General features: G+C 44.6%; 1 protein-coding gene across 1 annotated transcript; it reads left to right on the forward strand.

Moving 5' to 3' along the window:
- The first annotated feature begins 17,032 nt into the window (after positions 1-17,032).
- RBM17 (RNA binding motif protein 17) lies at positions 17,033-39,878 on the forward strand. The gene is made up of 12 exons (XM_065871818.1): positions 17,033-17,166; positions 22,433-22,570; positions 25,080-25,196; positions 27,988-28,154; positions 28,980-29,077; positions 31,863-31,919; positions 33,078-33,219; positions 35,268-35,419; positions 36,481-36,554; positions 37,045-37,143; positions 38,246-38,318; positions 38,451-39,878. The coding sequence occupies exons 2-12, from the start codon at positions 22,448-22,450 to the stop codon at positions 38,552-38,554; spliced, it is 1,206 nt and encodes a 401-aa protein (XP_065727890.1). The 5' UTR covers positions 17,033-17,166; positions 22,433-22,447; the 3' UTR covers positions 38,555-39,878.
- Positions 39,879-72,089: the final 32,211 nt, after the last annotated feature.

Below are 72,089 nucleotides of genomic sequence, written 5' to 3' on the forward strand. Positions count from 1 at the left end.
CAAAAATTAAATACAAAGAAAAAATCCTAAAAGCAGCAAGGGAAAAAAAACAAATAACGTACAAGGGAATCCCCATAAGGTTAACAGCTGATCTTCCAGCAAAAACTCTGTAAGCCAGAAGGAAGTGGCAGGACATATTTCAAGTGATGAAAGGGAAGAAGCTACAACCAAGATTACTCTACCCAGCAAGAATCTCATTCAGATTCGATGAAGAAATTAAAACCTTTGCAGACAAGCAAAAGCTAAGAGAATTCAGCACCACCAAACCAGCTTTACAACAAATGCTAAAGGAGCTTCTCTAGACAGGAAACACAAGAGAAGGAAAAGACCTACGATAACAAACCCAAACAATTAAGAAAATGGTAATAGGAACATACATAACAATAACTACCTTAAATGTAAATGGATTAAATGCTCCAACCAAAGACATAAACTGGCTGAATGGATACAAAAACAAGACCTGTATATATGCTGTCTACAAGAGACCCACTTCAGACCTAGAGACACATACAGACTGAAAGTGAGGGGATGGAAAAAGATATTCCATGTAAATGGAAATCAAAAGAAAGCTGGAGTAGCAATTCTCATATCAGACAAAATAGGCGTTAAAATAAAGACTTACAAGAGACAAAGAAGGACACTACATAATCAAGGGATCAATCCAAGAAGAAGATATAACAATTGTAAGTATTTATGCAACCAACAAAGGAGCACCTCAGTACATAAGGCAAGTGTTAACAGCTATAAAAGGGGAAATCAACAGTAACACAATCATAGTAGGGGACTTTAACACCCCACATTCACCAATGGACAGATCATCCAAAATGAAAATAAATAAGGAAACACAAGATCTAAATGATAAACTAAGCAAGATGGACTTAATCGATATTTATAGGACATTCCATTCAAGAACAACAGAATACACTTTCTTCTCAAGTACTCATGGAACGTTCTCCAGAATAGATCATATCTTGGGTCACAAATCAAGCCTTGGTAAATTTAAGAAAATTGAAATCATATGAAGTATCTTTTCTGACCACAACACTATGAGACTAGATATCAGTTACAGGAAAAAAAACTGTTAAAAAATACAAACACATGGAGGCTAAATAAGACGATACAAAATAACCAAGAGATCACTGAAGAAATCAAAGAGGAAATTAAAAAATACCTAGAAACAAATGACAATATAAACACGCGACCCAAAACCTATGGGATGCAGCAAAAGCAGTTGTAAGAGGGAAGTTTATAGCAATACAATTCTACATCAAGAAATAGGAAACCTCTCAAATAAACAACTTAACCTTACACCTAAAGCAATTAGAGAAAGAAGAACAAAAAACCCCAAAGTGAGAAGGAAAGAATCATAAAGATCAGATCAGAAATAAATGAAAAAGAAAGGAAGGAAACAATAGCAAAGATCAATAAAACTAAAAGCTGGTTCTTTGAGAAGATAAACAAAATTGATAAACCATTAGCCAGACTCATCAAGAAAAGAAGGGAGAGGACTCAAATCAACAGAATTAGAAATGAAAAAGGAGAAGTAACAACTGACACTGCAGAAATACAAAGGATCATGAGAGATTACTACAAGCAACTGTATGCCAATAAAATGGACAACCTGGAAGAAATGGGCAAATTCTTAGAAAAGTACAACCTTCTGAGACTGAATCAGGAAGAAAGAGAAAATATGAACAGACTAATCACAAGCACTGAAATTGAGACCATGATTTAAAAACTTCCAAGAAACAAAAGCCCAGGATCAAGTGGATTCACAGGTGAATTCTGTCAAACATTTAGAGAAGAGCTAACACCCATCCTTCTCAAACTCTTCCAAAAGATTGCAGAGGAAGGAACACGCCCAAATTCATTCTATGAGGCCACCACCACTCTGATACCAAAACCAGACAAAGCTGTCACAAAGAAAGAAAACTGCAGGTCAATATCACTGATGAACATAGATGCTAAAATCCTCAACAGAATACTAGCAAACAGAATCCAAAGAACATTAAAAGGATCATACACCATGATCAAGTTGAATTTATCCCAGGAATGCAAAGATTCTTCAATATAAGCAAATCAATCAATGTGATAAACCATATTAACAAATTGAAGGAGAAAAACCATATGATCATCTCAATAGAGGCAGAAAAAGCTTTCAACAAAATTCAACACGCATTTATGATAAAAACCCTCCAGAAAGTAGACATAGAGGGAACTTACCTCAACATAATAAAGGCCATATATGACAAATCCACAGCCAACATCATTCTCAATGGTGAAAAACTGAAACCATTTCCTCTAAGATCAGGAACAAGACATGGTTGTCCACTCTCACCACTATTATTCAACATAGTTTTGGAAGTTTTAGTCACGGCAATCAGAGAAGAAGAAGAGATAAAAGGAATCCAAATAGGAAAAGAAGACATAAAGCTGTCATTGTTTGCAGATGACATGATGCTATACATACAGAATCCTAAAGATGCTACCAGAAAACTACTAGGGCTAATCAATGAATCTGGTAAAGTAGTAGGATAATTTATGCACAGAAATCTCTTGCATTCCTATACACTAATGATGAAAAATCTGAAAGAGATATTAAGGAAACACTCCCATTTACCACTGCAACAAAAAGAATAAAATACCTAGGAATAAACCTACCTAAGGAGACAAAAGACCTGTATGCAGAAAACTATAAGACACTGATGAAAAAAATTAAAGATGATACAAACAGATAGAGAGATATACCATGTTCTTGGATTGGAAGAATCAGTATTGTGAAAATGACTATACTACCCAAAGCAATCTACAGATTCAGTGCAATCCCTATCAAACTACCAATGGCATTTTTCACAGAACTAGAACAAAAAATTGCACAATTTGTATGGAAACACAGAGGACTCCAAATAGCCAAAGCAATCTTCAGAAAGAAAAATGGAGCTGGAGGAATCAGGCTCCCGGACTTCAGACTGTACTACAAAGGTGCAGTAATCAAGACAGTATGGTACTGGCACAAAAACAGAAATATAGATCAATGGAACAGGATAGAAGCCCAGAGGTAAACCCACGCACATATGGTCACCTTATCTTTGACAAAGGAGGCATGAATATACAATGGAGAAAAGACAGCCTCTTCAATAAGTGGTGCTGGGAAAACTGGACAGCTACATATAAAATAATGAAATTAGAACACTCTCTAACACCATACACAAAAAAAAACTCAAAATGGATTAAAGACCTAAATGTAAGACCAGACACTATAAAACTCTTAGAGGAAAACATAGGCGGAACACGTTATGACATAAATCACAGCAAGATCCTTTTTGACCCACCTCCTAGAGAAATGGAAATAAAAACAAAAATAAACAAATGGAACCTAATGAAATTTAAAAGCTTTTGCACAGCAAAGGAAACCATAAACAAGACAAAAAGACAACCCTCAGAATGGGAGAAAATATTTGCAAATGAAGCAACTGACAAAGGATTAATCTCCAAAATTTACAAGCAGCTCATGCAGCTCAATATCAAAAAAACAACCCAATTCAAAAATGGGCAGAAGACCTAAAGAGACATTCCTCCAAAGAAGATATAGATTGCCAACAAACATATGAAAGGGTGGTCAACATCACTAATCATTAGAGAAATGCAAATCAAAACTACAATGAGGTATCACCTCAAACCAGTCAGAATGGCATCATCAAAAAATCTAGAAACAATAAGTGCTGGAGAGGGTGTGGAGAAAAGGGAACACTCTTGCACTGTTGGTGGGAATGTAAATTGATACAGCCACTGTGGAGAACAGTATGGATGTTCCTTAAACAACTAAAAATAGAACTGCCATATGACCCAGCAATCCCACTACTGGGCATATACCCTGAGAAAGCCATAATTCATAAAGAGTCATGTACCACAATGTTCACTGCAGCTCTATTTACAATAGCCAGGACATGGAAGCAACCTAAGTGTCCATCAACAGATGAATGGATAAGGAAGATGTGGCACATATATACAATGGAATATTACTCAGCCATAAAAAGAAATGAAATTATTTGTAGTGAGATGGATGGACCTAGAGTCTGTCATACAGAGTGAAGTAAGTCAGAAAAAGAAAAACAAATACCGTATGCTAACACATATATATGGAATCTAAAAAAAAAAAAGGGTTCTGAAGAACCTAGGGGCCGGACAGGAATAAAGACGCAGATGTAGAGAATGGACTTGAGGACACGGGGAGGGGGAATGGTAAGCTGGGATGAAGTGAGAGAGTGGCATGGACGTATATACACTATCAAATGTAAAATAGATAGCTAGTGGGAAGCAGCTGCATGGCACAGGGAGATCAGCTCGGTGCTTTGTGACCACCTAGAGGTGTGGGATAGGGAAGGTGGGAGGGAGATGCAAGAGGGAGGACATATGGGGATATATGTATATGTATAGCTGATTAATTTTGTTATGAAGCAGAAAGTAACGCACTGTTGTAAAGCAATTATACTCCAGTAAAGATGTTAAAAAAAAAAAGAAATGGTAAGAGATATTTTCTTAAAATTTTTATTACAGAGGACATTTTTATATGAATACTAAATAGTATGCATGTGGTCAGTACACAAAAGCCTAGAGCTCGGAAATAAATTCCCTTCTGAAATAAAAGTTAGCAAGGGAGTGTAAGCCCCCGTGAAGTAAAATCAGCGATTATTGCCATGAGTGTCTGGGAAAATCTGGGAACACATGTCCATTGAAGATAATGTGTGTAAGAAGTGGGCAGAGCTGGAATAGGAATGTAATTTTTATTTTCATTTAACTTTTATTGAAATATAGTTGATTTACAATGTTGTGTTAGTTTCAGGTATACAGTAAAGTGATTCAGTTATACATATACATAAATATATATATTCTTTTCTGTATTCTCTTCCATTATAGGTTATTAGAAGATATTGAGTATAGCTCCCTGTGCTATGCAGTAGGTCCTTATTGATTGTCTATGTTATATATATTAGTGTATATATTTTAATCCCAGACCTCTAATTTATCCCTCCCTCCCTCTCCTTTGGTAACCATAAGTTTGTTTTCTATGTCTGTGAGTTCTATTTCTGTTCTGTAAATAAGTCCATTTGTATCAATTTTTTTAATTCCACATATAAGTGATTTCATATATTTGTCTTTCTCTGACTTAGTTCACTAAGTATGATAATCTCTAGGTCTCTCCATGTTGCTGCAAATGACATTATTTCATTCTTTTTTATGGCTGAGTAATATTCCTTTCTATATATGTACCACATCTTCTTTATCTACTCATCTGTCGATGGACATTTAGGTTGTTTCCATGTCCTGGCTATTGTAAATAGTGCTGCAATGAACATTGTGGTGCATGTATCTTTTCAAATCAGAGTTTTGTCTGGGTGTATGCCCAGGAGTGGGATTGCAGGATCATGTGGTAGTTCTATGCTTTAAGGAACCTCCATACTGTTCTCCATAGGTGGCTGCACTAATTTACATTCCCACTAACAGTGTAGGAGGGTTCCCTTTTCTCCACACACTCTCCCTCGTTTATTATTTGTAGACTTTTTAAAACTTTTTTTTTTAAGTTGTTTGAAAGATGGCAATTTATTTATTGGCTGTGCTGGGTCTTCATTGCTGTGCAGTGAGCAGTGAGTGGGGGCTACTCTTCGTTGCGGTGCATGGGCTTCTCGTTGCGGTGGCTTCTTTTGTTGCGGAGCACAGGCTCTAGGCACGTGGGCTTCAGTAGTTGTGGCACATAGGCTCAGTAGTTGTGGCTCTCGGGCTCTAGAGCGCAGGCTCAGTAGTTGTGGCGCACGGGCTTAGTTGCTCTGCGGCCTGTGGGATCTTCTCGGACCAGGGCTCGAACCCGTGTCCCCTGCATTGGCAGGCGGATTCTTAACCACTCAGCCACCAGGGAAGCCCTGTAGCTTTCTTTTTAATATAACAGAAAATGAAGATCATAGTATCTCAATGTTTTGTTTTGTTTTTGCAGTACGCGGGCCTCTCACTGTTGTGGCTTCTCCCGTTGCGGAGCACAGGCTCCGGATGCGCAGGCTCAGCGGCCGTGGCTCACGGGCGCAGCCGCTCCGCGGCATGTGGGATCTTCCCGGACCGGGGCACGAACACGTGTCCCCTGCATCGGCAGGCGGACTCTCAACCACTGCACCACCAGGGAAGCCCGCCCTGTAGACTTTTTGATGATGGCCATTCTGACCGGTGTGAGGTGATACCTAGATATGAATTTAATTTTTAAAAACTTAAATCTGATACATTTTTAGTTGCCTGTTGAAAGCATGTGCTAACAGGAGGGAGGTTGTTTAAAGAGAGTTTCTGAAAAGAGCCCAAAGAGCAAGACTTTGTTGTCCAAGAGGGGAGTGCGCCATCCGTGCAACATGCATGCTTCCTTTGTGGATGAGGGAGGACACAGGTGATATTGTAGGAGTCAGCTCGCGATAACTTGGCCAATGACTGGCCTTACCTTATCCTCCTAGGTTTCAGATGTCTCTGTTCTAGACCCTCCTCTCATTTCCTGTCCCTTAAAAGGACATTAGATGTAAAACCTCAGAAATTGAAGAGGTCTTAAGGTCATCTAGTCGATGATTTGAAATAGTGGTGTTCTGACACACTGGTGGGTCTTTACCTGTGGTGAGGAATGTGACAAGTATCAGTACTTAGTTAAAAAATCCCAGCCTTCACCAGGCTCATAAATTAGCCTACAGATATCCTTAGAACTTCCTTCTGACTGACCTGTGTATGGCTAGTCTCTTGAGAGAAAGTGAGTGAAATGGCAACTGGTACCCATTCCTGAAAATGTGTCTGGGTATATTTTGGTGTATTACATGTGTGTCGTGACATGTCCATTTCAGTGACCCGAATTATGCACTTGGGGTTCCTCCACCCCATAGGCCCCTTTGTGCAGCCCATACCCCTTTGTAATTCCTTCTCTGTACTCAGCCCAGAACTGAGTCGTGCACAGTGCAAATCAGTTACTACTGATGATGATGAAAGCCTGGAAAGCTGGAATATGCACAGCCTTGTCATAAAATGGCTGTAGCAGTATAGACCATTTTAATAGCACCAGGAACAATTCAAAGAGCCACCACCTGCCCACCAGGAGCGTGCAAAGGTGAGAGTCCTCAGCTCTCTTCTACTTGTTCCTAAATATTTCCAACACCTCAACCTTTCAAGGTTTTAAAATTAAATCAAAAGTCTTCCAACTCTATGTTGCCTATAAGAAACCCACTTTAAATATAAAGATACATATAGGTTAAAAGTAAATGGATGAAGAGAAACACACCATACTAACACTAATCAAAAGAAAGCAGAACTAGCTGTATTAATTTCAGACAGAGCAGACTTCTTACCAGGGATACAGAAAGGCATTACATAATGATAAAGGGGTCAATTCTTCAAGAAAATATAACATGTATGCACCTAACGACAGTATCAAAAACTGATAGAACTGCAAGGAGAAATAGATGAATCCACTATTGCAGTTGGAGACCTAACACCCCTCTCTCGGAAATGGACAGATTCAGCGGACAGAAAACCAGTAAGGACATCGCTGAGTTTAACAACACCTTCAATCAACTGGATATAATACATTCATAGACCACTTCATCCAACAACAGCTCAATACACATTAAGCTCACATGAAACATTCACCAAAGTAGACTACATTCTGGGCCATAAAACACAGCTTAACAAATTTAAAAGAATAGAAATCATACAATGTCTGCTCTCAGACTGCAATGGAATTAAACTAGAAATTAATAACAAAAAGATAATTGGAAATGCCCCAAATATGTGGAGATTAAACAACAGACTTTTAAATAGCACCCGGTCAAAAAAATCTCAAGAGAATTTTAAAAATATTTTGAGCTAAATGAAAATGAAAACACAATTGGTGGGGTGAAAATTTGTGGTATGTAGGAAAAGCAGTGCTTGGAGGGAAGTTTATAGCATTGCATGAGTATATTAGAAAAGAAGAAAGATCTAGAATCAATCTTGATTCTATGATTCCAGCTATATGACATTCTGGAAAAGGCAAAACTATGAAGACAATAAAAAGACCAGTGGTTGGCAGGGCTGGGGGATGAATAGGTGGAGCACAGAGGATTTTTAGGGCAGTGAAACTACTCTGTATGGAACTATAATGATGGATACATGTCATTACACATTTGTCCAAACCCACAGAATGCTCCAGGATATTTTTACGGTGTATCTCCCACTCTCTGTGGCTCATATGTCTTACGAAGGCTTCCAGCAGGCCAGCCATTTCTTGCTCAAGCGGCCTGATTGCAAAGTACCAACGGGCTGCTCTGTGGGATGTCTGGACCCTCCAGATCTCTTCAAGCATATGACAGAGGGTAGGAGAGTCAACATGGCCCTGGGGCAAAACCGTAAATGTAGATTGTTGTCTCTTGCAACTAGTTATGACTGAAATAAAAGGGAACGCATTGCCAAACCATAATTCCACATGTTCTGTGCCTGAGGCTGCATTCATCTGCTCTGGCAAAACCCCCATATTTGCTATGGGAGCCACAATTGAGGCTTCTACTTGGCTGACTTATGGTAGTCTACTGTTACTTTTCAGGATCTGTCTGATGTTTTCTAAGGTCAGACTGGTGCATTTAATGGAAGTGCGATGGCGACTATCACCCTACATCATTTAGGTCCCTCAGGGGTCCACAAGCTATGGCCCATGGGCCAAATCCAACCCACTGCCTATTTTTGTACAAGCTGTGAGCTAGCAGTTGGGAAAAATCAAAAGAATAATATTTTGTGATATATGGAAATTATGTGAAACTCAAATTTCAGTATACATATGTTTTATTCAAACTCAGCAATGTTACTTCATTTACATGTTGTTGATAGCTGCTTTTGTGCGACTTTAGCAAAACTAAATGGTTGTACTTGAGACCATGGCCTGCAAAGCCTAAAAGATTTGCCAGCTCTTGCTTTAGATACTTCAGGGTGGCACTAATATCTGCCATTCTCCCCATTCACTGGGGCATGGTATTGGTTTTGATTTTCTATCTTGACTCAGGAGGCGGGAGCTTCAGAAATGCCCCCCTGGCCTTTTCCACTATAACAGCCCTCACCCATAGGCCAAGGAACCAAGTATGTCCATCTCCATTACACATTCAGAAACTGGGAAAATGCACCACTGGGTAGGTGCATGTAAGGTGGACCTTGGCCAGGACTCGATTTATTATCTGTCCTCTTGTACCCCAGCTTGGACAAGGGGGCCATGATTGCCCATCAGGTCTCCAGGTATCAGTGTCAACACTAATCCTCAAAATTTTTTGTTATTTCTCTCTCCCCAGTACGGTTGCCCAAATAAAGGACCTCAGGTCCCCTGGTGGAAGGCCTGGGGGAATTATTAGTATGTATACTTGCAGCAGTGTTGCGGGAAGAACCAGCCTCCTCTTTGGTCAATGGATTCTGGGTCTGATAACGGGCTCAGATCAGGAAATTGGGCAAGAGATCATGACTTTTCATTGGGATGACTTCTCTCAGCCTCCTGGTCAACCATCCTTCATTTCTGAGGGTACAAACTGAGTAGTACCCGGGTTAGCTGCCCAGCTAGGCTCACTGATAAGAATGGAGGTGATACCCCTATAATAGCGGCCAGGTGCCGGCTCTTAATCACCAGAAGACAGGGTAGGGAGTGGAATGAGGGGGGTACAAAGACCACAGTGAACAGCAGGGTTGTTGGAGTGGCAGCCAGGCAGGCCTGACCCGCAGAGTTATGGAGACACATGTTGGAATATGCATTCCTCGGGGCAAAAACCCTGGCCAGGTTATGCTTGTTCTCAACGCTAGCTAGAGTCTAGTGGCCTAGGAGGGAGTAGGGAGATGGTTCTGTCTTGTGGAAAAGAGGTTTTTGCATTTTCTTAAAACAAGAGGGATGCTGACTGGGCATGGTTTTCAGTGTTCTCCGCTTCCCGCTCACTCAGGATATGAGAGGCCCTTTATAAGCATCTAAGGAATTCCTCCGGCTTTCAAACTTGGCTTTCAGTTGCTTGCTAAACGCCCATAGCTTTTCATTTCCTTTTTGTAAGACATCAAAGCATGGAACTGGGGCTTCCCTGGTGGCGCAGTGGTTGGGAGTCCGCCTGCCGATGCACGGGACACGGGTTCGTGCCCCGGTCCGGGAAGATCCCACATGCCGCGGAGCGGCTGGGCCCGTGAGCCATGGCCACTGAGCCTGCGCGTCCGGAGCCTGTGCTCCACAACGGGAGAGGCCACAACAGTGAGAGGCCCGCGTACTGCAAAAAAAAAAAAACAAAAAATACCATGGAACCTAGTGATAGCCATCTGGTACAGTGTATCTGCTATGTTTGTGCTCCCCCATTCGTATGTTAGAATCCTAACCCCCAAAATCATGGTGTCAGGAGATGGAGCATTTGGGAGGATATGAGGTCATGAGAGTGGAGCTTCCTTGATGGGATTTGTCCCCTTATAAGAGAACCTGGAGAGCAAACTTGCCCCTTCCACCAAGTGAGGACACAGCGAGAAGACGGCTGTCCACGAACCAGGAGGAATACCCTCGCCTGCCACTGAATTAGCCGCCAGCTTGATCTTGGACTTAACCAGCCTCCAGAACTGTGAGAAGTAGTGTCTGTTGTTTATGACCCTCCCAGTCTCTGGTATTTTGTTATAGTAGCACACTAACCTCAGACAGAGTCAAACAGATCTAGGTTCTCATCGTGGTTCAGCCACTTACTAACTGTGTAACTTCAGCAAATTACTCAGTCTCTCTGAGCCTCAGTTCCTGTTCATAATAACACCTGTCTCACTGGGCTTTTAGGGATAAATGAGATGATTTATGTTAAAATTCCCAGTACATGGTCAGCACTAGTTCTCCTCTACTCTTCTATGAATGTTTTAACCTCTGTACTGAATTGTCATCGCTACTCTCTGCAATGCTTTTGCTCCAGAGAGGCAGAGAGTATAACTTGAAAGGGTTACTAATCCCCCGAAACCCTCTGATCACAGATAAACTCATTTCCCGATCCTGCCACGTAAGCCACCGATCTGGCTTTGATGACCCGATCACACAGTGAGGACCACATGAAGGTTGCCACTCAAAGCTGTACTCAAGATCAAAGTTCTGGAGCCAGGCTTGCTTCTGCCCACGCACTCTGGGGATGGCACCCAACGACACGATGGAAAAGATAAGACCCCCACGAGTCATGGCTCACAGCTCAAGCTGGTATCACTGCTCAAAGAATGGGAACCTCACTGCTGGAAAGAGATAAAGACATTTTATAACTCATTGGCCGATTTAGGTGGGTGCATGTGTCAACTCAACTTCTAAAAACTATCCACACTAAACTCATAAAACATGCACAAAAATCATGGTTTTAAAAACGTAAATTTCTCATTGGAAGGATTAGTTTTCAACCAATCAAAGCAATGTAAAAGTTATGGAAAACCTTGTCAAACAAGCAGAACAGACATCGATTGGTAGAAAATGAATTAAAACTTTTTTAAAAATTCAGAAAATTCTACACACTTAACAACATTTTTTTTTACCGGGAAAAAAGACAAACAAAATAAATAAAGAGCGGCTATAATCCCATTTATCTGGAGAAAACCGTATTGGTAAATATCCATTAAATACCATCTCCGTATATATTTCCGTATTTTTAAGACAAAACTGGGATCCTTGCATGTAAATTGCGACCCCCACATAACTGAATTTCCCTAAGTCTTTATTATTGGACTATTTAGTTTGTTTCTAAATGTTTTCTATTATCAACATTACAGAACAGGGATAACTGTAGAGAATGACTTAGAGAGGAAAAACCTGAAGGGAAAAAAGCCAAAAAAATTTTTCTGAAAAACGGACAAAACTGCTTAGAGATTAAACATTAAACAAAACTCATCCTCCATGGAATATCAAAAGTATCACTACACACGGGGTCCCTGGGAGTTAATTTTTGATCAAATTATAATTTTGGTCCAACTATCACCTTAACTAACATTTCCTTTCTGTGCATCCGTCCCTTTATTTCACTCCTCCAGGCCCCCTCCAGGCTCTGTCGTCCCAACTACTACCTCCCGGGCCTCCTTTCTTTCTAGAACATCTACCCTGCTAATTTCTAGTTTTCTTTATTAATTCTGCCATCTAATTTCTGCCCTCCTCCCTCCATGCTGCTGAGCACTGCTGGAGAACTATCCCACAACTTGTTTCACTAGGTATCACTAGATAAGTTTTCTCTCCTTGCTGGACCGGCCCTCCCTCACCCCTGGCCCCCACCCCCTCGTGCCTCTTGTCTGGCCCCAATCTCCACAATTGGCTTATCCTTCCTGCTAATCGCAAAGCCTGGGTTATATACCTCCATCTCATTAAGCCCCAGATTTTCAGTTTGTAAAATAAATGGAATACTGGTTACAACTGACAGGAAGTAGATTCAAGAGTGATGTTTCTAATAAACTCAGAGATGAGGAGAAAAAAAGATTTCCTCCTGAGGATTAAGCTAGAAAATTCCCAACAGAGGTGACTGCATCTACAGTCTGTAAACCAAAAAGCTGTCTATAAATGTGTGACTTGGACTTCCTTGGTGGCACAGTGGTTAAGAATCTGCCTGCCAGTGCAGGGCACACGGGTTCGAGCCCTGGTCCGGGAAGATCCCACATGCCGCGGAGCAACTAAGCCCGTGCGCCACAACTATGGAGCCTGCGCTCTAGATCCTGTGAGCCACAACTTCTGAGCCTGCGTGCCACAACTACTGAAGCCTGCGTGCCTAAAGCCCACACGCACTCCGCAACAAGAGAAGCCACCGCAGTGAGAAGCCCACTCACTGCAACGAAGAGTAGCCCCCGCTGGCCACAACTAGAGAAAGCCTGCATGCAGCAATGAAGACCCAACACAGCCAATAATAAATAAATAAAATAAATAAATTTATTTTTAAAAATGTGTGACAATGATTTGGAAATGCACAAAACTCCAACTGAAAAGGGAGGTGGAGAGAGTAGTAAACAGCTTTCAAATTGGAGATGTCCAGCCGATGAGGGAGACCCCAGGGGACAATTGATTCCATCTGGAGGGTCCCCCGGAAGGCTCTGGGCCTCAGAAGTGGGGACTTTGCACACCCCCTGTGCCTCCATCACGGGGTGGGGACAACCAGGCTGGACACCTTCTGTCCTCTCTCTGGGCTCTTTCTCCTGCAGAGCTTGGTGGAGAGGAGGCACTCAGCAAATTCAGTTCGTCTCTTAAATGTTCGAGGGACACATCCTATTGCAAGAATGACTTCCCCGCTCCTTTTCCCCTAAGTCAGCCTGAACGCTCAGTCCGAGCCGCCTTCCTGTCTGGCCTCAGCTGAGACAGAGTACTCCTTGGTGCTCAGGTGTGTGTTCACCTCCTGGCTGCACCCGTGAGAAAGTCATTTCACCTCACGAGGCATCATCTGTAAAATGGGGATAATACTGCAACCATGCAGAAGTGTTCAATGTGACCCAAATAAAGGTTCCTCCTCCCCTGCCCGGTCTCTGTGTGAGGTAACAGGGCCAAAGGACCCTACTCTGGAAACTTTGACCAAAAAAAGAAAAAGTAGGTCATTAGCGTACCTTCCTTTTAAGGACACAGTGCAGCATTTTACACTCTTTCACATGGAAAGTTTCCTCAGGCTCCAGTATGGACGTCTCTCCCCGCCCTCAGTGTTTCCAGAAAGCGAAAAGGCTAAAATCTTTTCTTCTGTCACTGCCGTGCTGCTCTGGGCCCTGTCCCCTTTCTGGAAGCTTCCCAGAGCCCACATCCTGGCCCCACCTGACTTCGGACAGAGAGAAGGGCCCAGGCAGCCCATGCTTCCTCCTCCCTGCTCAGTCCCCTCAAAAGGAAGCATCCAGAAGCATCCAGAGCCCCTGAGAAGTGTGGCTCTTTTCTCTCTCTCATGGGGTGCATGTTTGTGTCCCCTGAGAACTCACCTGTTGGAGCCATCACCCCCAATGTGATGGCATTGGAAGGTGGTATCTTTGGGAGGTGATTAGGTTTAGATGAGGTTGTGAGGATGGGGTCCCCAAGATGGGGTGAGTGTCCTTATACGAAGACAGAGACCAGAGCTGTCTCTCTCCACCGTGTGAGTGCACAGCGAGATGGTGGCCGCCTACAGGCCAGGAAGCTGCCCTCACCAAGAACCAAATCCACCGGCACTTCACTCTTAGACTTCCAGCCTCAAGAACTGGGAGAACATCAGTGTGCATTGTTTAAGCCTCACAGCCTGTGATATTTTGTTATAGCAGCCTGGGCTGACTGAGACAGTCTCACTGCTTTTTTCTCAAACAATTTCTATGGGGAATTTCTGATGAATGTAGGTCTCCACTGTATTACACGAGGATTAAGGTGAGGTAATGTAAGTCAAATGCCAGTAATATAAGCAAATTGTAAGCCCTACATGACCAGGGTTCTGAATCACCCATTTAGTGCTCGTCAAAAGATTGGTAGTGTTGCCTAACCAGAGCAGCTACGAGAATAGTCTGTTTCCCAGTAGAAATCTGCCTCTCTTGGGTGAGGTGGATCCTCGCTTGGTGCCAGTCTTGTAGGATGTGGAGTGGAAAGATTCACTTCCTTATGTCCAGGCCCTGAGTGGCAGATCACTCCCATTCTCTGTTTCCCTTTGAGCACTAGGTCTTTATCAAATGATTTCTACAGGATTTGCTCCTTCTCACATACTGTGCAAATTACCAGGTGCTAGAGACTGAATGTCTTTGTCCTTCCCAAAATGCATATGTTGAATCCTAATTCCCAGTGTGATGGTGTTAGGAGGTGGGGCTTTTGGGAGGTGATGAGGTCATGAGGGTGAAGCCCTAATAAATGAGATTAGTGCCCTTATAAAAGAGACCCCAGAGAGCTCCCTCACCCCTTTTGACATAAGAGGACAGACTAAAACATCAGGCAGTGCTTGCTTATCCAGCTGCTCCCTGTATGGTCCTGCAGCTGCATTCAAATAAATAACAGATTGGAAAATAAAAAACAAGAAGAAAAGAAGCACCGTGAAAACGGCTGGCCAGCTGATGGGCTGCATGGATAGGTGTGCAGACCATCATGGGCCCAGCTTGGGTTCTTTTCCCAAAATTCACCCAGTGCCTGGACAAACACATTTGTTCACGTCTATTTCATCTGTTCACCAGTCTCTGGACCCCAGGGATGAGTGCCATTTCCTGTGATCTGGTCTACTCACTTCCTGCCACAGACTGGGTGAAGAGGCAGCCTGGGATTTACCTAGTCGGTCTCTCTCCATAGATATTCCTATTTTTTCTTCACTGTAAATTATGGTTATAAAATGCCCTTCTTAACCTCATTTAATGTTTTTTGCCCTGAAATCAACCCTGAGTAATAATAAGTTTGTGATCCCTGATTTCTTTATGTTTGCATATTCCTGGTATATCTTTTCCATTCTTGTATTTTCAAACTGTCAGAATCACTCTATTTTATGCATTTTCTTGTATACAGCATACAGTTGTGTTATGGTTTGTGCTCCAGTCTGAAGTTGCATTTTTTTAAGTAGGTAAGTTTGACGCATTTACGTTTATTCCCATAAGATGTGTGGTCTTAGTTCTGTCATGTTGTTTTGTGATGGTTTCTGTTTTGCAACTTTTTCAAATATGAGTGATTTTGTTTGATTTGCTGTAGTTGTGTGCCTGTGTTTTGAAAATTTGAAAGGTTTATATTTTAGTTCTGGGTTAATGATAATTAGAATGTTACATGATGGCCTTAACCATCTATTTCTTTAGATTGTCTACTGACTCCCTATGATATTTCTCTCTTTTGTCCCTTTTCCTCCCTTTTCTTTATCACCAGATTTTAGTTAATTATATTCTTTCTTCATATGTTCCTTTGTACTAAGATGTAAATTTAAATGCTGACTATTTGATTTATTAGCTTGAAATGTTTTTACCCTCAAATATTTTACTGAACCAAACTTGGGTCCACTTGCCCACGTGCAGTAAAGCCAATCTACTGTACCAAGTTGTGGTGAAGGAAAGTACAGCATTTACTGCAGGGCACCAAGCAAGGAGAACTAGCAGCTCATGCTCAAAAGACCCGAATTCTCTGATGGCTTTCAGGGAAGGGGTTTTAAAGATAGTGTGAGGGAGGGGGCTGCAGGGTACCTGATCAGCTTGTGCACAATTCTCGGATTGGTTGGAATCAGGGGGAAGTTTCCAGCATTATCAACCTTCCGGTTTCAAGGTCTAAGTGCTTGCAGTCAGAAGTTTCCATCTGGTGGAGGTCTGCTTCCTGTAAAAACAACTTAGGAATGTGTGTCAGACCTTTTTCTTTCGGGGAACTGGGAGTTGGTGATTCCGCTCTGTGGCGGATTTACAGTCTAAATTGTTACCTGTTTTCTGACCCAATAGCTATTCTTTATTTCTACATCTTCACATTCCTAATCATTATCTCTTGAGCCAGCCTTCTGAGACTCAGGGGAGCCTGGGAGACTAAAGCAAAAGCCTTTTACTTCAAAGGACAGGGACACAGGGGTTGTATATGGTTTCAAATATAGATGTGAAAATCATATTCACACGGAATCCCATTTTCTCTTTTCTCCCAACTTTTGTCATATCATTCTTAAATTGTGAGGCTTTATAACATGTACGTCTTTCCTGTAACCCTAACTTCATATCCATGGTTTCCTTAGTCCTACACTTAATTCAGCGCTCCTGGCCGTTTCTTCTGCAGCCGTTTCCCCATTCATCTCTCCTACTGTGATTTATCTTCAGCTTTGTGCACACTGATGAATGGTTCTGAAGTGGACCTTTGCAGCCCTGCACCAGTCCTCCTCCTTCCCATCTGCGGTCATTGCTAGGCTTCCCCGATTCTGAAATGTCGCAACCTTGCGCCACCGCGACACCTTTTGGCGGTAGAGAAGGACGCGGGCGTAGGGGCGGTGCGGGCGCGGGGGCCGTGCAGGCGCGGTCCTCCGGCAGGCAGGGGGCGCGCAAGAGCGAGCCGTCCTCGGCGCAGGAGCAACGCGCCTCTCTCCCGGCCGCACACGCCGTGACTCCGCGCCGCCGCGCGCCCCGCGGGCTCTGCGTAGGGGTTGGCGCCGGAGAGGTCCGGCCGTCGGGGGCTGAAGCCGAGCGCCCAGCCCGCCGAGTCCGCGGCGCCTCGGCCCCTGTGCGCCGCCGCGGCCCGGGAGCGTCGGCCGGGCGGGCCGGGTAAGTGGCGCCCTGGGCGGGCCGGAAGGGTGGGTGGGCAGGCGGGGACCGGGGCGGGTGCGCCTCCCCGTGTGGCGCTGGACGCGACGCCGCGGCTTTAGGCCGCGCCGTTAGAGGCTGGTGTCCCGGGCCGTCCCCGAGCCGCCGGTGTCTTCGCATCAGGCGGCCCGGCCCCGGCCGACCCTCCGTGTCTCCCTTCGCGCCTCGCCGCTCCTTTATTTGCCTCGGGTCGCCGGGCCTTCGCATTCCTAGTCTTCCATTATTCTTTCCCGTCTGTCTGTCCACATCTCTTCTGGACCCGAGGGCGGCTTTTCCTCCCCACCGTCGGTAGTGTTTTGGGAAAAGTTGCTGGGCCTCTGGATCCCGTAGGCATGCCTGGGTCACCTGTGCCCGGGGTTGCAAAGGAAGGAAGCCTTTTCCTTCTTAGGCTGCAGAACGGGGAATCAGGTGTGGACTTCTCTCAGGGACGGGGGTTTATCTGGACGGGTGGAGGAAGACGTGACTACGGCACTACCTCGGTCCTTGTCCTTTTAAAGCGGTATTTTAGCTTCGATGTCCAATCACCCAGCTTTTTTTTTTGAGCATCTCTTTTCGCCCAGACCATGTGTTAGTAACAGCGTATGCAAGATGCATAAGAATCTGTCCCCACGCTCTGTGAGTTTAGTTTCCGGGGAAACGAGCATAAAAAGCCACGCCTGGGTTGATCCGATTGACCGGAGTGGGGTCTGGAAAGCCTTCCAAAAAGGAGTGAGGCTTGAAACTGAGTCTTCGGGGTGTTTTGTTAGATGTGCAAGATGAGGGAAATGTTTCCTGCAGAGGAAGGAAATAAATGTAAAGGTACCAGAGGTGAGGCAGCTTAGTGCATTCTGGAAACTGCAGGAAAGGCAGAGGTGTGAAGAGGGGTAGTCAGGTCAGATCAAGAAGGTTCTTTGAGAAGTCAGTAAAGGAGAAACATGGGAGGCACTTACTGCTAGAGGCAGGCAGATGGGTGGAAAGTAGGATATTCTGGATCAGGGCAAAATTCTGCACATTTTCATGTAGGTGAGGACTGTGTGTCCCTGCAACAGGTGGAGTTTTTAAAGGCTGCTACTCAGTTTCCACAATTTTATGGGATAAATGCCGCAGACGTTTTGACTATAGTAAGGATATTTAGGGAATATGGGGTATTACATTAGTAACTTAAACTGAGAGTGTTTTATTTTTAGAACTTTATTAAGAAGTGTGCTGTCTGCTGTACAGTTTACAGTAGAGAGTAGGTTGTGAGTTAGAAATATAACAAGGTGTCACAGAGGTGTTGGCCTTCTGAGCTGTTCTGATCGTGGAGTTCTGTGACGGATAAAGAGAGCCTTTATGGAAAATAGGAATCTGGAGAATTGTGTATTCCCAAAAGTAACTTTATAAAGTGGAAAGCATGGAATTAATGAGAATGGGGTTCAGGTTGCTGCTCACCCCTGGGCCCGGGAGATCACTTGGGTGGAATGGGATGGGGGCCATGAGGATTGAGTGTGGTTTCTTGTCCAGATCCTGTCTCTTGTTTTGGGTGGTGAATTCACTGGTCCTTGTAGCATTATAGTAATTAATTGAAGCAGGCCGTAGAAGTGTGTCATTGCTGTGGTTAATCCGCTTCTGTGAATTTGAAGATCAGTGAGAAGGAGAAAAGTGAAGAAAGCTCTTCTGCATTTACTGGGATGCGGAGATCTGATTTATAAGCTCCGAGTTAAAGAAAACTAGCAGATGCTGGTGAGATGACATCAGTTTCTAATATTTGAAGTGTGTTTCCGAAGGTTTTGAGACCAGAAACAAGGAACTTTTAAGGAACATGAGAGTTTGCTGCACAGTGACTTCCAAAGCTTGCAGAGCGAGGTGAATCAGGTGGAATTGTCAACAGCCAGCTTCAGTGTAGACTGGAGTCGGAGGAAGTGTGGTCTTGTGAAACCTCACCAGCAGCGGTGACATTGTTAAGTACTGGGTTCTTAGCCAGAAGGACTCTGCTGGAGGTAGAGAGCCTCTGCGCTGCTTGATTTTGTAACCGTGAAATTGGGAAAATGTTTGCATCGGTTTACTCTTTTGGCAGGGATATGTCCAGCAGCCTGTTACCTCACACCCCCTCCCCCACTGCTGCTTCTCCCCGCCCTTTTACCTATTCTTTTTTTTCTTTTTTTAAAAAAATTTTTACTGTGATAAAATATACATAACATAATATAATATACATAAAAATTTGACATTTTTAAGCGCATGGTACCATTGTGCGACTATTACCACCATCTACCTCCAGAACCTTTTGCCTGCTCTTTACTTTCTCGTGGGGCCTGTGGGCATTGTGTAGTTTCACTGCTGATTCACATGGCCAAATAGAATTTACTTAATTATTAATATTTCAAAACTGTTTATTAAATGCCTTCTCTGTGCCAGAAATTGGAGCTGCAGAAGTGAATAAGCTGGTCTTTTCCCTTCAGAGTTCAGTGGGCATTTGGGTACTCTGTTTCCATGGCACCAGTGTTATTTGTAAATACTTTTTTAAATGAATTTCTCAAATTTCTTATTAAGTGATATTGGGAAAATTAAAGTGGAGTTAGATTTGCAAACAAATTTTGATAATTTAGCTTTATGATTTCCCAGAATGTGTTGTTTATATTTGTTTCCCAGAATGTGTCAGTCTTACCTTGCTTTTATAAGATTAAAGAAAGATAAAACAAATGAACCCATAGTTGTTTACTAGCCTTTGGTTTGGTGACCAATTGAATGCAGAGGTCTCAAAAAATTAAACTAGGTTAGATGAAAGATGCATGGTCATTTCTGAAGTAGTGTTTTGAGAACCACATCACAGTTGACCCCTGAGCAACATAGGGGTCAGGGACACCCACCCTCTGCTCAGTCGATAATCCAAATACAACTGTACAGTTGGCCCTCTGTATCCACGGTTCCACATCCGTGGATTCAACCAACCACGGATTGTGTGGCACCGTAGTATTTACTATGGAAAAAAAGCCGCATGTAAGTGGACTTGTGCAGTTCAAACCTGCGTCATTCACGGGCCCACTGTACTAAGCTGGACACTCAACGTTGTTTTCCTTTGCTGTTGCTCTGAGTTTTTCAGGTTAAACTGAAACTTTAAAGATGTGTTATCTAGAGAAGAAGGATAAGTTTTGAATACGAGGTAGGCTGGGAGAAAAGCGCATGACAGCCTCTAAAGCTTTTTGGTGCAGTTGTCTTCCACAGTCATTGTGGGCAAGGAATTTCTGAAGCCATGGCCTGGGAGGGGGTTGCAAATGGAGTGTTAACTCTGCAGTCGGCCTAACTGCCTGTTCAGCTCTGGGGTGGACATTGGTCTTAGTCCGGGGGTAGAGCAGTGACCTCCACAGACTGATGTAGGTTTTCGTGGAGTTTACACTGACTGTGGATTAAAATTGTAGGTTCTGAAGTGGACCCCGGGGGCATGCCCTACAAAACTTTGGAGACATGGTCAGATTTCAGCCATACTTAGTTAGGAAATGGAAGTCATTAATTTTCCTCCATTTAGCCTCAGTGACTTGAACTTGTCTCAAGCTTAACATGACAAGGTGTTGCCAAGTTCACTTTGTCTGGCACTGAAGACAGTGAGCATTTCCCGGTGGGATGTGCTCTCTAGGAAATTCTCTGCCCATGCTGCCGTCACCTGAGCCGGTGAGTCGTCACAGGAGCCTTGAGGAGGAGAAAGTATAGGCATTCCTTGAGTTTTTTAGGTGACTCATTGGAGCAATCAGCCACCAGTACCCTGGGCTCTGCTTTTATTCACCCTGCTTCTGTGCTGCTTTGGGGCCTTTCATTTAGAAATCAAAACAGAGCTTTCAGGTAGTCTGCGGTTCAGATATTAAGAAGGGAAGACACTGTGGAAGGCAACTGCAGTTGACCGGGGCTGATTTCTGCTCAGGACCAGAACAGCTATACTGAGGGAGGGAGGCGGCATCCACCCTCACCCCCGCCCCAAGCACAGTGGAACCCAGTCGGCCAAGGTGTTGGGGTCTTAGAATCCATGCACAGAAGGGTGGAGAAATGAGCAGACAGACCGAAGTTTTGCCCGGGGTCAGACGTGACCCGGGGGGAAATTAAGTATTTCCCTTCCCGTCTATATCACCTTCTCTTCCTGAGACTCAGACGCAGGCAAAACAGGATTTGTATAACACAGTTTCAGTGGCAAAATGCTGTCTGAGCCTGGGAACTGACAGACTTTTGGAATGTGTCCATATGTTAGAAACTACCCATGTTAAGCATTTCTTTGCAGTTTAGGGATTTTAATCAAATTTTTTTTCCTCTTTCCATCTGTGAGAAAGAGATTTCTTATTTTGAGAAGTGAGCCATTTTGTGGGTTTCAGAACGTTGAGGTGTTTTAAAGGTGGCAGTAAGGATTTACCAGCATGAACTGTGGAGTTCTCCTGACTGCGTTTGAGATGGGTCTTCCCACTGTAACCTGGGGCAGGTGTCTCTGGAAGTCCCCATTTCCCTCCTGGACTGCTCTTGGTGTGTGATAAGGCTTTTAGTAAGTGGTAACTCTTGGTTTTGTTGTTGTCATCCTCTTGGGTTGCTCTGTTCTGCCAGGGATAGTGTATATTGATGTAGATTGATGTAGATTGTTGATTCTGTGTTTGTAATCCGTGTCATTAAAAATTACAGATTTCTACTTGGTGGGATATGAGGAAACCTGGTTATTAATAAGATCTAACCTTCCACCTTCCTGTCACATCTGTGAGGTCATTTCTGGGTTTTCCCCCATAATTAGGGGGCATATATTACAGTTTTTTCTTTATAAAAGGATAATGGCCCATCACCACCAAAAAAAAAAACGGTAGTTAATTGTGCTAAATCAGCCTTGTAATAGGTGTTTTTGTAAGGCTTCTACTTTTTGCTGTTGACACAAAATAGAGTTTTTTAAAAATTGAATATATGTAATTAATAATGCCCTGAATGTAGAACTTCCGTCTTATCTCATTCTATAGAACAGAAGGATTTCATTTGTGAATTATTTGACCACATGATCTTATATATAGGAAAATTCATTCTAGAGGTTTATTTTAAAAATAGTACATGGATGTAGCTTTATTGTGTCAGGGTGCTGACTGGTGATATCAGGCATCTTGGCTTCTGTCACTGAATGTTACTGGACCAGGTGATCTCTTCAGATACCTCTTACCTCTGAAGTTCCATGATACTGCATTATTTTAACATGGGAAGCTTGGAACTCTTCACTACATTTTTGCATTCTTTAACCCCTACTCCTCTTGCCTTTCAGCATTAAACTGAGAAGATGTCCCTGTACGACGACCTGGGAGTGGAGACCAGTGACTCAAAAACGGAAGGCTGGTCCAAAAACTTCAAACTTCTGCAGTCTCAGCTCCAGGTGAAGAAGGCAGCTCTCACTCAGGCAAAGGTAAGAGAAGCTAAGCCCAGCTTGAGAGCAGAGGTGTACCGGCAGGTGCCTCCTAAGGATTAAGAGTAACCTGCTCCTCTGCCTCTTTGTTGAATATGTAGGGTTTGTTGAATATGTAGGGTTCAATTTGTAAGGGGAGAGGCTGGGGTGGGGGAGGGAGAGGAATAGGTGTTGAAGGTCATTTCGCTTCTCCTGGGAATAGAACTGTTTCAGGGAATCAGAATGAGGAAAAGCATACTCTTGGTTTCCAGCAATGATGCTGGTTGTCAAACTTCAGTATGCAGGTTGTCAATCTTGGTTGTCCAAGATTGAGAATTTGGTTAAAAGGCTATATAACACCCAATACTCTGGTAAACCCTGATTCTGGGTTGGGGCCTGGGGAGTCTGCATTTTTAGGGAGCAGTCCTGCTGTTTGTTGTAGGTGGTTTGGAAGCGGCACTTTGAGAACGAAGCTCTGCGGTATTGACTGAGCTGTGATGATGTGTGTGTTACTGAAGGCTGGGGTTGGTTGTGAACGTATCAGGGTTTGTAGTCTGGGGTAATTGTTTTTGTTTCTGTTGTGTAGTGTTGGGCGTTGGCAACATCCTTGAAATCATTCACCAGGTAAAACATTAAAAAAAAAAAATGTAATTGTCTACTGGATATTTGATATTAAAATGTTCCTATCAAATACGTTTAGGAATGAGAATGGTATTATGGTTTGCTTGTTGTTTTAGAACATGATTCCCCAGTGGAGGCTGTATCCCCTCCAGATGGGGCAAATATTGGTTCTAAGGGGTGAAAAAAATCCTGCTCTTCTTATGTATAAAGGCCAGATAAACACAGAATACATAAACAGGTGTGTAGTGTATCTGTGGTATTAAAATTTCATAGGTGGAGAAGAAAATGTATTAAAAGGTTCCTTGAAGGAGGAGGCAATAATGAAAAAAGAAGTTGAGAAGAACTGTTTTAGAGGTACATATTTCCCAGTAAGATGAAATATTTACTGATAAGATGATATATCATTTCTGGGATTTACTTTAGAATACTCCAGTCTTTGGCAGGGGAGGCAGGGATACATGAAACAAGATTTGCCACGAGTTGGTAGTTGTTGAAGCCAGGTTAAAGAGACATGAGTTCATTAATCATTCTCCTTAATGTTTGAAAATTCACACAATAAATTTTTTTAAAGTTGGAATTATTTTTTTTTCCTTCACTACATACATCATTAATATTAAAGTGTTTACATTTGATTTCTCAGTATTATAAAAGGTTTTTAGGATTAGGATACCCACAGGTAGAGAAAACACTGTCTTAAAATTTAAATTGGTTTTGTCAGTTCTGTTGATTAGAGTTTTTGTCTTTTTCATATATCATTACCAGATTTAAATTTTGTATGCCAGTACTATTTCTTTTTAAAGAGATAGAATTCCGTCTTTTTAAAACAAACTTTCATCCCACATTAAAAGATTAACAAAACAAGTCTTTTTTTTTTTTTTTTAAATTAATTTATTTTTGGCTGTGTTGGGTCTTCCTTGATGCACGTGAGCTTTCTCTAGTTGTGGCGAGCGGGGGCTTCTCTTTGTTATGGTGCGCGGGCTTCTCATTGCAGTGGCTTCTCTTGTTGCGGAGCATGGGCTCTAGGCGTGTGAGCTTCAGTAGTTGTGGCACACGGGCTCAGTAGTTGTGGCTCGTGGGCTCTAGAGCGCAGGCTCAGTAGTTGTGGCGCACAGGTTTAGTTGCTCCGCGGCATGTGGGATCTTCCCAGACCAGGGCTCGAACCCGTGTCCCCTGCATTGGCAGGCGGATTCTTAACCACTGTGCCACCAGGGAAGCCCAAGTCTTGTTTTTTTGTTTTAATTTTTTTTTAAGTTGGTCTAATTTTTTAAATCTTCGTTACTCGTAACTTTTGCTTTGGACATAAGATGTATAAATAAGGTTTTACATTCTAATGATAATGCTATTTCATATATTCTATTCTTGAAGGCCTCAGTCTTCTCTTTTGTAAAGTGACTGACTCCTAGGAACAATTCTCATACTTAATAACATAAACTCAGTTAGACTATAAGTGGACATAATTAGTGGGCAGTCTCGGTTCAATGGAAGATAAAATAGAAAAGCAGAAGTCGAAATATACTAGAGATATACAGGTTAGGTATACTCATCCACAAGTGTATGCCCAAGATATAAAAACATACCCATTCCTTGTGAAAGATCCACACTAGTTGAAATGTAATGCGGAGAATCTAATGTAGAGCTTTTTTCTTATATTATTTCATATGCAAATTTAAATAAAAGCGACCAAGCTTTCTGTAAAGCTTTTACAAAAATGGAGGAAATTTGTGTTGTAAAAAAAAGGGCTAAAGAAACTAGTATATGGCTATTGTAATAACTGAATTAAAAGACTGTTAAGATTGTTTTTCTCATATCTGAAAGGTTTGTTGCAGAGTCCAAAAAAAGCTTTGTTACAAACAGTATGAATTTTAATTTGAAGCCTCAGTACACTTTTCTTATATTTTGATGATTTTAGAGCCAGAGGACAAAACAAAGTACGGTCCTTGCCCCAGTAATCGACTTGAAGCGAGGTGGCTCTTCAGACGAGCGGCAGATCGTGGACACCCCACCGCACGTGGCGGCGGGCCTCAAGGTACACTCCCCACCCCCAGCTGGGTGGGCCTCCTGCTTTCCACAGGCTGCGCTTTACACATCACTCTGAACACACCTCCTCAGTAGGCCTTGCACTCTAGGCAGTATCATTTTCAATTTAATGTTTACTTCAGTTTTATCAAGTTTAAAACATTCATCTGTTTAAAACACAGTAGTTAATTATAGAAAAATCAGAAACTGGAGGTAGGCAAAAAGAAAAATAAATGACTTTGGTCCTACCCTCCAGAATTTAAAAACTTTGTATTTTGGAATAGCTTTCTATCCTTCACCTTCTCCACCTTCTGTTCTCTGATTTGCATTTCTCACTTAATATATTGTGAGTGGCCATCTGTGTCAAAAAGTCTAGGACCATATGATCATTTTATTGACTTCACAGTATTCCCCTGTGTGGGTTTGCTGTGAAGCTCTTGGGGTTTCTTGACCAGAGGAAGTGGTCCTGCTCCTGCAAGGCTGATAGTCTGTCCAGAGGGAAAGGCACCCCAGAGTGGAAATTTTCTGAGGATTCTTAGTCATTCAACATTTTTTCCCACAAATTCTTTGCCTAATTTTTTCTTGCTACATCTAATGAAAAACTGGTTAGTCATCTTCTGTTATTGTATATTGGCTCTAGAACCTATAATATCACCCCCAAATTTAATCAGTAAGCATTTTCCTTCTTGCTGCATAGCCAATTTTTAATTGTAAAGCATTCCCATCAGGTGAATATGTATGGTGATTTACACACCTATCTCCTAACTGTAGAACCAGTAAACCTCTAGTGAACACCTCTGCAGAGTGCTTTCTATGCATTTAAAATTATTTTCTTAGGATAGATTTCCTGAGGTGACATTAGGAGATCAGTCACTTTTATGGGCAATTTATTTAGCGCCAGCTTGTTTCCGGCAGAGTTGTATCAGTAAATAGTATCGCTTGTAACATGTGAGCGTTTGGGTTTTTCCTACCCTCCCTAGCATTGGGTATTAACATTCAGGCTTTTAAAATCAAGCAAGCTGCTTTATTCTTTATAGCATTTAGAGAAGGATGGCTCATTGTTGAACTTAAGCAGGGTTTATACAGTAAAAGTTGTTTGCTGTCAAATATTGAAATGACAAAAAAATTAACCTTCATGCTGACAGTCTGGTCTCCGAGTTAGAAACTTTGTGATGGCAGTGTTCTGTAAATCGAGGGGCTCATTGTTAGCTTCTCCTATCTTACTAATAACTGAAAGGAAATGTCGTTCATGTGCTTTTGTGGGGTTTTTTTTTGCGGTACGCGGGCCTCTCTCTGTTGTGGCCTCTCCCGTTGCGGAGCACAGGCTCAGCGGCCATGGCTCACGGGCCCAGCCGCTACGCGGCATGTGGGATCTTCCCGGACCGGGACACGAACCCATGTCCCCTGCATCGGCAGGCAGACTCAACCACTGCGCCACCAGGGAAGCCCGCTTTTGTGTTTCTAAAATGTCTTTTATGTGAACACAAATGAATAACTGCCCTTTGGGAGCCCTGCCTTAAATAGATTTTTGTAAGATTTCCAGTGATAGGGCCTGGGAGGTGATTACAGTTACTTTTCTAATTTCTTTTATTCGTCAAATCAAAGTGTTTTTTGTTTTAGGTGTAAGGAAACCATGAAGTGTTTGTTTTATGATGAAAAAACATCAAACTGCACAGTGTAATCCAGGAATTGTTGGATTTAGATCCATTGATGATGAGCATAAGCTCTCTTTATCATGCCAGTTTTGTGTTCATGTATAAAGTACCTTTTACAAGCAACCTTCCTGCCTTTGGCAGTGCTGGGCATGCTCCTCCTGAAAGAGGTGCAGAGTGGACGCTCGGGGACACTGACCTGAGCTCATTTGGGGGATCTGCGGAGACCAGGGAAGGCATCTTACTTTTACAGACAATAAGGAGGCATCATGCTAGGAAAACTAACAGAAGAAAGTATGGAGGTTTAGGAACGTGAGACCACGCAGTAGGTCAGGGCTTACGAGAACCATGGAGATCAAGACCACGAGCCTAGGGCAAAGCCCCCTTCTCATTGTGTGTTTCTAGTTGACTGTGTGCTGTCTGCCTTTGGTTTTTCCGATTTCTTTGTTAAGGCTACTACCTCTTTTTCTCTCAAAGAGTAGCCCCAGTTTCTAAATGTACAGAAGAGAAATGCAAAATGTTGTCATCTGAACCTGACTTAGTGGACCTTAAAAAATGAATGATAATGTGAAGGCAGTTACCTCCACCTGTGCAGACTCAGGCCTGAGATGCAGATGACTGGGGAGGGTGTGAATTCCAGAGGATTTCACAAAGCCCAAGAGGATGCCTTTTACTTTTTTTTTTTTTTAATTTTAATATGTCATGTCTCCATGTAATCAGAATCTATTCTAATAAATGACTATAAGAATGTGTTATTCATGAGTTGTTTCGTATTTTAAGTTTTCAGATATATATATATATATATATATGTATATATATAAGTATTCTGTGTTTGCTATAAATAATCAAATTTATTGCGTGAAATTTTAGGTGGGGGCAGCTTGTTTAAGACTTCCAGGAAAGTGCTGTAGGGTGTATGGAATTAGTACTAAACTGAGAGGTGAAATGCCTTGTCATGTTCTGCTGCTAGGTGTGTGGCCGCGTCAAGTCCCTGAACCTCCTCGGGCATCTGCTCCCTCATCTGTAAAGCAGAGGCAGACAGGTGGTCTTCAGGGCCCCTCCTAGCCCTCGTATTTTTTGACCTTAATTCTGTGAATAAAATTCCAGGACAGAGGATGATACTTACTTTGGCATTTTTCCCTTCCTCAGGACCCGGTTCCCAGTGGGTTTTCTGCAGGAGAAGTTTTGATCCCCCTAGCTGATGAATATGATCCCATGTTTCCTAACGATTATGAGAAAGTAGTGAAGCGCCAAAGAGAGGAGCGACAGAGACAGCGGGAGCTGGAAAGACAGAAGGAAATAGAAGAGAGAGAAAAGTAAGGCCTTGCGCGGATGTGGAAGTGCTCTACGTTTGAAATGGTCGTTCAGATGTTGGTGAATGAACTTTAGTGCTGTCTGTAAGGCTGAGTGGGTTTCCTGGTTGGTCTGAGCAGTTGTCAGGAGGAGTCAGGTTGTTGTTAACAATGTGTGGTCGTTACATCCCAGCACGAAAACAAACTCCAGAGCAAATTTCATATACAGTTGCAGAAGAGTATACGTTTTGGGTGAGTTCTTGGAGAAATGACTTACAAAGTGATGTTGAATAATAGGGTTTTTTCCTATGCTGTGACTCTGCTAGCGTCATAACTGCTTAAAGTATTTAAAATGTTATTCTTAACTTTTGCTGTTTTTGAGCCAGATGGAGTTTTTAAAAACTCATATACATCTTTTATGTTTTTTGAAAGTATGGGCAACAAGGATTTATTTGCATTTCTTCTTTTAAAAATACTGAGTATTGTTAAATATTTATATAAAATATTAATATATTATTATTAATTGAATCACTTCATGAAGTGAAAGCATGTTCTAGAGAATCAAAATTATTTAATTAACTATTGCCTATTGTTGATAATGCTTTAAAATTGAAAGAGGTAAATATCAAGGAAACTTTTTTCTTGCTGTTTATATTCATATACCTCTTAAATTTGTTCGGTTTATCTTCTGGATTTTTCTCACTTCTCATACTTTTGCTACTTTAGTCTTTAACCAGTTTGCATGCCCCACCGCCCCCGCCCCCCCAAAAAAAAGTCAAGGTGACGTCCTTGAGTTCACATCTCTGAATTGGTTCATCTGTGGTGAACATTTATTTCCTCTTATCATAGGAGGCGTAAAGACAGACATGAAGCTAGTGGGTTTTCCAGGCGACCAGATCCAGATTCTGATGAAGATGAAGATTATGAGCGAGAGAGGAGGAAGAGAAGTAAGGCATGAACACAGATACTATGTTTCAAACATGGTGCAGTTCCACCGTTTCATATTCAATTTCATAAATGGTTCATCTGACACTGATTTGGGTAATTTTCTCTCCAGAATCTCAGCAACCCACATGTTCATGACAGTGTAAATTTACATTGTTTTCACATATAGTCTTTCAGACATTTACTTGTTGGACACTTGGAGCATAACTTAAAATACATGCCCACTCTCGTCTTTACCCTCAGCACAGTCGGACCAACCTGTTCTCTGTATCCAGCTACATTTCCGTTAAGAACAGCACTGAATGGAGGAGAGTCAAGGCACTCATTTCCAGAACCTTTGCCACTAACACGCATGACTGAGCTTCCCTGGACGCTGGTTTCTTTCAGTGTCGTACGGGGAGCAGGGAGACAAGCATTTGAACTAGGTGCTTCGTAAGACCTCTTCCATCTCTAAGAGGTCTCTAAGAGCAGCATTGTAGTTGTGTCAGAGCCAAATTCTTAGTGATCACTAGATAGCTAAGCAGTGTTCATTCTTGAGAGAATGGAATGCTATTTATCTAGCTCCATCATGTTTGATTGCTGGGATTTCCTGGATTTAGTTCACCACTTTGGTTGACAGATTGAGATTTAAATGAGAAATTGAAATCTTCCTGTCTCCTAGATACCAGGCACTGTTCTAAGCACTCTGATGGATTACCTCCTTTACACCACACAACTTTGTACCACACAACTCAGATAACTGTGATAATCCTTGTTATAGTGGACTGGTGGGAATAGCGTTGTGTATGAAACGGGTCCATTGTGCATCTAACCAAGATCTTTCTTTACCTGAAAACCTCATTGCGATGTGGTCACCTTTACCATGAGACCTAAGAAGAATGTTATCATGAAGCTGGAGTGTATTTCCACGTACATGAACTCTGTGTTATGACCAGCAGTTTGGCAAGCTTGGTCTTCCCAGTGTACAGCCAAGGCTTTTCAGGGCTTAGGTTAAACTTTAAAATACTAAATGAGTTGGAAAGGAGTGGGTCTGTACTAATTTAGAATTCTTACTCTTTCAATGCAGATATGAGTTACACAGATTTATAGAATACTTACTGCACAACAACAAAGAACCAAGCTCATAGATACAGAAAACAGATTGGTGGTTACCAGAGGCAGGGGTTGTGGGGAGCTGGGAGAAATGGGTGAAGAGGGTCAAAAGGTACAAACTTCCAGTTACAAAATGAATCATGAGATTGTAATGTACAGCATGGTCACTATGTTAATAATACAAATAATTGCAGAGTTTTGGATTGTTTTACATAATGTTTATTGTTTTAGGCCATTACATTTTGGGGATAAAATAATTGCATATTTGAAAGTTGGCTAAGAGAGTAGATCCTAAAAGTTCTCAAAACAAGAAAAAATTTTTGTAACTATGTGGTGACAGATGTTAACTAGACTTTTTGTTGTGATCGTCTCACAATATATACAAATACCAAATCATTATGTTGTACACCTGAAACCAATATATTACATGTCAATTATACCTCAGCTGAAAAAAGGCTTACTGCGTGCTGAGCACTATCAGACACTGCATTGTTTTTCTGCGGAGGAATAGAGTTAGCATTTGAGTGTGCTCTGTGTGTCAGGCATTATGTTAACATTTCAGATTCATTATCTTCCTAATCAGCAAATGCCTGATTTATTAACTTGTTTTAGAATCCAGTACATAGGTTGAATATTTCTTGGTTTCATCTTTCCAGCTTACAAATCAGCTACCCTTTTTTGTGAGGTGTGCCTTCTATACTGAGGACTATTTTTTTTTTTTGGAACATTAGCAGGAACGATATAATCTAATATTAGGGAAGTAATGGTGTTAATATCCGTTATGTGTACTGCTGTTAACATATTGGTGGTCATATTTTAACATGATTAGTAGCAAATTTTCAGTAAACAACCTGAATTTTGTATACTAAACTCATTGGAGCTGATCTTTTCAGAATCAGTTAATAATCACTTAGGTCTTAGTGGCAAGGTGAAAAATGATAATAGGTATGTCAAAAGACATGGAAGTTTTATTAAGGCTCATATTTCTCCGTAAGTATTTTTTCTAGTCTAGGCCTGTTAATCATTATGCTTATACACTGGCTTTGGGGGATTTCTTTTGTGAAACATTGTATGCTGGTGCAGCATGGTTTTGTAATTGGTCTCTTTACATTGTATCGATTTTTGGGGAGTGTTTCATTGATGATGAGGTTATAATACATATGTTAGCACTTCTCCCTAGTGAAAAATTCCTTATGTTCTCTGCTCATGCTTTCCCTCTGGTTGTCTGAAAGAAAATGGAGTCTACTTTGGTTTGTTCGTGCCCACCATTCTCTGTCCAGGAAACATGAGCAGGAATGGTGACAACACAAAACAGATTGTAACCAGAAGTACTGACACTTCCAAATAGGTGTTCAGTCCCAGTGGTCTGCATCCTGGAAAGAAGGGTGCTGTCTTGTGGGGGATGCTCTGGCCTCACAGGGAGCTGGGTTTCATTCTGTCCCTGCCTGTTCACTCTCCCGCGATCATTTTCTCATCTGGAAAATGGAAGCAGTGATAACCTACTTCTGTATTTTTGATCCTGGATTCAGATACTGAAGTCTTCAGATGTTAGTGGGAGGGATGGAGTAGCATCCCTTCCTGCTTCTTTCTTTGGAGGGTGGTGTGATGTGACAGGTGGCCTGTGTCACATTCCTGAGGATCCGGCATCTGAAATGCTTTCCCTCCTTTAATTGGTGGAATTTCTGTTTTCTGCAGGTATGGGCGGAGCTGCCATCGCACCACCCACTTCTCTTGTAGAGAAAGACAAAGAGTGTACGTACCTGTTTCTTCCCCTCTCTGTTCAGATACACATCTTTAACCCAGTTGTGGGAAGTCTTAGCTGGAATCAGCCAGGTGTCCTGAGTGCAGGGAAATGGCTGGAAACCCGTCCTTGCTCTAACCCTCAGCCAAGTGCTCTCTTCCACCCCCTTAAGTTTAATACCAGGCTCTGAGGCGGGGTTTTTCTCTTGTGAGATGCTTTTTTTGTTTGTTTTTAAAAATAATTCATTTTGTCTTCTCCAACATTTCGTTATTTGGAGTTAGGTAAAAAACAGTAGCTGAGATTTTGTGCTCAGTGGTCTAGGGGCTGTTAAATTTGTGACCCTCCACAAGGTGGCAGCACCTTCCTGAGTTAGGTCAGTGCACAGGTTGTGTGCGTTTACTCAGATTGCCCAGTCTTCTCCCAGTGATCTGTTCTAGAATTTGGGGTTGGAGTTGGACTTTGAGGAGTCATGAAGCTCATCTTCCTGCCCTCTGGGTTGGACCATACCTAAACTACCCCAAGAACATATAGTCATCCCTCGTGCTTTTTTTTTTTTTTTTTTTCGGTACGCGGGCCTCTCACTATTGTGGCCTCTCCCGCTGCGGAGCACAGGCTCCGGACGCGCAGGCTCAGCGGCCATGGCTCACAGGCCCAGCCGCTCCGCGGCATGTGGGATCTTCCCGGACCGGGGCACGAACCCGTGTCCCCTGCATTGGCAGGCGGACTCTCAACTACCGCGCCACCAGGGAAGCCCCCCTCGTGCTTTTTAATACCTTTTGCACCATGAATGGTACCTTTTTATAAAGAAGGTAATTAAAAAATTGTTAAATACCTTTTGTGTGAAAATACCTGACGAACCATAAACCCCAGTTGAAACCAGTCTCTGGGAGTGGGGCCCAGGCATCTGGATCAACAAGCTTCCTTGTTGATTCTAAGGTGTAGCTAGGGTTACAGATCACTGAACTGGCATATGGTCCCTAATCTCAAAGACCTTTATCGTCTGCCAGGGTAATAAGATCGTAAGATGAGCGTCTTAAGACAGGTACACAGGATGCTATGGGAGTCAGAAGAGGGGTTGATCATATCTCCTGGAACATACGGAAGGTCCAAGTGCAGTTCAGAATTGTTTTGTCACAGTTGGGTAACCCTATTTTATTTTCATCCAACAGTACCCCGAGACTTTCCTTATGAAGAGGATTCAAGACCTCGCTCACAGTCTTCCAAAGCTGCTATCCCTCCCCCAGTGTACGAGGAACAAGACAGACCCAGATCCCCGACTGGCCCCGGCAACTCCTTCCTTGCCAACATGGGGTAATGGTCCGGGTGCTCTCACCTCGGCAGGTGCAGGGAGGGCGGGGCCGAATGGGAGGCACTGTCAGCCCTTCCAGGAGGTGCAGCATGTTTTGGGATGGGGCCTTTTTTGGGTTTATGGGGAGATGCTCAGTGCGCTCAGTCACACAGCCTCCTTCTTGAGGATCAGGGTTCAAGTCACATGGAGGGTATCCCAGCATGACACTGTTATGTTTCGTACAAATCATAAAGCTTTCTAATGGAAATTTTGAAAGATTTAGATGCTGAACATTATATTCTCTAGTTAGGAATAGTTTGTGATCATTATATTTGTTTTCATAACATTTGCAAATAGGTCATATGAATTAGAGCTGACTTACGCTATGTCCAAAAGATGAATGGCATCTTTTTTTTTTGATAAAATGACCTTTGCTTTAAGGTCATGGTTCTATACCTTTGGTCTAAAAACTCTCAGTCGTTCTAACTATAATTAGAAATTTGTTGGTGTATGAAAATCAGTTTTAAGGTTGACTTTCAGGTGGGGCTTGTGGGTTTTAAGTCTCACTGGATTTGGCATGCGTTTTGGTTAAAAGAGTGTTTTATGTTGTTTACTCTGTTCCTCTCGTGCTCTGAGGGGTTGTCAGGTGAAGCAGTGTTGCACTAAGGCCTTCTTTGTTCTGTGTCCTCTAGAAGGACTGCCTCTGGTGGCAATGCTGTGATTGTAGTAGTGACACTGGTCTGCCCTCGCCTGTGTGCACGTGCTTTGATCCTTAGCGTCCTCGGAGCTGGGCTAGTCAGAGTTGGAGGAGGTGGGTCCTCCACCATAGGGTTTGCACACTGCAGGAGGATTTGGAGTTTCTCATCTTGTGTCCGTCTTCTAGATCTGTGCTGCTCTCTGTGGTAGCTACTAGCCACACGTGGCTGTTAAATTAATTGAAAGTGAATAGAATTTAACATGTATTTCTTTAGTCACACTAGTCTCAAGTGCTCACCAGGCTAACAGCCACTGTACTGGGCAGTGCAGATGGAGAACATTTCCCTCACTGCAGAAAGCCTGCCCTAGAGTGTATGCTAGAGGGGGACAGACATGAAGCCATTGGGGTGGTTTTGTTTGTTTTTTTCTTCTAATGAAAAAATTGACCTTTTGCTGGTAAGAATTGACTTTTTGCTGAATCCCCTTTAAACAGGAATTAAATCTTTATGCCTAAGGAAGATACAGTGTAGTACAGTTCATCAGTTTTCAGTCTTTTTAGCCCTAGAACAGCTTGTTCAAATGAAATACTTAAGGAAATTACATACATGAAATACCGTAGGTACAGTTCTGGTTGAAGCAGCGTTTTGTGATTTAAGCCCTAAGTAGCAGTGGTCAGTAGGGGGCACCCTTGAGACCCATGAGGCTCCTCACGGTGCAGTTTGAAAACTGTCATGGGATTAGAGGAAGAGCAGTGGACTGAGAATCCAGAGTGGTGGATTACACTTTCAATCCTACCATTAACTCCTACAGAAACAATTCTCACGTGGTGTCTTGCTTTGCTTTCAGTTAGCCTTAAGCTCGTCAGCCCATCTGGGCCTCAGTTTCTTCATTTCTAGCTCTGAAATAGATGGTCCCTAAGTGTCCTTTCACGTATGAAGTCAGTCATTGGAAACTCTGCTGTACTATTTAGAAAAATGCAATCATCTTCATTATGTGAAACCATACTTATTTTTTGACAGGCTCACTTTAAAATAAACTGGTTATGAGCCCTGTAGCAGAGCAGATACTGGAGCACACAGGAAGTCTAGTGTTTTCTAACAGGCCCTGGGGAAATCTCACTAGGGGAACTAGTGTTCCCCTCATCTCAGGGGTAATCTCAGGATGCCCAGGCTTTCAGCGTTCACTTTTTATCTTTCTCCTGAACATTTCACGGCTTCCATCTCATGGCCTGTTGGTGATTATATGTGACCTCATCGAAGCCCTTGTGCAATTTACACTTTCTCTTTCCAGAAGGAGATTACTGTGACGTAAAATCCAATTATGCTGTAGCTGATGACGTTGAGTGCAAGTACCTTTCCCTTTTTCCTCCCCACAGTGGCACAGTAGCACATAAAATCATGCAGAAGTACGGCTTCCGGGAAGGCCAGGGCCTCGGGAAGCACGAGCAGGGCTTGAGCACAGCGCTGTCAGTGGAGAAGACCAGCAAGCGGGGAGGCAAGATCATCGTGGGCGACGCCACTGAGAAAGGTGGGCCTCCCCTTGAGCGGGGCCCTGGGGGTGAGCAGGGTGGAGGCAGGCCATCCTGATTGTGATGCATTCCAGCTCTGCGTTGTGGAAACTGAATCCTGAGGCCTGTTTTTACAAATAGTTCAGAACACGCAGACAGATAGGAACGCCCATGGAAGAAAAAGAAGACAAGAGACTTTGGCAGAAATGAATAGGACTCCAGAAAATCATGTCATGCCTGCTTCTACTAGCAGAGAGCCTTGTTACAATTGATAAAACCATGATTATGTTTTTATAGCAAGACAGAGCCATACACAATATATCGGTGATTCTGTCTGCTACATCTCCATCCTGTAAGGTTCTCTGCTCTTTTTTCTGCCCTTTCATCCTAATTTTCTTACTGACTGATCGCTCTGTGAGACTAATGTTATTTTGCAGTCTACTGGTAGGTGATGCCTACTTGGTGTTTAATTTTCATATGATTGTTAAGAGTCTGTTCTGTAGTGAGGGCGTATTGGAATGAGTCAAACATGACTTAGCATTTTAAGTGGAACTGAGTGGTTTTGAGTCAGCTTAGCTGAACACCTTTTCCTAAAGAAGGGAGAGAACTTTTCTGGGAGCCCTGTCGACGCACAGCTTTAGGAAGCAGCAATGAGCCTCACAGGCTAGAACCGAAAACCAACAGTCACCCGGCTTTGTGGGAGTGTCTGAAATTGGTCAGCTAGGAGCTGGCTAGTTAACTGCTTGTTACACTGGGCTGGGGACCTTCGGCCACTGCCTGAGCCAAGACTCACCTCTGAGGGTTGTGATCACTGTGCCCTGTGAGCCCTTTAGGAAGAGAGCTGAGCAAAAATGCAGGTAATTGGGGATATTAAAAAGTTCTAGAAATTATGGTAAAAATTATACCAAAGCAAAGTGATGCTTTCAGCCAGATAAGGCTGCATTTTTGATGAGAGACTGTGTGGATGCTTGTAGATGGCTCTAGGACATAGATAGTGGGAATTGCTATTGAAATTAAATTATTCATTGTAACTTGGATTCAGTGCTGTAACATGTCTATGTCTGATAATGTTTTCTTACAGATGCAGCCAAGAAGTCGGATTCAAATCCATTAACTGAAATACTTAAGTGTCCTACTAAAGTGGTCCTACTAAGGGTAAGACGCAGAAGGAGGAAACCTGTTTGCTCCCTTTGAATTGTGTCACTCCACCTTGACCTGTCCCTGCACGCTTGCAGCTCCCCCCGATGACAGAACAGTTAAAGAAAACTGAAAATGACACTTTTGGATAGACTCCATATAAGACTGATTTTTAGATTCCTTTTTCACTAATGCTTCTTCGCTAAACACAATATTTAAGACTACAGTGAGTAATTACTTTAAAATATTTGAAATTGTTAGAAGTTCAACTTGGTTTATATATTTTGATGCTTGCACAGTTGCTCTTATAACTCTTTATGAAGCTTAATATATACTTGTATATATTTTTTAATACCAACTTTGGGGTATTTCAGGGATGAAGATTTTCTTCGTGTCATTTGGGATTAGGAACGTTTGCCATCATGGAAAAAAGTTATTTATACATCTCTTTTACATATTTGTAAATTATACTTCACAGTGGAATTTATGTATTTATTTTTGTTTATAGAACATGGTTGGTGCAGGAGAGGTAGATGAAGACTTGGAAGTTGAAACCAAGGAAGAGTGTGAAAAATATGGCAAAGTTGGAAAATGTGTGATATTTGAAGTAAGAGGGGTTTCTTTTGATGTTTATAAACCCAAGTTATAATTGATAGACTACAAAACATTTTCTATAGGGACAGAGTGTGCTATAAGTAACATATTGTCATACTATAGAAGGTGACAGATGTTGGTTAGTTACACTGCTTTTACTCAGTTATTACAATTTCAAACATAAACACAAGAAGGACTTCAAATTTTATTTGGTGAAGAAACATTTCATTTTGTGACTGAGGTTTAGACTTGATGACAGTGTGCTCAGTAGTTTAGTGACTTGGACGTGCCTCTGGTCTCATTCATTCGGCAGGTGTTTTCTTAGTGCCTCCCACATACCCAGTACTGCATTGAGAGCCTTGTGGGTGGGGAAACACATTCTGTGCTCTTGGTGATAACGTTCAGTTGAAGAAACCACAAAACAAACACGTGAAATTAGAGAACATTCAGTTGCTAGACTCTGTAATGTTGACTTATAAGTACAGGAGGTGAGAGAAGGATTAGATCCACACAAAATAGTTAGAGGAGGCTTTGTGAACAGTATCAGATGTGAGCGAAACTTTGGAATGAGTGGGTAGGAGAGAACGGGTGTTCAGACTAGGGTCACGGCTTCTGGGAGACCGAGGAGGGCTGCAAAATGGAGTGGTTGGGCGTGGTGGGGGTTAGCAGGAGCCGCACTTGTACAGTGGCAGTGGGGCTATGGAAGCGGGGCCTAGAAAACTCCACCAAGGAGCTTGGCCTCGTATGAAAGACGGTTATAACGCATACGGGTCTTTTTGCCTTAATTTCTGCTCACTTCAGCTTCTCCTCCATATCATGTTGCTGTCTGTTGACTGCATAATTATTTGTTTATGTGTCAGATGGCATAGGACCTCCAAAGGTCCTGCCTGGCTGTGTGTTCCAGCACTTAACACAAGACCTGTCATAAACGGACCTTCAGCAGATTTTGATGATGAATGAGTTATACTTATTTCCTTGGTATTTGACCATTGCTTATCTGTATATGATGATAGTTGGAATACTTACTCTGTTAAAAATCATTTGTGGGAGAAAACTCACATTCAGTGATATCTCCGATGATATCTTTACTTACTATACTTTCATTTCTTTTCCAGATTCCTGGTGCCCCTGATGATGAAGCAGTACGAATATTTTTAGAATTTGAGAGGGTTGAATCGGCAATTAAAGGTAAGTTGTACAGCTAACTATAAAGAATTAAAAAGTTGAATTTGTGATCTTAATCTTTGTAATTAAAACATGTTCTTGTAATGTCTGATGGAATACCTGCCTTAACTGACTGTCTTTTTGTTTGCCTTTTAGCTGTTGTTGATCTGAATGGGAGGTATTTTGGTGGACGGGTGGTCAAAGCATGTTTCTACAATTTGGATAAATTCAGGGTCTTGGATTTGGCAGAACAAGTGTGATTGTAAGAACTAGAGCCTGAGTCATCTCCAAGGATCCTTCAACGAGCCACAGACTGAGCAGAGGAGAGCAAGGCAACAGGCAGCCTGCATGGCTGTGGGTACAGAGACTCTGGAAGGACTTCTAAGATATATGTTGACTGATCCCTTTTTTATTTTGTGGTTTTTTAATATAGTATAAAAATCCTTTAAAAAAAACAAACAAAAAAACGATCTGTGTGCCTCTCTGGTTGTTTCTCTTTTTTATTACCACTTCTGAGGTGATTACATTTTTTGCTAGGATTTCATGATAATTCTCAAGTGCTTCGGTGATACGGCATTTCTTGCACTAAAAAAATCTAGAAAGTTTTGGGATATGGGGTTGTGTTACCCTTTGCTTTTCTTTCTTTTTTTTTTTTTTTTTGATTCATTTTAATAAAACCTGCAAGTTACTAAACTGTAGCTTCATAAATTCTATAATAAAGTATCATCTTGGCAGTCTGCCAAAGGTGAAAATTTCTGCTTTCTCTAACAGAGAAATTCTTCTTATTGACTCCAGTCGTAGAAAAAACTCTTTATGACCTAAACTAAGGTTGAAGAATTGTGAGCCTACCATGACCTGTTGGGATGAATCATTTTCGGTTAAGCTAAGTCAGACTATAGATTATGTGATGGATTTAGGGGTATTTGGGTATAGAAATCATGAATATAGCCTTTGTTTTCAGATATTCAAGCCTAGTCTTTAGCGTAGATCAGAAGTGACCGGTTAATTCAGAACCTCGCAGGTACATTGTAAATGTGTGCCCGATTATGTTTTGGAAATGGTGGTTCCCTGGGGTCACATTTCTACTGGCAAAATTTGCAGTAGTGTTAGTTCTCATACATAATTTTAAAATGTATAAAATTCAGCCACATCAGTTACTTAAACTGTGCTGGCGATTAATATAATTACGGAACTGTGAAAAATTGTATCATTGAAGTGCAGTGGTGTATGTGGCTCAAACATTTAGCAGGGCCCAAAACAAAACAGGTAAAAATGTTTGGCACTACGGTTCATTGGCCAGAGCAGGAAGTGTTTCCAGAATATACTTGTGCCTGTGTTCTGTTCCTTGCTTGCCCAAATGTTGCATGTGACTTACCTGAAGCGGCAGCTGCGGGACGTGCGCCTGTGTTGTCTCTTTAGGTCTTTATGACATGAGAGCGTCTTGTGACCCTGCGGGGGAGGAAAGTACTCAGCATTTCTTTGCATCCATGGACTTGGTTTGGAGACATAAGGAATATTCTGACCCTTTTTAAAAAAGGATTTTCTCATGTTTTTATTTAACATAAATAAAAGAATAACATTTTCTCTTTTGTGGTATTATTTTACTGAGTAAAAGTGAATTAAGACTGCTTTTGAAATAAAAGTGCACATACCCTGAAATAAACTTGGGTTAAAGAATATAAGGTAAAAGAATTACATAATTGGACAGAATTTTGTAGGATGTGAGAATCAACAGCCAGCCTGAAACTAGAACAGGTCTACCTGCGGACTTAGCTCCGGAATACCAGTGATGGCGCCTGGCTTGGGCTTACCAGTACCTAAATGTGCTCATGCTAAGTATTTATTATGATGGCTTAGTTTAATTTGTATAAACCCTAATGTTTTAAAGTTTAAGTTCCAACCCCTTTGATACCTGCATTACTATGGTTATGCTTTATAATAACATCATTGTTTATTTGCGTTTAGGTGGATTTTCCCAACATTCTCATGATCAAGTACAGAAATGCAAGTGACTGCACTACTTTGATTTTTAGTAGCATGTGTACATCTTAGTGAATATCTTTCTCCCCAATCTCTCTAATTATTAAATTATCCATGATTGCAGTAATCACTTAGTACATTACTTGCAGTGAATTTCCAACATTAGAATAATTTAAAATCTGCAATGTAGTGCTTGAGACATTTGAAATTAATTTTCAGTATTAACTAAAATTCAAAGTAACTTCAGTGGAGATTTTTCAGTGTAAATTGAAAATTAATGAAGCTACAATATAACTAGAAAGGTTCTGTGTACTAGACATTTGTCATTCTGGGCCCGCCTGTGATCTGAAAGCCCTGTGTTTGGGGGTCCCCCGCATTCTACCACCTCCCTGAGGTAGAGACTCTGAACTTGCTTTCCCAGCCTGTCTGGCAGCAGGGGCAGGGGTTCAGCCCTGGGCTCTTCCCGTCAGCTATCCTCACACTGGCGAGAGTAGGCCCAGCGTTGTCTAGCCTTTGGGATGGTGGTGACAGAGACCTCATCCCATAGTGGCATGTCTTGAGGCGGCGCCACTTGTGTGGAAGGGTAGGCTTTGGAGCAATTTCTAGGTGTGGTGTGGGAGTTTTCTTTCTTTATGTAAAAGCCTCCAAACTTGACTGGGGCCTTCCTGTCTGGAGATTCCATTTGCTACCTAGGTTTTGTTTTTGTTTGTAAAATTTTTTTGCTGCTTAAACAAGCCAGAGTGAATTCTCTCATTTGCAACCAAGAACTGATAAAAAAAAAACTTGATATCTGGAATTGCAAATGACAAATCCTAAAAGATGGAGAATGGAGGGCCTACTGTCTTAGGTTAGTTGGTGAAAAGTTGATGAACCTAGTTATTTGGTGGCAAAACATTTTGCCAAACTGTTACTGTACTTTAGGGTCCAGACAAGACTGACGTTGAGGGGAAGGATAGGGAAATCTGCAGGGCGTTGGCTTGCGCTGGTCATCTCTTAGGCAGCTGTGGTATTGGTGCCAGGTCACATGGTGTCAAACCCTGGTTCTGCTCACTCGTGTGACCAGGTGCCTCTGCTGAAAATGGAAGTGATAATCATACCCACTTCTTAGGGTTGTCAGGAGGATTAAACAAGCCATACGTGGGAAGCAGCATCACAGGACGCGGGACACACACAGGCTGCGAAGTCCTGCGGGAGTACCATCAAATCAGACTAAAGGGAGCTGGTTCGAAAGCAGAGTGAAGAAGAAATACAGCCTCACCCAGAGAAGCTTTCTCTGCCTGCGGCCTGAAGTCCAAGTCAGTTGAGAGTTCCACAGTTAAGAGTCCTGCTGGTTTGGGAAAACCTACCAGAACTAAGACTCAACCAACGGGTCCAGCAGCAGCCTCAGCAGTTTAGACTGGAGATTGTGGTCTTGCAAAACGGGGTTAAAGGTGTTGCTTTCCCACTTCAAGTGATGGTTTGAATTGCCCCAAGATAGTAGCCACTGAGGTATGGAAGGGACTGGACAGCCAGAGACCAACTGCTATAAGACAAAGAGCTCAGATCAAAGACCGTCCAGGTAAGGTCCTTGTTCATTCAGGCCTGGCATGTGCCGGTGTCCTGGTCCTTTCCAGCCTTCGCGTGTTGGGTACCGTGTCCAGGGCAAATGGCCTGGCTTTCTAGCTATAGCTGCGCAGCATGGAGAGCCACATTTGACCTGATGGAGAAAACACATCACCCAGAGACTGGACTGGAGTCAACAGCAAGAGACCGGAGTCATCTTCCTCAGGATGGGGTGAGTGCTTTTAAAGTGTATGTACGGGATGATCAATGTATACTTCGTGGGGAGCCAAAAAGGTTGGCTGTGGCAGACGCTGCATAGCCCAGCACCTATTCCCAAGCTCCTCCTTTCATTCCTAGGCCTCTATTTTAAAGGCCGGAAAAAATGAACTTCTAATGTGGAACTAGGGGTGGCCATGTGTCCGACCAATGAGCTGTAAGTGGCAATTGAGGTAGTTTTAGAAAGGTTTTTCAATTTTCCAAGTAAGCCAAGGCAACCATTTGGTGAACTTGAGGCCAACATGCCAAGCGTGGTGGAAAGGGGAGTCCTGGTCACGGGCAGTGAGGGGCCGCCACAGCCCTGGGTGCAGCTCTTGTGGGGGGAAAACCACGTGAGCCCCTGGACCCGTGGTTTCTCTGTTGCTTGTAGGTACATCCACCTCTTGCTGATGGTCTGCTTTCCACAATGTGTGTAATATATTCAAAAGCTGGGGGAGATTATTTTGCAGACAATTAAAAAATCACCTATGAGTATAAAACCTTGCAGACTTATTTTCTCATAGTTTGCTTTTCCTCTAAGTCATCCGTATCTAAACTGAAGGAGAATTCAGGTCTTCATTTCGTTCCAACAAGCATTTCTTTGTGAATTGCTGTGTATATATTGGTATTGTTTTTAGCACTGACAATGAAAAAAATGAACAAGGTAGTAATCCTTGCTTTCAAAGAGTTCACAGTTTATTTCAGAGAGAGAGAAGCAAAAGCAGTGCAAGGTGAAACAGGCTAACTTAAGAGATGCCCCTCGACTGAGCTGTTTGTGGTGAATGGCACTTATCTCTAGTCCCAGCATCTAGCACGTGTCTGGTATACAATAAATTGGCAGTAAATTTGCTGACTGTGTGTGAAGTACCGAGGTCATAGATGACCGAGCAGATCTGTTAGGTGTGGCAAAGGCCAAGATGGCAATAAACGAGAGGGGATGTATGCTGGGGCTTGAAGGAAGAAGAGGCATTGCCCTCTGGAAAGGCAACAGGGGGGCTTCCAGACAGAACTGCAGGGGAAGGATGGAGGAGTGACAGCGTGACCCCGTCTTTCTCACTGCTGCCTTCTGACCTTGGGCTAGTTTGGATTTCACATCCCCAGCTCTATTAGTTATTCCTCTCCCATATGTTAAAAAATAACTTGAATTTTAGATTTATAGATTGCCTTGACAGTAGTACAGAGTTCCCTTATACACTCCCAGCTTCCTCTGTTACTAATATCTTATATTAGTGTGGTACATTTGTCACAATTAATGCATCAGTATTGACACATTATTATATACCTGTAGAATATATAGTATTAGCATATTATGTACTTTATTCAAATTTCTCTAGTTGTTAGCTGAGGTCCTTTTTCTGTTTTAGGATCCCATTCAGGATACCACATTCCATTTAATAGTCTTATCTTCTTAGGCTCCTCCTGGTTGTGACTGTTTCTCAGACTTTCCTTGTTTTTGATGACCTTGACAGTGTTGGGTACTGGTCAAGTATTTTGTAGATCATCCCTCAACTGGGATTTGTCGGGTGTTTTTCTCATGGTTAGACTGGGGTAATGTTTTAGGGAGAGGAAGACCACAGAGGTGAAGTACGTTCCCATCACTTTGTATCAAGGGCGCACACACTGTGAACACAACTTACCCCTGCTCATGTTGACTTGGTCACCCGGCTGAGGTCATGTTTGTCAGGCCTGTCCACTGTGAAGTGATTCCCTTCTCCTCTTTGGAAGAAAGTCACTGTGCACAGCCCACACTTAAGGAGCAGGAGGTATGTTCCACCTCCTTAGAATGGAGTAGCTATGTAAGTTATTTGGAGCTCTGCATGGAAGTTTTATCTGTTTGTTTACTTATTCAGTCATTTATATCAGTATGGACATATGGATATTTATCTTACACTTTGGGTTATAATCCAATATTACTCTGTGTTGTTGCTCAAATTGTTCCAGCCTTGGCAATTGGAAGCTTTTGCAGTTGGCAGCTGTATCCCTTTAGCTTTCGACATCCCATTGCTGTGTGTTGTTTGTTTTTTTAGCACTTCCTTACTTTCTGGAACTACACGATGCTCCAGGCTCACCTTGTCTGTTTCCTGCCATGGTTCCTTTTACTGGAGAGTGGTATTAGGAACCAAGGTCTGGGCATTAGGTGTGCTCATTGCTAATGGGGTGTCACTGCGTCTAGGCCCTCTCATCTAATAGAGCAAGGAAATATATATGTGTAGATATGTAACCATCTGTATCTATATTAAGGTAAACATGAGCTCATACTGATGTCTGATCTGATTATTCTAGCCTCCTCCACTTGCTCAACAGTAACTTCACACTGCCACGGGGAGAAGCCCCCACTTCTGCCATCCACTTACTTGTTCGATTCCAGTATACGTACGCGGCACCTTCAGAATCGTTGGTCCACGCCCTGTGGGAAACAACTCTACCAACTAGAGTACGGTGCTTTATGTGCAGTTTATCACGCCCTTAGTCCTACAGACTCCACACATTTCCAGTTACTTAGCTCAGCACTTTCTCCCCTACCCCAACCTTCAGTAGTATTGTTTTATTTGTTTGTAATATATTTAGATTTATTTGTCCCATTCTTCATTTCATCCTGGGATCCCCCAACCCCCTAAATGAGTTTTGAAGAATTTAAGGCTTACTCTTCAGGCTGTAAAGTCTTACGGGTCTTTACAAATGCTTAATTTGTAAATTATATTACACTATCGTACAGAACGGTTTCGCTGCCCTAAAAATAAAAAAACCATGCCCCGTGCTGCACTTATTCAGATTTCTCCCCTCCCCCATGCCTGCCAGATACTCCTCTATTTACTGTCTCCATAGTTTTGCCTCTTCCAGAAGGTCATGTAGTGAAGTCATATGGTGCGCGGCCTTTCAGACTGGCTTCCTTCATGTAGCACTGTACATTTTAGAGTCATCCATGTCTTTTTGTGGCTGGAGAGCTCATTTTTTATTCCATTACCTGGATGTACCAGTTTGTTCAGCCATTCCCCTATTGAAGGACATCTTCTAGGTTTTGGCGATTATGAGTAAAGCTGCTATGAACGTTTGTGTGCGGGTTTTTTGTGGACATAAGTTTGTACACTAGTTGGGGGAATATCTAGGAGTGTGATGCTGGATTGCATGGTAGGGCTGTTTACTCTTGCCCCTCCTGTATCTTCACACTCTCCCTGTACTGACAACTTTTCTGAATCATATAAGCATTCTCAAATCTCTCACTTCTTTAGGGTAAAAAAGTCAAACCCTTGAATTTTAACTCACTCTGCTGCTCCCCAGTGCCCCTGCTCTTTCTTCTTTTCACAGCCAGGCTTCTCAGAATCACCTGCACTCTACTGCCTCCTCTTTACTTTGCTCACCCCTTCGGTTCAGCCCACACTCAAGGAACGGGGGTTGTAACTGACTACAGGCTAGACCTGTACTTCCACCAGGCCTCCTCCTCAGTTGCTCTGTTAAAGATCACTGTGCCCCGCATCTCATGGGATCTATTCTGTTCTCTTTCTTGACCTTTTATGACATTTGACACTGTTAACCACTCCCTTCTTGAGGCCTGTGACCACTCTTCCTGTTAGTGTTTCCCTTTATCTCTTACCCTTCTCCCTCTTCCTAGGTGTTTTTTTCCTACTCTCCTGGCCTTTAGTTTCTGCTGTGGCCGACACGCATCTTTATCTCTGCCAGTTGTCATTACAAAACTTCAGATCTCAATCCAACTGCCTATTAGATGATCCCTTCCCATCCCACACACTTGTCCCAAACTTCACTCACTTTTCCCCTTTCATACCTGCCAGGTTCTCTAATTTGGGGGAAGCATCACCTAGATTACTCCCGTCCCCTTACATCCAGCCCAATCTGTAGTTGAGACCTGTTGATTCTATTTCTTTTCCATCTTTCATGTTAACCCGGAGGAGTTCCTTGATTTCAGACCTCATCATCTCTTGCCTGTGACAGACCCTGGTCTCCGGCTAGACTCCCTGCTCTAATCTTACCCTCCTCTAATCTGCCGAAGCGGTACCCCAGCCATTCAAGTTACCCCCAAATATCAGAGTCTTCCGACCATTCTCCACAGCCACTCTAGACTCTTACAGAGTGAGTGAGTAAACTGGGGAGTTCTCTCTACCCCGTGCTTACGCTTCCCCACCACACCTTCACCTTATGTTCCAGCAGTGGAAACACTGGCAGGGCTTTTGCTCATGTCCTTCCCTCTGCCTGGAGAACTGGCCCTTTCCCACTAGTCTTCCAACAATTATCTTGCACCTAGTGAATTGCTACTCGTGCAAGGTATTGGCACCATGAGGCTTATAATGGAAAACAACAGTCCTCTGCTCTATACCTCTCCTGCGGTAACTGCTTTTAACAGTTTTAGCTGGCTGCTTCTGGTGTCTGCCTCTGTATTTCTAAATATACCCTCATGAGGGTGTATTTAGAAATATACTGCCCCCCCACTGCCCCTATTCTTCATCCTTCTCTTCCTGAGCAGGCGTCTAAGGAGAATAGTCTGAACTCAGTCTCCACCTCCTTAATTCCCACCACAGCTCAAGGAGTAAATCCAGAAAAGATGACATTGGCTCAGGGAAGCAGGGGACCCAACACAGGAGACAAGGAGAAGTATTTCCCAGGATGATGGGAAAGGAAGTCTTGGTCCAGTAGCTGTGACGTGCGGAAGGCCTGGAGAACTCAGTCCCCACTGGAGCAGGAAGAGGAGGGCTCTCAGACCGATGTCTCTGGTGGGGTGGGGTGGGGAATGGAATTGATTTATTACATACTCTGACTCAGTTAATCACAGGAAAAGTTGTATAATGATGAAAATTAGTCACCGTATACAGTTGGCTCAGCTGAGAACAATATGCGGAATGTCTTAAAAGTATAAATACTAGGGCTTCCCTGGTGGCACAGTGGTTAAGAATCCGCCTGCCAATGCAGGGGACATGAGTTCGAGCCCTGGATCGGGACGATCCCACGTGCTGCGGAGCAACGAAGCCCGCGTGCTGCAGCTACTGAAGCCTGCATGCCTAGAGCCCGTGCTCCGCAACAAGAGAAGCCACCGCAATGAGGAGCCCACGCACTGCAACGAAGAGTAGCCCCCGCTCGCTGCAACTAGAGAAAGCCCGCACGCAGCAACGAAGACCCAACGCAGCCAGAAATAAGTTAATATTTAAAATATATATATAAATGCTAATTTCTGAATTGTTTATAGTGTTGTTTTATGACTAATTTGAAAGAATGAACAGAGAGGGTTAGAAGGAGTGTTTGAAGGCTGGACCCTTTCATTTTCCAGGAAGTCAGTGGATTATTAAAATTCTCTCGTCTCTCCCGTGTTGGGTCCTCTGTGCTGGATCCTATATCTTCATTTTCTTGATTTCCTCTATCTTTTTGCTGGAGCTTATCCTCTAGTAGTTTCCTAAGAAAAGAGACTTGGGAGATACAGTTTTTTGAAGCTTTGCATCTGAAAATATCTTAATTCTGTCATCATACTTAATTGCTAATTAGACTAAATAGGGACTCCCTGGTTAAGACCCATTTTCCCTCAGAATTTTGAAGGCGTTGCTATACTATTCTCTTCCTGTATTGCTGTTGAGAGAATCAATATCATCCTTTATGATTTGTTTTCTTCTCTCTGGAAGGGTTTGGAACCACTGTTCTCAAGTGTCATGATTATGTGTCTTGATGTGCCTCTCTCTTCACGCCTATGCTGGGTGTTAGAGATGGACTCTTTCAATCTGGAAATTCATGTCCTTTGAATTCATATCCTGGAAATTCTTCACAACATATTGCCTTGATAATTCCCTCCCCTTCCTTCATTGTATCTCTTTCTGGAGCTTGTATTAGTCAGTTTCTGGATTGGTCTTTCTATCTTTTCTCTGTTGTTTGCTGACCTCTGATTGAAGGCAGTAAGGTACAGAAGTGGTTGAGTCCTGGACCTTGAGTCATGATGGATCTAAATTATGGAGCTGCATGTGTTGTTTTTTTTTTTTTTTAAGCAGAATATTCTAAAGATTTTTAGATCTTTTGAAGAACAATGAATTTAATAATGACGTTTTATGTAAATGCACATATATTGACAGTATGGGAAAATTAGCAATTTCCTTTTAGAAGTATGTTCTTCTTACTCAGTACTCAGTTATTAAGAGATAGATATTATTTGCTAAACGAAGGGCAACACATAGACCCTATTTTGTGAAATGCTGTTTAGTAAGTTTCCTTCGTTTATCAGCTAGACATTCACAAAATAAGTTTAATTTTTTAAACGTAATCTAAAACTTTTTTGGGGGAATATTTTACGTGTAGAGCGCCTTGGGTTCATACAACTATAATAATAGAGAAAGAGTGTTGTTACATTATTGTCCCTTTAAAAGTTATATGGTCTGCAAATATTTTTAAATATGTTTCAGGATAACAGCAACTTCTGGATTTGATGACAGCTGGGTCTTTTTCTTTAGCAACCACCTTTTTCCCTCCTCTGCACTCTCACATGATATTAAAAATACCTCTTATTAAATCTCTTCTGTTATCTGCTTCCTGTTGCCCTTTTCTCCCTCTCCGTAAGTGTCTGTCTAAGCAGTGAACACATGAAGTCTTCAAAGTTCTGATAAGCCACACACTGTCCCCATGGGTGGGTTTGGAGCAGAGCCCATGAGTGTGTCTGTGTCCTGCTGAAACCAGAGCTCGTGATGGGAGGAAATGGGTGGACAAGTTGCTAAAGGGAATTCATTACTGGTTTATCTTGGAAAAACAGAAGGAACAAGTGGAATCAAAGCGAGAATATGGCAAAAAATCTTAAACTAGCAAAGACACACTTTGCAGTTTCTTGCAATTCTGTTCTTAGGGTCATAATCAAGAATTAAGAAACAATCATGCTGGCTCTGTGTCACCTCGGAAGTAAACGCATGGCAAGTCAGTAAACCACCTTAGATACGGGTATGAATATGGGTCGTTTACAAGGGACCAACTGTACTGAGTCATTCTGAACTGAATTTTGCATAATTACTACAAAAATTTGGGTTGGAAAGTAAGTTCAGGGCTGTTGTTCCTATTTTCAGAGCAATTTAAGTTGTAAAATTAAGTGCTCAAAGGTTTATAGCAAATTAGACCTGCCCCCTTGGCCGCCAATCCTGTTCCCCCAAGGAAAATACATTCAACTCTTATAACTGTCTTTTCATGGCATCTATTCCCCTGGCTCTAACTCACTTGCTAATAATGCTATTTCTTGACTTTCTATTTTTAGACTTTTTTTTAAGGATTTTCTGTTATGGGAGAGGAGGATTTAGCTCTCTTAACCCCACTTTTGTGTCCTGTATCTCCTCCCCAGTTCTAATATATTTACATCAAAATTTTGTGTTAAAGCAGTAGTCACTGCTAACTTACTAGTACATAAATATGATCCACTTATGATCCAGGTAGTATATCGTGATTATTTTCTTATATAACTTCCGGGTTTTTGTAGAGTTAATAATAATTGCCCAGTTTAAAAAAAACCCAAAAAACTGTTTAGTGTATGTACTTAAGTTTTTTTTCCTAATTCTTCCATTGGTTTTTATCTGCTATTCAATATTTTTACCCCTGGTCAGGTATATCAGTTAATCCATTAGTTTCATATTTTTCCTGGAGCCCTCTCCCCACTGAGTCCTCTGACCTTTTGCCCCAATCTGGACTGGTCACTTTCTAGGTATTTGTGCATTGCCATCTTGAGACCTCCCTTGGCTGTTTTCAGTGTTGGGTCCCTTATTTTTATAGTCTCCTATCTTCTGTGTTCTTGCTTTCACGGAATACATCCCGCCAGGAACTTCATGAGAATTTTGTTAGTTTTTATGTGTCTGTAAATGTCTTTATTCTAACCCCATCCTTGATTTTTATACTTACATACGTGGCTGGGTTTTAAACTGTCTTCCATCAGACTTCTGAGCTGTTATGCCATTTCATTTTAGTTCCTTCATTTGATGTTGAGAAGTCTAGGACTCTTCTGATTTTTCCTTAAATGTGACATCTTTTTCTCTCTGGAAACATTTAGGATGTTTTCTTTACTCCCAGTGTTGAGAAATGTCATGATGTCGTTGGCCCTTTCAACCTAGAGACTTGTGTCTTTAAAGTCTGGGAAATTAATCTTGTATTATGTAGTACTATTGCTTCATCATTTAGTTTTCTGTTCTCTTTTTCTGAAACTCCAATTAATCAAGTATTGGATCTTAAATTCTTTTTGAAATGTTATTTTGATATACTCTTTCTTCTTTCTTCCCTCCCTCCCGTCCTCCCTTCCTTCCTTTCTCTCTCTCTTTTTACTTTTTAGCATGGCATCCTGGTCTTTCTTTTTTCGCCTAACTTTATCTCTTTGAGGACATAAATGAGGTTTTTTTGTTTTATTATCTCAATGATTCTTTATTAAGCGCTGTGTACAGGCAGTTGTCTAAGCACTTGGACTATACATGGGACAAGATAAACAACAACAACAGAATAATAGGACAAGCCATCCTGACTGTGGTAGATTGCTGGTTTCCTACCCTAATACCCCTCACACTCCTTTCCTTAGAAAGAGACCTCTAAGCTTTAGCTGAACACGAAACTGTCCAAAAGATAAAGACTACATTCCCCAGCTAGTGTTCTGGGAAGTGAGCTGGGGTTCCCCTCACTTAATTCAGCAAACTTTCTTTAACTCCCTGATTTCAGCCTAAGGCCTAGACTTTACTCCGAGTTGAATCTGTGTCCTCAAGTCTGGAGCTGCCCTGATTTTCCTTCGCATGCCCAACAAAGCCCCCGCTCTCCTGCCCTGCGTGCTTCTCCATCCTCCCCTTTCCCCTTGCACCGTCACCCTCCCACACCCCTGCACCTGCTCCAGGGCCACACAGAACTTCTCAGAGTTCTTCCACCTTGTGGGGCTTCCACTTTCCCCTAGGTGATTTCTGCTGATCCTTCAGGCTCCAACACTTAGGTTATAAATGCCTGCTAATACCTGTACCCACAGCTCCACGCTAGGCGTGGCCTCTGCTCCCGTCACCCCCTCTGTCACCCTGTGTCATAGCACTCGTCACACTGTGGAGCGCATGTGGCTGCCGGTCTGTACGCACCCCCGGACTGTGCACAAAGAGTCCACGCTGCCAACAAGCCCGGCATCAGAGAGCATCACTAGGCTCTCTGATCTCTGAATGAATGAATGACAACTTATCTGAGCTCTGAACATTTTTGGTGTGACTTTTGGATAATTATTCTTGACTTTTTTCTTTTTTATCAGTAAATTAAGGTTTGTGGTGTTTTAAGGGAATTGATAATATGTATCAATGAACTCAAAGGAAACTTTTGATTTTCTTTAAGTTTTTGCAGTCTCTGTTCTAACCTCTGCCATCAGTAAAAGAGGGTTACTGTGCCTAAGGGGACACTTGAAGTATGGCAGTGATGCAGCAGAGGCGTTAATGAACTTGAAGACTGAGAGATAAGTGGAGTCATCCAATGCTGGAAAAAGGGAAATTTGACACACTCATTCTCGTGGGTCGTTGTTGCTGCAGCAGGGAGCGCTGATGGCTTAGGCTGTCGGCAAGGGCTGTGTGTGCCCTTCAGGTCAGCACTTGCCATTACATCATGAGGAGAAGCCAAGAGCAAGGATGGTGCAGCTTGTGCTAAAAGCACCTCTTACGTGGCAGTCATCCAGCTCAGATTCTGATTATTACTGTTGTTTTCTTTTTGGAGTCCTTGCAGTTATATATCTGGAATTTGGGTGCGGAAGGCCTAGTTACCACAGCTACTTCAGAGGGGTCTAGATACACTTTCCAGGTAGCACTTTGTGACTTGCTTCTGGGATGGCCCAAAGGTTCCTTGCCCAGAGTGGATGGGGCAGCGGGTAGGGAGAGGGGAGAGGGTGAAGAGGAATGACAGAACAAGAGTGAAAGAGAAACTGGGTGTTAGAAAGTAAGCGCTGAGTGATCTTATTAACCAGGCAGTTTTCCTGCTCTGCCCCCCTTACCTCTAGGGTCATCCCTCGGTATCTGTGGGGCATTGGTTCCAGGAAACACCCCCCATACCAAAATCTGAGGATACTCAAGTCCCTTATATAAAATGGCATAGTATTTGCATGTAACCTACCCACATGCTCCCGTACACTTTAAATCACCTCCAGATTGCTTATAATACCTAATAAGGTAAAGGCTGTATAGTTGCCAGCACAGGGCAAATTCAAGTTTTGCTTTTTGGAACTTTCTGGAAAGTTTTTTTTTTTTTTTTTTTTTTTTTTTGCGGTACGTGGGCCTCTCACCGCCGTGGCCTCTCCCGTCGCGGAGCACAGGCTCCGGACGCGCAGGCTCAGCGGCCACGGCCCACAGGCCCAGCCCCTCCGCAGCACGTGGGATCCCCCCGGACCGGGACACAAACCCGTGTGCCCTGCATTGACAGGCGGACCCTCAACAACTGCGCCACCAGGGAAGCCCTGGAAAGTTTTTTCAAATATTTTTGATCCGCAGTGGGTTTAATCCGCGGATGTGGAACCCGTGGATACAAAGAACCAACTGTATTGCATTTTTTATCAATTGCGTGGTCACAGAGAGCACTGCTGAATCTAGTGTGAGGTGCAGGGAGGAAGGGTCTGGGCAGAGTTAAGAGTGGAGCTGGTAATAAAACTTTCATCTCCTATAAATCAGTGGAAATCATCAGCCATTTGCCAGCAAAATTTCCCATTCCTGAGTGAACAGTGGCGTCAAATGGAAAAAGCAGTGGTTCTGCAGGGTTAGTACAGAGGGTTAGGCTAGGCCTTGTGTAACAAAGACAAAACATATAACAGGAGATGAACCAGTTTCCTGGGGCTGCCATAGCAAATGACCACAAACTGGGGGGTTGAAAACAACAGAAATTTATTCTCTCACCGTTCTGGAAGCTACAAGTCCGAAATCAAGGTGTTGACAGGACTGAGCTCTCTCTGAAGGCCCCGGGGAGGATCCTTCCTGGCCTCTTCCTATCTTCTGGTAGTTGTGGCCATCCTTGGCATTTCCTGGCCTTTAGACACATCACTTCAATCTCTATCACGTGGCGTTCTGTCCCGGTATCTTTCTTACAAGGACACCAGTCATGTTGGATTTAGGGTTACCCTATTCCAGTATGCCCTCATCTTGACTAATTGCATCTGCAAAGACCCTATTTCCAAATAAGGTCACATTCTGAGGTTCTGGAAAGGGCATAAATTTGGAGGACACTATTCAACCCAGTACAGTAGCTTAAATAAGAGTGTTTTTGTCTTTCACAGAAAAGTTCCAAGAGAAGCAGTTTGAGGTGGCCAGGTGACAGTAAGAGGAACCCAGGTGCTGCCTATCTAATTGCCCTACCATGTTTAGCACGTGCCTTCCACTTCATGGTCTGTGAAGGCTGCTTAAGTTCCAGCCATCACATCTGCTTTCCATCTACAAGAAGGAGAAAGAGGGGTGGAAGAAGAGTTTACGGAGGCATGTGCCAGCTGTACTTTGATAACACAATCCAGTATTTCTGTTCACTTTGCATTGGATGGAACTTGGTCAGGTGCACAGCCAGCTGAAAAGGAGGCTGGGGATGTTGCCCCTTTTCAGACAGCTTTGTGTCCTGCTAAACCTTGCAAGTTCTCTTTCTGAGAAGAAGAGGGTGAATGGGTATTAGGTAGGCAACCAGCAATCTTCCACAGTCAGGGTGGCTTATTTCCCCAGGACATGTATAGAAAGTCATTTCTTAAATGAATCTCTGAAAGTTACTGTGCTTGTTTAATGATTTTCTAAATGTCTTGATAATATATTCTCTTAAAAAGTGATCTATGTCGTAGGAACCAGAGACGTCTGAAGAACTCCAAAACTGACTTTGTTTTTAATGAGATGCAGGCTGTTGCGTTAGCTTGGAAGCTCAAGGGAAGTGATGGTCACGTCTGCTGCTCTGCCAGCACGACTAGGTAGCTGAGCCCCAGCCTCCCGACCTTGCCCAGGCAGCCCTCATTCACAGAGAGCGGTGCCTTCCCACTCGCACCCGGGTGTCGTGGAGTCTCCTGCGCGCTGTCCTTTTTGCAGATGGTTCTCCTCCGTCTCCTTCCTAGAGGTGTTTCTAAGCCCCCAAAGGTATGAAAGGAGTTAGGGTTTCTTGCAGCAGTTTAATAAGTCTGGACGTTATCAGATAACGTAAGAGGGAAGACATGGCATTCACTAAAAATAAAACCTTTGGTCCAAAGAAGGCTTGGCCGAAGACGGAGGCGGAGAATTTCTCACTTGCGCCGCTTCATGTGGCCCTGGTCCAGTGAGTCCCCATCTTCACGCTGACGCAGGCCTCTGACTCACTTTGCCTGTCTCTGTCAGTCTCTACCGGGTGTTCCCGCTGAGGGGGGGCTTTCTGTCTGCGAAGATCGCGTGCCTCACGCTCGTTTCGTTGTCACTGCCCCGCCCCCGCCCCTAGCATATTTCAGTGGGCTTGTTGAGGACACGTAGGAGGGGCTTAGACACTTCTCAGCTGAGTCCACAGCTTGGGGGCGGGAGGGGGGCGGGAGCCGGGATGCGCAGGTGAGGACGATGCGCCAGGCAGTGGGCACCTGCCATCGTTAGGCTCCTCCCCCGAGTTCATCCGCGCCCTTCTTCGCCTTCTCGTGGGTTCCTGCTCTTGGAGCGAAATGCCCTCCCGAACAGCAGGGCTGGTGGAGGACGGCCTCCACCTTGCCCTCCCGAACAGCAGGGCTGGTGGAGGACGGCCTCCACCTGAGAGCTTCTAGTCAAAGACTCCATGCTTCTTGAGAAGCCGAGAACTAACAATTTCACTTTAATAAGACTTCACCGCGGACAGTTGCTTATACAACTCATGGAGGCTGGTGTATGATTTCCTCATTTGCCGCTTCTTACCAGTTGTGTTATTTTCGTAACAATGACTGTGCGGGAATAAAGGCAATGCTTTTCCCTCCAGGCGATTAGACAAATGCATATCTTCTGACAAAAATAAACCTTCCTCCTCGCGGGTCCTTTTAGGCTAACCCACACATCCCTTATTCGGGAGAGCTAGTCCCCTCCTACTAATGACAGCCCTTTTGGGCAGACCCAGAAGTTGTATCCAAAGACTGAAATACCACTGCCAGCTGGGTGCTGCCACCACTGTGCTGGTTGATGGCCCTTATCAAGCTTACTTGTGTTGAACTGTTTCATCTTCCCAAGGCTTGGTGGGAAGAAGAGGCTGGAGTAAGATGTTCAACTTCTTTCTGAAACAAGTCAACTTGAAAGTATTGGGTGAGGCGGGGAAGAGTGATATAACTTGCTTTTTCCAGTGTTAAAAGATGCCATCTCTCTGCTTATCTACAAAGAAGAATCATTTAAGCCAAATTACGTAATTTATTTGTTTATTGGGGCAGGTTGAAAAATGTATTCAGGGAAATCATATATTTTCATACCAGTTAGACACTGAAGAAGAATTTATGAAATGCTTACCATACTGTTAGGCACTAATATAAATAAAAACATATATCTATCAGATGTCCCAAAATCATGTTGAAAATGTGGGAACAAATATGGTTCTAAAATATGTAAACCATAATGTTAGCAAACAGATGAAGGTATAATTGGCCTGAAAATTGCATCCAAGGCATAGAAAAAAGAGGTTATTTTTCCTTTTTCCAGTTCTTAGAGCCACATTAAAAAATCCCAAAGCATGAACCCTTTGCCGAAGCCACTGAAGGCTCTTATCCACACCAAAACTTCAGTGTTTACCTGGCTCATCAGTCTTCCTTGAAAGGCAGGTAGACTCCTCCTACCCAGCCAGAGGTAGATGAAAGCCTTGGTTCCACGTCTCATCTGTGTTTAGTTCTCAGTCCACCAGCCAGAGATGGGCCACTAGGCATCCTCGGTCAGACGGTAAAGTCGTCACACCGAATTTACCTATGAGACAGCATGTCGACTGTGAACTCCAAGCTAATCTTGGGAATCCGAAACAGTTCATTTTAGTAAGATGTTTTAAAAATCCTTGGTCCAAGACTTTCCTGGTGGCTCAGTGGTTAAGAATCCACCTGCCAATGCAGGGGACACAGGTTCGAGCCCTGGTCCGGGATGATTCCACATGCCGCAGAGCAACTAAGCCCGTGCGCCACAACTACCGAGCCTGTGCTCTAGAGCCTGTGAGCCACAGCTACTGAAGCCCGTGTGCCACAACTACTGAAGCCCACGTGCCTAGAGCCCGTGCTCTGCAGCAAGAGAAGCCACTTCAATAAGAAGCCCGCACACTGCAACAAAGAGTAGCCCCCTCTCACCACAAGTAGAGAAAGCCCACGCACAGCAACGAAGACCCAATGCAGCCAAAAATAAATAAATAAACAAACAAACAAATGTATTAAAAAAAAATCCTTGGTCCAAGATTGGTGCTTGTCTAAAACATTTGTTTTGAGTAAGTTTCCAGGACTGGGATAGGAAGAACCTTGAATATCCCATGGAGAATGCTTCTCCCAACTGATGTTGAACAGGACTGAAAGGCCTCCAAATGCCCTCCTCTCCATATAGGAGCACTGTGGTCACATGTCATCCCCTAGCCCTCCTTTTCCCACCTGTCCTATTGTAGGAAACACATTTTTTGCTTCTCAGAAGCCAAGCTGTAAGTCTGTCTCATGAGATGAAAGTAGAACTATCTCAGCCCTTTCAGGGAAAGCTTTTGCTTTCTTGGTAAAAGGGAAAGATGAGCTGGTGGTTACCCTTTGTCCCAGTTCAAGTTTGAACCATGTGGTCCCGGTGCCTGGAGGTGCAACAGTGGCTGGACCATGGGCAACAGGCCTACTTGCCATGGTCGGCAGAACTGAACCTGTAGATTCATCGCCAGCCCTGGACTTCTCACCTCTGGACTTCTTACACCTGAAAAAGGAGCCCTTTCTTGTTTAAGTCCCAGCAGACCCAGGTTTCTGTAACTTATGGGCAGACACATCCCTGACTGATACAGAATTAGGTATCTGAAAATGAGTGGCTCCCAGGATTATTTTTTAAATTTAATACGGAGCTTAGGAGGTGCTGTTTATTTCACTGCATTTTAACAAGTGTTTACTGAACGTTTTCTGCACGCCACGCACTGTGCAAGACCAACGACACAAAAGGAACAAGATGCATTTAGAGTCCAAGCCACATAGAAATATGAATCCATATTCAGCAAAGGTAGTTTTGTGATTGGCTGGCTCATTCTTGTAACAATTATTGTGCATCTACAGTGAACCAGATTCTTGGAGCTAAAGATACAGAGATGAATATCATGGCCCTAAGCTTTTAGGAGCACAGTCTTCCAAATATCCATCCTTCATCTACCCAATAAATGTTCGTTGAGAACCTACTATGTACCAGGCAGGCTGAGAGCTCATGTGTTGAGGGGAAACATCAGTAAACAGGATTACAAAATCATTCTGCTTTTGAATAGGACCATAGGTGCCAGAAGTTGAATTCAGGAAGGAATGAAACAAGGGGAGGGGACCCAGATGGAGGCACTTTGGTGGGTCTGACCAGCATGAATGGTCAGGGCTCTCGCTGCGGGATGACCGGGTGCTCCAGTCCCACTTGGGCCACAAGCCCTCTCCCTCTTCCATGTTTTGCGTCTGGCCGGGCAGTTTCCGCTGGCCCACATCCTTCGCTTCAAAGCCCAATTTCCTCCAGGGTGTTGGCTGTGTAATCAGTGCCTGCATCTCCATCAGTCTACCCAGTGCCCTTGTTACCTCTCCTTTGCCCCCCAATCTGCCTTTCTGTCCCTAATTCAGAGACCTGTAGTGCCAGAGCTGGGAAGCCCCCTTTGAGGTCTTTCAGTCACTTTAGAGTAACTGAGGCCCAGAGAAGGGAAGAGGCTCATCCAAGGTCAGCAGATTAGCTGGTGGCAGCAGTTGGCACCAGAACCTAGGTCTCCTGATGCCTGGCCCTTCCCATAAATCTGTCTATGGTTGGTGAAGCCCAAGGGGACAAGCTGCTCTTCTGAGCCAGGCTTGACCCTTCAGGAGCGCCCACCCTGCTCCTGGAGTCACAGCTCCTCACTTTGGGAACCGTTCTTCCCCAGCTCGGAAAGCTTGGTTCCTGTCCTAGCCGCCTGCACCTTCAGGACCTCCACAATGGAGGGGGAGTGGGGACACCAAAAACCCCTGCTGTCGCCATCAGCTGTGTCCCTGCACACAGGGGTGGGGGGCTGGTTCACTGTGAAATAAGGCGACCATCAGCAGGAAGAAGAGATGAGAGAGGGACGGGTCCCGGCTGTGTCCGGGCGTCCTTGTGCCCGTTGTCCCTGTAGCAGGCTGTCATCCTGTCCTGTGGCTTGTCCTAAATAACCTCAGCATTCTTCCAGAAAACTGCCCTTTTGCCTACGCTCCTTTGAGTTAGATATCTGTCCTTCAGACCCAAGAGTCTGATGCCCTTGCCCCGTGGGACTGATTTTGGTGCCTTGCTTTTTCTTTAACCTTACGCAGTCTCATCCTTCTCTCCTTCCCTCTGCAGCCCTGTGCCTGAGGAAGCTCTGCAGAGCGGCTGGCAGAGACCCCAGACACAGCCCTGGATGCTTCTGGCACATGACACCATTTAGAAATTAATTCCCTGGCTAATTCTTGAAGCCCTTTTGAAGCAAGCAGCAAAGGCCTGGGAACAGCTTCAAAGCTCTTCTCAAATCCCGTTTAGAAACTTCCCAGCAGCAGATCTATGATTTAGCTTTCTTTTTAGTTTTAAACATTTTATTGCAAAAATAAATAACCCCCAACTCCGGTCTGGAAACCATCATTACGTGTTATCTATAGGTAACTTCAGTGCCCTGGGACAGAACCCTTGACTCGCTGGTAATGACAATTGTTTCTTTATTAAGTTTCTTATAACCCTGGAAAAGTTTCTATGTAAACAGAGGAATGTGAAGCAAATTAAACTCATGCTTTTGAAAATTTGGGGTTAGTTTAGGTGATCTGTATTTGGTATTTTAAGAACTTTTAATTTTAAGAGAAAGTGTCAAATTTGGGTAACCAGTGTAGGAAGCTTGTGACTCGAATTGCGTAATTGATGTCGACTTGTGTTAAGCTAAAAGGCGCAATTTTATTAAGATTGTAAGCAGTATGGAAACATTTAAGTGAACTCAAGATTCACCATATTCAGTTGGTCAAGACTTGGGAAGTGGGACTTCCCTGGTGGCACGGTGGTTAAGAATCTGCCTGCCAATTCAGGGGACACGGGTTCGAGCCCTGGTCTGGAAAGATCCCACATGCTGTGGAGCAGCTAAGCCCGTGCGCTACAACTACTGAAGCCTGCATGCTCTAGAGCCCGTGCTCCACAACAAAAGAAGCCACCGCAGTGAGAAGCCCGCACACTGCAACGAAGAGTAGCCCCTGCTCACCGCAACTGGAGAAAGCCCGCACGCAGCAACGAAGACCCGACGCAGCCAAAAATAAGTAAATAAATAAATAAAATAAAGAAAGAACTTGGGAAGACTTGTGAGCAAACTGAAGTATTCTAAAGTTAATTTCATAAATGCAGGTTTAAATTGTTAAGGCAGTTTAAATAACTAAATTTCTAAATGGGACCAGTCATCCAAGTTTCCCTTAACAGTGACAGCTAAATTTTACTATATTTTATAAAATAAAGTTCTAAGTAGAATGATGCAGTTTTAAGCCGAAAAGCTTAAGGAAAACCTAAAATTTTGAATTTGAATAAAATGGATATTAAATAAAAATAGACATAATTCAAGCAGTTGTTTTTTTTTTAAACATCTTTATTGGGGTATAATTGCTTTACAATGGTGTGTGAGTTTCTGCTTTATAACAAAGTGAATCAGCTATACATATACATATGTTCCCATATGTCTTCCCTCTTGCGTCTCCCTCCCTCAAGCAGTTTTTTATATATGTAAAAGCCACTCTCAATTACAGTAAAAGATGTTTGTCTTACATTAGAACTTTGATGTATCTTTTAAGCAGTCGTTTGCTCCTTACATTCAGCCGGCAACTGGTATTCTTTGTTGCCGAGATGGGGAATCAGAGGCAGAGGAAGGGAGAAGTGGCATCGGCAGCAGAACCAGAGCCAGCGCTGGACCTGGTCACGCATCTGCCACCCACCTCCACGGCCTGACCCTTCCATTGTTTTGTTTGCCTCTTGAGTGAGTGTCCTCATTACAGGTGAAGTGAAACCTATGTCATAAAGCAAATTTACCCTTTTTCTCCAGAAGTGATGATGTGACTCATTGAAATCACAATGACTCTTCATTTCCCCCTTCAGAGGCAGCATCCCATTCTTGGACCATAATGGGGTGGAAAGCCGCCACTTGGCCCAGGAGATTTAGCCTGATTTCTGGGAAAGAGGCAGCCTGGCTCCTCAGCCATGAATAGGTTATTAAGACAAAATACACTGAGATCAAATGGCCCCCGATTCCCCGGCTAAGCTTACCCTCAGGACTGTGACATCCTGCCCGCAGGACAATGAGGGCCAGGAGAGAGCACAGCTCCCTGGAGAGAGGGTGGGGAGTGAGAACAGTGGCCTTGGTCGAGAGGCCTAGATTCGGAACTCTGTCCTTGTCTGGCCCAGCCACGGGGGCAAACCCCTCCCCCCCGCCCCGGGGCCAGCTTTGTCATCCGAGAAACGGGGTGAATGTTGGCCTCTGCATGAATCACAAACTTGTCAGAGTGCAGTGAAAACACACGAAAGCCCTTTGTAACATTAGAAAAAAGCCTGGTTGTACTGCCACAGGAGTGGCTTCCTAGGAGCAGACTGGTTACGCTCAGTCATTGAGGGCTCTGATGTTTTCAGTGGCTCTGTCCTCACCTCAAACCCATCCCTGGGCCCAGTGGGCTTCAAAGGCCGGCGTTAGACTCTGTGAACTGCTGGCCAAGGCCAACCACTGACTTCGGAGCCTCACTTCAGCTATTCTTTCCTTCTGAAGAAAGGGGTGACTGTCCCCGATGGAGTTGGTTGGCCGCGAGGCACATGTTCCCAACAGGCTCAGCTGTAACTGCTCCGTGCTTACGAAGTTGCAGGGACAGTTGAACAAGAAACACAATGGCGCTCTCCTCCCTTGGGGGCATTAATCAAGGATTTGAAAAGGATCGGTCCCCTAGAGACTCAATCCTGATTTCTGAAACTCCAGCTGAAAGGAGGAGAGAGGAAAACTGACCACCTTCCCACACGGTCAGGGAGTTTAAGCAGGAGGATTGCCTGGAGAGAAAGGAGGCCTCTCTGAGGATCAGCCCGTGGCGGGGCAGGGGCCCTGGGGCATCCGCACCCTCACTGTGGGTAGCCCACTCTCCCCGGCCATCACCTGCTGCCAATTCGCATGCATGCATTCGGTTTAAGAGATTACTCCCTCGTGGTTGGCGGGCTTCTCCCACGGCCCCCCGAGATTCCTGGCCGCGGTGTACACACACCTCCGCAGTGATTCCGGCAAACAGGAGTCTAGGTACCACAGAGGAGGGAATTGCAGATGTAATTAAGAGCCCAAGTCAGCTGACCTTAAGAGAGGGGGATTATCCGGGTGGGCCAGAGTCCTTTAAGGCAGAGAGTTTTCTCCAGCTGGTCCCAGAAGAAGAGGTCAGAGCTCAGAGCGTGAGAAGGACTCGTCCCGCCTTGAAGATGGAGGCGGGAATGCAGGTGGCCCCCGCGGACGGCCAGAGGGAAATGGGAACCCGCGGACAGCCACGGGAACTGAATTCTGCCCACGAGAAAGGGCTCGGAAGTGGGTTTTTCTCCAGATCCTCCCGGTTAGAACTCAGCCCGGCTGACACCTTGGTTCAGAGAGCAGAGAACCCAGTCTCGCTGCGTGACCTCTGACCTACAGAACAGCGAGCTAGTAGACGGGCAGTGTTGAAGCCCCTCGATGTGTGGTGATGCTCCTGCCACCTGGCAGTTGGGCCGTTCCTGTCACTGCTAGTAATCAGCTGCTAGTTACCTGTCGCTAAGGTAACTAGCAGCTGATTACACGGCCAAATCAATTTGGGAGTCTTCTCATTTAGTGAGCTTTCCAGCATCTATAATTACTTTTTAATTTTTAAAAACTTTTCATTTTGAATTCATTTCAGACTTACAAAAATGTTGTAAGCAGTACCAAGAGTTCTCAAATACCTTCACTCCAATTTCCCAATTGTTACATAAACACAGCACAATTATGGAAATCTGGAAATTAACACTGGCACAGTCCTATTTAAATTTCCCCGACTGTCCTACTGGTGTCCCCTTTGTGGTCCAGGACGCAGTGCAGGAACCCTTCGGTCCTCCTCAGTCTTTGTCCATTGTGATTTTAACGTTTTCAAAGAAGTACTGGCTAGTTATTTTGTAGAATGCCCCTTATTTTAGGTGCCTGATGTTTCCTCAGGATTAAATTCAAATTATGCATTTTTGGCAAGAACACTGACGGTGTCATCCTGTGCCCTTCTCAGTGCCTTGTGTCAAGAGGCACACAGTGTCGATTTGGTCCATCACTGGAGGCGTTCACTTTGATCCCTTGGTTAAGGCAGCTGCCAGGTTTCTCCCCGGTAAAGTTGCCTTCTTCCCCTTTGTCAGTAGTAACTACCTTGTGGGAGATACTGTGAGACTGTCAGTATCCTGTTTCTCATCGTATTTTTGCTAATTTCAGCAACCACTGATGATTCCTCTGTGAAACAAGCACTACTGTGGGATTTGCCAGTGACTGTCCTAGTCTACGATTCCTTCTACATTTATTAACTAGAGTTCTTTTCTTTTAGAGTTTTAAATTTTTATCTTTTTATTTGGGATCGAAGCTGAAGAATAGTAAACCAATTAGATAAAAAAGCAAAAAGTCTGAATATCAGTAATTGTGTTCTACAGCTTCTCCACAAAGAACAGTATTAGAGGGAAAACACTTTAACTGAGATAAGAACTTTAATTACAATACAAGGTAGTTATGGAGAAATGCTGTTTTTGATACTTGGAAAAAATTTGAGTTGATGCATTTATATGAATGGCAGGATTTTTTTTTAACATCTTTATTGGAGTATAATTGCTTTACAATGGTGTGTTAGTTTCTGCTTTATAAGAAAGTGAATCAGCTATATGTATACATATATCCCCATATCTCCTCCCTCTTGCGTCTCCCTCCCACCCTCCCTATCCCACCCCTCTAGGTGGTCACAAAGCACCGAGCTGATCTCCCTGTGCTATGCGGCTTATTAGCTAGAATTATAATAATTTCTGTAAATTTTAGAAATCATTAATTTCTATAAATCCTAGAATTTTTGAGGAAGAGCATTCCCTCTGCTCCCACTTATTACTCATGTACCTATTTCTTTACGTCAGCTTGGACTCACGGAGTCTTTATTCTATGCGTCAGAACCCATTGCCATCATGATTTATCTTGTTGCTCAAACTCTCCCAGAAGAGCCCTTTCAGGTTGGCCCCCGGGTCTTTCAGACACGTCCCCGTCACTTGTTGGCACCTCAGCGTAAAAATTACTTATTTCTTGGCACCCTAACATGTTCCAGGCTCATCTTTCCGCTCCAGCCCTCCAAGATCTCCTGGGCCCTTTAATCAGAGAACAGTATTTAGAAACCAAGATCTGTGAGTTAGACGTGTCCATAGAACTGTTCTTTTTTTTTTTAATTTTATTGATGTACAGTTGATTTACAGTGTTGTGTTAATTTCTGCTGTTCAGCTAAGTGACTCATATATATATTCTTTATATATATATATATATATAAAATATATATTCTTTTTCATATTCTTTTCCATTATGGTTTATCACAGGATATTGAATATAGTTCTCTGTGCTGTGCAGTAGGACCTTGTTGTTTATGTATCCTATATATAATAGTTTGCATCTGCTAATCCCAAACTCCCAATCCTTCCCTCCCCTAACCTCCTCCCCCTTGTCAACCACAAGTCTGTTCTCTATGTCTGTGATTCTGTCTCCGTTTTGTAGATATGTTGATTTGTGTCATATTTTAGATTCCACATATAAGTGATATCATGTGATATTTGTCTTTCTCTGTCTGACTTACTTCACTTAGTATAATAATCTCTAGGTCCATCCATGTAGCTGCAAATGGCATTATTTCATTCTTCTTTATCCACTCACCTGCTGATGAATGGATTTAGGTTGTTTCCATATCTTGGCTATTTCCATAGATCTACTCTTTTTTTTTTTTTTTTTTTTTTTTTCTTTTTGCGGTACGCGGGCCTCTCATTGTTGTGGCCTCTCTCTTTGCGGAGCACAGGCTCCGGACGCGCAGGCTCAGCGGCCATGGCTCACGGGCCTAGCCGCTCCGCGGCATGTGGGATCTTCCCGGACCGGGGCACGAACCCGCGTCCCCTGCATCGGCAGGCGGACTCTCAACCACTGCGCCACCAGGGAAGCCCTCCATAGATCTACTCTTAATGGTCATAGTTTTCTCTGATACTGTGGATCATTAATCTTTTCATAGTCACACACACACACACACACACACACACACACACACACACACACACAGACTCACATTTTGGTAAAACACAGAGTCACTGGGAGCTCATCCCCCAGCAGCTGGACTTCTCTTGCTGCACTTGACCCCCCCTGAACCAGCCCCTACGTTTCCTGGGCCAGCCACGCACTCCCACCCTGTGCCTCCCCAGGAGTTCCTATCACTTACCTCCTCTGCTGGGACCCTTCCCATTCATTACCCTGGGGACCCTGAAAGTAGCCTCTCTCCGCTTCCAGCTCTATTAATATTATTAATAGTAACTACCTTTTTGTTGGGTCCTCGTGCTCCAGGCAAACATGAGTTCGAATCCTTACAGCGATGCACAGAGAAGGCAGTATCCCCATTTACAGACCGACAACAGAGGCTCCAAGAGGGCGTAGCACACAGCCAGAGTAGGAAGCACACTGGTGGTTCTCACTCCCCACCCCTGCTCTTCGCATCCACCCTTCCCTGTGCTGGCTGTAGGGGCTGCCTTTTGGCAAACGCCAAGGAGCTGGAAGCTTAAGCCATGCCGAGGGGCAAGGAGTGAGGGGGCGGCCAGGCCATGGGAGCCAGTGCAGTGGGGACAGCCCCTGGTCTCCCCTCACTGGCAGCTTGGTGGAGGCGGGGGTGGGCCCTGCCCCCGGCACCTTCCTCTTCCTTCCTCTTTCACACACAAACTTCTTTTTACCATTGTTCCTGACCCCCATCAAAAGTTCCCAGTCCCCTTCTTTGGCCTGGGAACCCTTCACCGGAGACAAAGCCTTACATTCTATAATTAGAGAGACAAGGCTTAAAAATGCAGATGCCCAAATACCTGGGAAGGGAAAGGCTGTGGTAGGGACAGTGAGTTGCCAGGGGTACAGAGTGTTAGATCTCTTCCTATTTGAGTGCTACCGTCCCTCTGAGAGGGCATGAAAGTCTTCTGCCTATGAATCAGAAAAGAAATCTTACCCTGCAGTGAGAAAACCAGAGGCTGTGGCCTGGGCACTTCCTGCCAAGAGCCTGGGAACAGGTCACCAAAGCCAGGAGAAAGGCAGCTCATGCCCTGGGTAAACAGAGCCCAAGATTCTGATCTAGCTCCTCTGGGGCCTTCACCTCACCGTTGAGTTTCACTTTTCAAGGGCGGTCTGGAACCAGAAGAACCAGCAACATCCTTATGACCTGGGCACCTTGTGAGTGGGCCAGTTCTTAGGCCCCGCCCCAGACTGAATCAGAAGCGGGGGCTGAGGCCCAGCGACCCATGTGGGCAGCCCTCTAAGCTCCTCTCTCACCTGCAGGTTGGACCTCAGGTGACCTCAGATCATGCTGCTGACGGTGACCATCCTAAACTGATGATAAACTGAGGCCCGGAGGAGGCCTCGGAGTTTCCTCATGGTCGTAGCAATTAGGCTAGATTTCAAAAACATCACTTTGAGGTACTAAGAGCTCCCTAGGAGAGGAGCAGTGTTGAATCAATAGTGCATTAGATTGAGAACAGAAGTGTCACCAGACACAGTTGAAATTTGGTGAACACTGATGAAATGACTTAGTTTATGACTCATGCTACATTGTTGACAGGGCCTGGGAATTTATTCTCAATTTAAAATTGCTTCCAATCTTTCTTCCACGTCTGAAAACCAGAGGGCCGTGACCCACCACCCCAGCCCAATTTCCCCCAGTGCTGGCGGTGATGAGTTAGTGCTTCAGCAAATCCAGCTGTCCACGCCACTCTTATCTCTTGCGTGAACTTGCCTGGGCTGTTTCCTCCCTTCTGCAAGGGACAAGTAGAAGCCCTCTGAGTTATAAGATGTTGACATCAATCCTTGCTGGCTGCCTCTGACTGGTGGTGAAAGAAAAAATGTTCTCAGGATTGTTAAACAAGCACTACAAAAATCTGAGAGGGCTGCTCTCTGAACACAGGATGGTAACCAGACTGAAAGGGGTCCCTGTGTTCTTTTTCCTGCATGGCATTAGACTCAAAGCCGAGATCAGGCTGTATGAATCTGAATCCTTCTGTGGGTTTTCCACACCAACAGCCAGTTGTCCAGCTCTCTGGACACTAACTGGATGTCCTGCAATTCAACTCCGTTCTGAAACTACCAGGGTTTAGCCCACATCCCATAGGTTACGGCCTCAGTCCTGCAAGACTGCCCCACTACAGATGCCCAGGGTACCCATCTTCTGTCCAACTTGGCTACGAAGTCTGGGGATCCTCCAATGCCCTCCTTTCAGGTTCGATAATTGGCTAGAATGGCTCACAGAACTCAGAAAAGTACTTCACTTGCTATTATCAGTTGATTATAGAGGATGCAAGTCAGGAGCAGCCACGTGGAGGAGATGCACAGGGGCAAGGTGAGAGTGCAGAGGCACGCGGAGCCTCCGTGCCCACCCTGCGTGCTTCACCCTCGCAGCGCCTCCATGTGCCCACCAGCCAGAAGCTCTCCAAGCCCTGTCATGGTGGGGTTTTTACTGAGGTTTCGTTTTGTAGGTATGATTGGTTAAATCATTGGCCATTGGTGATTGAACTCAATTTCCAGTCCTCTAATCGTGCTTGGTCTTCTAGCCACCAGCCCCTCTCCTGAAGCTATCTAGGGGCCCCCAGCCACCTGTCCTCTCCTTAGCATACAGACGATCACTGCAGAGATTCCAAAGGTTTTAGGAGCTCTGTGTCAAGAACCGGTGAAAAAGACCAAACATAAATTTCTTACCGTAGCACAATCAGCCACGTGAGTCCATAGGGCAGTAAAGGCGCCAACCAGAAGGGCGCAAGGTCCGTCCTCTCAAAGTGCATGTCCTCTGGCTTCAGGATGACTCACGGCAGTCTGAGTCCGAGATGTGCGGTCTTGACGCTTTATCTGGCCTTAGATACAATTTGCCTTCCCTGGCAGATACGTCACCTGAGTAAAGTGCACATCCACCAGGCATTATGGTCGTGGCAGGGAAAAGGGCAGAGGGAGCTGACCATTGCTCCCAGCACTGAATCTAGGACTCCCCCAGCATCCCTCACTTCCTGCTCCTCTCAGGCAGACTGATGCCTACACTCATCAGGGCTCACCATCTGGATCTCCAGCTGGGTCCATGCAACAGTGTCTTTCCAGGAGGCTCTACCATGTTCCCAAGCCAGCTGACAATACAGTATCTGACCTAATGGCTACTTCCTTCTCCCTTCAAAAGGGGGTGGGGAGAGTTCGGACTATTAATCATAAAAGACAACAGGCTGAACAACTGATTCTGATTAAGAAAAGATAAAAAAAAAAAAAAAAACCACCAAACCACTGGCTCTGACTTTCCCAGCTCACCTCGATGGGTTTTTTTCACTATAAAGACAGTGGGCCGATTGCTATCTGCATGGGTGCTTTAAATATTAGATCAGGAGATTGTGGTAACACCAGTCTTCAAACTGCAATGTGAAACAGCACTTGTCGCAGGAGTTAACTCTTACCTGACTGGAAGGATGTCCTGCCTTTGAGACTTTTGAGTCCACCAAATAATAAAGCATTTTCTCAGGTGCGGGTCTTCCCAAAGGCAAAATAAATAGTAATGTGAGGGGTGAGGCCCCTCCCCCATTTCTCTGGGTTATAGTTCCTGAAGTCCCACTACCATCATTATTTTTTAACATATTTATTGAGCTGTGTGTGGGATTGCTCCCCCCAGCCCTCCCTTAATTTCAAGTCAAGTCAACCAGCCTTTGAGCGGACTCCTGGGCCTGAGGACAAAAAGATTAAAATGGAATAAAGTTCCCCAAATACTTCCAGGGATGATGTCCTCCAGCCGCCCAAAGGCGTAGATGAGCGAGTTGCTTTTCTTCCCGATCAGGAGTTTCCTTTCCGCTCGGGGGCGTCGGGAGAGGCAGGTCCAGCTCCGATGCACGGCGTGGGGGGCTCGCGACCCAGACCCCGGCTCGGGCTGGGGAGGCTGCCGGCGCGCTGCTCGGCCGGGAGCTCAGGGGTTAAGTGGTTTCCGCCAGGCCCGCCCCGGGGCCGCGCTTCCCGCTTCGCCGTGGTTCCTCCCTCCGCCGGTGACGCCCCGGCCTTTGCCCAAATATGTCCCTTTCCCCCCTCCTCGCCCGGCACCCGGCGCCCGTAGGCACCCCCGAGCCGCGGGGCTGGCACTCGGACGTCGCCCGGCCTCGGTGTCCCGGGCCGGCCCCTGCCGGAGCGCCCCTCCAGGATGCCCTTCCGGAAAGGTAGGCGGAGTCCCCGCGCTAGCGCTCCCGGGCCGGAGCGGGAGACCTGCGCCGCCAGGTGCCGGGGGGCGGCCGGGAGGGCGCGGGGCCCGACCCCGCACTGCCCCTCTCCTGCCGCATCGCCCCTGAGACCCCACGTCGCCCCTTCCGGGCACTCGGCGGCCGACCCCACGTGCCGGAGCCGGTGCGCAGAGCCGGCGAGCAGAGCGCGGTCGCGATACTTGGACCGCACCCGGATTGCGCCGCAGCAAGTTCTGAGATCCAGGTGGAATCGGGTTCTCCCGGCGGACTGGAGATTTGGGGCGGGGGGTCGATTGTTCTACGGTGTCGAGAGGTTTGCAGCGTGGGGTCCCGGCGGCGCGCTCGGATTGCGGTCCGAGTCTCCGGGAGGGACTGGAGGGCGAGGGGTTGGGGGTGGGCAGCTCGGCGGTGTGGAAGCAGGTCCGAGTACGGGTCCTGCCTTCGGCCTTTTCTACCCTCTGACTCTCGGGAAGTCAGTTAACCACCCGGAACCTCAGTTTCTTCATCCGCAAAACGAGCGCGTGAACGGGGACGACCGTGTGGGGACCGGGACGGGTGAGAGGCGCGCGGCTCAGCATGCAGAGGCGTGGGGAAACGGCCGGCCGGCCAGGCAAGACCTGCCTCCCTGTGCCTGGCAGCTGGCACCCAGCGCCCCACCTGGCCCACCTGCACCGCGGGCTGGGTGCGCAAGGCCTGCCGGAAAATCCCAGATGCTCGCGGGGCCCCAATTTCCGGGCAGGGCGATGGAGGCCCTGCTGTGCCCAGGGCGCTGCAGAGCTGGGCCGGGACTTGCCACCCTCAGGTCGGAGCCTAGGATGGAGAAGACTCGTTTTTACTTTCCTAACAGAGCTGATTGGCTCCTCCTGCTTTTTCTGTTTGTGTTGGAAGGGGCTTGGGCTCGGTGACCCATTGTCACTCCGACCCAAGCTTTCCCCACCCCCACCTGGGTACCACTGACCGGGGCGAACAGAGAGGAAGCCGAGACTCCCTCCCAGGCACCCGGGTACCTGGGACTGGCTGCGTGGCTTCCCGCCGCTGCCTCCACCCCACCTTTCTGGCCGTCTCTTCACTTCTCTCATAATCCCGATTAATCGTCAGGTTAATGCTACGGTTGCCAGTATTACCCTATTGGCCTTTGTCTCTTAAACGGAGGTTGCTAAGGTGCCCCTGTGAGGTCCTGGTTGTGAAGATGCATGGTTGGCACTCCCTGTGCTGTGGGGATGTTGAGAAGGAAGGGGAAAGCCACGAGCGGGGACAGAGGGTTCAGGGTTCAGTCGGATCCTGAGCTGATGACGTGTGGTCCCAAACTCACCGTCTTCATTGGCTCCATTATTCCATATATAACGGCAATGCTGTGTCCCTGGACGTTCCCCCGAGTCCCCAGCTGACCTCATTTAGCTGCAGTGTGAATGGTCATTTATCTGCTGTGTTCTGTGGTCTCTGGAGGCAAACTCCTAGGAGGCAAAGTGCCCGTTTACTTGTCACAGAGCTGGAGGGAGCCTTATGCAGGAGGCTTAAGTACCTGGGCTGTTGAGTGAGTGTTCACCTGTGAAGGTTTCCCTATGTGATGGCATCATTAGGTCACATGCGATAGACGTCTGTCCGCCCGCCGCCAACCACGTTAAGCTTTGACTTTTTTTTTCCTAATCTGAAGAGAACACTGCTGCCTGGAGAGGTGAATCCTGCCCCTCCATTCTGTGAATGCTGATTCCTAAAGGGCCAGGGTGTGAGAAACAGGCGTTGTTGGGTTTTCTGGAAGCTTTGGTGTGAGCCAGGGCAGGGGCCCTGGAGGGCTTGCTTCCAGCCCAAGGCAGAACCTCCCCATTTGGCTTGGTGGGAACCTCCTGTTGAGAAGTGAACACAGTAAGTGGAAATGATGGCAAGGCCGGGTTTGTTCAATCTGGTGATGAGACGTCATCTGGACCTGCCTGGAGGTGGAAAGCTGGGCCCGTGACCTGGGATATAGCACCCCATCCCTGGAACTGTCCCGGTGCTGGAGACTTCAGTATATGTATATATATGGAATATATATACAGTATATATTCAGACTTCAGTATATATATACTCTTTTATACTTTTTTTTTTTTTCCCCGTACGCGGGCCTCTCACTGTTGTGGCCTCTCCCCTTGCGGAGCACAGGCTCCGGACGCGCAGGCTCAGCGGCCATGGCTCATGGGCCCAGCCACTCCACGGCATGTGGGATCTTCCCGGACCAGGGCACGAACCCGCGTCCCCTGCATCGGCAGGCGGACTCTCAACCACTGCGCCACCAGGGAAGCCCCTCTTTTATACTTTAAAAAAATTTTGAACCATCTGAATCTATTAACTATTCAAAAAAAGTAATTTGGGAAATGAAAAGACTTTGCTTCTCTCTGCGCAAAACGAAGAGAAGCCAGATGGAGAAGGCCTTCCTTGTAGCTAACGTCTAGAAGGTTAATTGACCGCTGATTCCCTTCCCAGGCTGTGTTTCTGTGTCTTGACAAGTAAGACTCGGGGACCAGCTGGGTGAGGGCCTGGCAGAAAGCACACGCCCGCTCATATAGGGCAAGTTGGAAAGAATTTAATGAAGGCTGTTGCAAAGGTTGGGGTTAGGGTAGAGGAAAACCACAGGGGATATTGCAGAAGCCCAGGCAGTCCCACCCCAGGTCTGAGGGGTGAGGGTCGAGCAGTCACTGGAGCCAGTGGCCCAAGGCGGGCTGCCCCTCCCTGGAGGATGCAGGCGGCTTGTGGCCCCCGCAGAGGCCCCACGCTGCTCCCTCCCTCTGACCCCAGGACATGGGCAGCTGAGGGCCAGGGAGCCTGTCGTGTGTCTGCAGGTCAGCCTGCGGGGACCGGAGACGGGTGGATTTGCCCTTCGTGACAGCGGATCTGGGGGAACAAAGAGATGACCAGCCGATCTTTGGCACTCGTCCTGGGCCTTGCCTTGATTGATGGCACTGAATGTAATTAGGGCAGAGTTCAGTGACTGCACGCCACTCACTCGCTCGCTCATTCATTCATTCGCTGGTTCATTCATTCATTCATTCTCTAGACAGAGCGCCTGCTCTGCGCCGGGCACGCTGGAGGTTCTCGGTGAATGACAGACTTGACAGTTCCCTCCCCGCAGTCACACCACCCCGGCGTGGTCCACCTGCTGTGATAATGGCCAGCAGGGACTGTGTAGCCGGAGATGGGTGAATGGTGGGGCGGGGTGGTGGGCAGTAGCCGATGGTGCCCTTCCCCGCCGGCTGAGGGGATGGCATGCGGGTACCGCGTTCACACTCACATCCGCCCTGGTCTCTGCTTGGTGGTTCCAGGGTGCTGGGGGCTCGTGGGGAGAACAGAGTCCGACCCTCAGCTGAGCTGCTGGAATTTTGAGATGGGCTCGAGTAAGAAGGAAATGCCCTGACGTGGACCATTAAGGAAACTCATGAGAACAAAGGGGTGGGAAGAACTTAGGTGGGCCCCAGGAGGAAGGTGGTGAATGGGGTGATTAAAGCTGGAAACTTCTCTCTCTGGAGGATGTTAA

This window comes from Phocoena phocoena, chromosome 2 (genome assembly GCF_963924675.1).
Source record: "Phocoena phocoena chromosome 2, mPhoPho1.1, whole genome shotgun sequence".
Taxonomy (NCBI): domain Eukaryota; kingdom Metazoa; phylum Chordata; class Mammalia; order Artiodactyla; family Phocoenidae; genus Phocoena; species Phocoena phocoena.

Bases quoted from the DNA above. Each gene is read 5' to 3' on its own strand.
- RBM17 (XM_065871818.1), top strand. From the start codon at position 22,448: ATGTCCCTGTACGACGACCTGGGAGTGGAGACCAGTGACTCAAAAACG. The intron at 22,571-25,079 runs GTAAGAGAAGCT...TGATGATTTTAG, and splicing joins CAGCTCTCACTCAGGCAAAG to AGCCAGAGGACAAAACAAAG. The intron at 36,555-37,044 runs GTAAGACGCAGA...TTTTGTTTATAG, and splicing joins CTAAAGTGGTCCTACTAAGG to AACATGGTTGGTGCAGGAGA.